Source organism: Macaca thibetana, chromosome X, assembly GCF_024542745.1.
Source record: "Macaca thibetana thibetana isolate TM-01 chromosome X, ASM2454274v1, whole genome shotgun sequence".
NCBI lineage: Eukaryota > Metazoa > Chordata > Mammalia > Primates > Cercopithecidae > Macaca > Macaca thibetana.
Window position 1 is genome coordinate 126,042,678 of NC_065598.1, and position 72,089 is coordinate 126,114,766.

General features: G+C 42.5%; 1 long non-coding RNA gene across 1 annotated transcript; it reads right to left on the reverse strand.

Moving 5' to 3' along the window:
- Positions 1-18,124: 18,124 nt before the first annotated feature.
- On the reverse strand, positions 18,125-58,981 carry LOC126945709 (uncharacterized). The gene is made up of 3 exons (XR_007722536.1): positions 58,880-58,981; positions 41,696-41,836; positions 18,125-18,177 (listed from the first exon to the last, which is right to left on the reverse strand). It is a non-coding gene; the product is annotated as an uncharacterized LOC126945709 (long non-coding RNA).
- Positions 58,982-72,089: the final 13,108 nt, after the last annotated feature.

Genomic DNA, 72,089 nt, shown 5'->3' on the forward strand with positions numbered 1-72,089 from the left:
TCAAAACCTAAGCCAGTGGCAGAATATGAACTCCATGTAAACAGACCCCCAAATTTGTCTGGAGACCAAGCCCCTAATGTTGGCCACAGCCTGAGACTCGTACCCTAGCCTCGAGATGAGTTGTATTCTGAGGACCGTACAGCCTAATGGTTAAGGCCATGGCTTCTGGAGTCAACCTGTTTATTTTCTGATTCTGGCTCTATCATTTCCTAGTGCGTGCACTCTGAGCCTGAGATTTTAACTGGAAAGAGGAATACTATTAGTAACTATCTCAGGAAGATCCTAAGGAACAAACAGGTCCATGTTTGTAAAGAGTTCAACACAGTGCCTGGCACCTGGTACCTGCTCAAAAAATGTTAGCTATTTCTGAGCCCCCGTCCTGGCCACCAACTGAATGAGGTCACACACTGAGCTCCAAATTCCAGCTATTGACTGTCTTTCAACTGGCTGTCTCATTTAGCATGGTCCTGGGATAGTGGCTGGTGGCTCCATGAACCTGCATTTCCACTAAGGGTGACACAATTTGAGGTTCTCTGATGCCTCTCTCCCATGTCCACCCTGGCCAGCTTCCGGCCATGTGCACCCTTATGCATTCAGGCCAAGGCTTCAGGTCAGTGTGCTAATTTTGGATTTCAGCTCCCCTGCTGACCTTGGCCTTGGAAGCAGGCGTAGATTACATGTTCCTGCCCTGGAGAGCAACCCCACCCTCCCCAAACAAACAGGTACATGTATGCTACACAGTGAAACAGACACACAAACTTATATTCTTTCTCACACACACACACATATACACACATACACACTCACCCAAACTCCAGGAGCAAATCCCTGCCCAGTGGGGAGGGAGTGAAAGGTAACTGAGCCCTGAAAGACAGCTGGGCAGCCAGCTCAGCCCTGGCCAGGCACTTTTCCTAGTAAGGGCATCCTTAGTGTGACAATATCCAGTTGAAGACACAGTCAATAGGGAGCTCCATGACTGTTTCCCTTAGCCCTGCTAGCAATGCCCTCAGAACTTTTTGGGTTCTGTATTTAGAGAGCTGCTGGTACTCAGTGACCCGGTCAGCCCGCAGCTGATGCCTGCCTACCTGCCTCTTCTCCCTCTTCCCATCCCAGTGGCTGTATCTGTGCCCATAAAGATAAGTGATTCGAATTTCTCCAGTCTGTGGTCTTCCTTAGTGCTGTGTGTGGCCCAGGAATGCCCTTTCCCAGTGTTGTTTGTAAATTTTGACCCTGCATGCTTCAATCCCTCCCTTGCCATTTCAGTTGTTTCCCCAAAGGGCTGGATGAATTCTAGCTTCTCCCCTGGAGGAATGTGTGGATAAGTCCTCCAGGGTCCCATCAGTTTATGAAGACGGGCTTCCCCTGGGTATGATTCCAAAACACCCGTGAATTCATTTCACAAATATTTAATGAGTTCCTATTAAGTGCCAAACATTGTTCTCAGTGTAAGATACACAGTTTTTAAAAAATGAAGAATTCTCAAAGGAGCTCAAGAATAAGTGGGCTAACATGCCAATATGTGCTTACTACATGTTAGGCACTGTTCTGAATGTTTTACCATCTATTAACTTCAAAACCATCTGTTGGTCTTCAAAACCTCATGATATAAGGAATATTATTATGCCCATTTTACAGATGAGTAAGCTAAGGATCAGAGAGATTTCATCACTGTAGTGATTTGAATAGCATCCTCCAGATTCACATCCACCCAGAACCTCAGAATGTGACCTTATTTGTAAAAAAAAAAAGAAAGAAAGAAAGAAAGAAAAATTAAAAAAAAAAAAGCCTTTGCAGACATAATTAAGAATTTTGAGATGAAATCATCTTAGATTTGGAGTGGATCCTCAGTTCAATGGCTGGTGTCCTTTTAAGAACAGGAGAGGACATAACACAAAGAGACACGGAGAAGAAGGCGGTGTGACAATGGAGGCATAGATTGGAATGATGTGTCTATTAGTCAGGGATCACCAAAGGCTGCCGACAATCATCAGAAGCTAGGAGAGAGGCGTAAGACAGTTTGTCTCTCAGAGCCTCTAGAAGGATCCAACCCTGCAGATCCCATGAACTGTGAGAGAATACATTTCTGTTGTTTTAAGCCATCCGTTTTGTGGTACTTTGTTACGCTAGCCCCAGGAAACAAATGCAGAGACTTACAGAGCTGAGATTTGAACTTAAACAATCAGTCTCCTGATTCTGTACCCTCAACCCCTCCTGTCTACTATCTCTCACTCCCAGGTAGGGAAGGTGGTTAGGGGACCTCCACTGAAGAAGCTAGAAAAGTAATGCCCATGGTGACCCCAGATGAGTAATAGCCTGGCCCCTTCTGAACCTCGATTTTCTCATCTGTATCATCAGGAATTGGGGCTAGATGGTCTTTAAGTCCTCTTTCAGTTGTGGCATTTTTATGAGTCTATGATTCATAGTTTTGGGGGAGAGGTGGCACAGTGGCAGTCATGAGAGCAGGTTGTGGACGAGGGGATAGAGAATACACATTATATGTAATTGACTGATTTTCAAAAGGCCTGTGGATAAAATCCCATTATGGAAAATTTTTCATTATCTTTCCCTGTTGTTCTCTTTATGTCTGTTTTTCTCTGACTCCCCCGCCTTGCCTCTCTTGCACATGCATATGCATCCCTACACCCACACACATGCCCAGAGACTCCTCTCCAACCCTGGAGAGCAAGTTCATATTTATGAATTTCAAACTGGTGCAGAGGGAAGGGGCCAGTGTGTGAGTGTCCAGCAGTTCCTGGCAAGGGGAAAGGCATTGTGGGGAGGGGTGGGGAGGGCTCTAGAGATTTGGGACTGGAAACAGTGTTATTAAGTATGTTCATTAATGAGCCTAAGAAGGAAATGACTAATACATTGATGGAAGGAGGCTGATGGCACCAAACCACTTGGTTAATTAAAACCACAGAGGTCTTAGAGTGACTCTGAAAAGCCCCTGAGGATGGAAGTGGTCGATAGAAGGAAAATAAATAATAAAACCAAGAAAGACCTTTCAGGAGGTAATCATTGAAGGAATGTCTTGCACAGAGAGGTATCTAAGACTGGGAAAAGAGAAAAAGGACAAAATACCACAATTCTACTCCCCTGTGAGCACTAAAAGCTCCCTAACACTTGCATGATATTTTTATAAATGTTGTGATGCCTGACCATAGATGTATGCCTAGCAGCCAATGGGAAAGGGTCTGGGCCTAGGTCCAGAGCAAATGAGAGGAGCTATGGCACCCCATGAAAGGCTCTAAATATTGGTCAGGTGGAAGGGCATCTGAGGGTCTTTTCCGTTGTCAACAGCCAAGTGGCAAAGAGCCTCCCAGGTTAGATATAGCTTTCTCCAGATTAGCTCCCAGAAGGTGTTTCAAACAAAATGACAAGAAATGACTGCAAATTGCCACAGCAATAATTTAGGTTCTGGGTGGTCATTTGTGGAGCAATGATTGCTACCTCACAGTTTGTATACAAAGACCTTTGCCATAGAGACTGTCCTTAAGGTTTTGTCTCTTGGAAGAGTGGTAAAGTACAAACACTTAGAAGTCTGGACTTAGACTAGACTCAGCATGTTGTCCAACCTTGGTTTCTTCACTCATAAAATGGGAATAATTATAGTGTCTACTCATAGGGTTGTTTTAAGGCTCAAGTTAGAAAACATAGAAAATGTACCATGCTTGGCATATAAGAAATACATAGCAACCTTTGTCATTTCTACCTAGGAGTCTTTCCTGTATCTCAAATTTGACATAACTCATTACTTTCTCACCCTATGTCCCTTATCTCAGTTAATGGCATCACCATTTACTCAGTTTCTTAAACTATAAACTTCAGAGTCATCCTGTCTCCCTTTTTTCCTTCAACCCCCACATTCAATTGACCACCAAGGCCTAGTTCCTCTTCTTGATCCCTCTTGCCCCACATTGCCTCCCCCTAGTACAGGTCCTCATCATTTCTTGCCTGAATGACTGCAACAGTCTCCTAACTGGTTTCTATGCTACCATCTCTCCCCTCTGCAGCCCATTATCCACAATGTGCCCAGATAAGCTTTTAAAAATATGAGTCTGATTAGGCCTTAGCTTAAAACTTTTTCGGGACTCCTACTTTCCTTAAAGATTAAGTCCACTTTCCTTACTTTTTCCTACAAGGAAATTCACATTCTCTTCCTATCCAGCCTCCTATCTACTCCTCATATATTTCAGCCTCTTTGAATCTCTTTTCCAAATATGTCATGCTGTCTCACTATTCCATGCCTTTGCAAACGCTGTTTCCTCTACTCTTACCTGTTGAATCCGTACTCATCCAAAGCCAGGTTCAAATGTGCTCTCCTTTGGGAAGCCCTTCCTGTCCCTCCCAAGTGGATATTTTGCTCTCCTCCTTGTAATCCCATAGCACTTATCCAGGACCTCTGTCCAGTACTTCTTTTGTTAGTTAAAGATGGTTTAAAGATGTACCTATTTATCCCACTGGTCTGAGTACTCCCTGTTCCCATGCAGTAGTGAGAATAAGCTGTCATAGTCCAAGGACTAGAATCAGGGCATCTGGCTATGGCCAGTCTGTGTCCTGGACTCTGCTTTTCTTATTTCTCTGCTGAGTCCAAGACAAACACTGTAACGGTCCCCCAGGGAACTTGAGAAACAGAGAAATCCAGGTGACAGGAACTGATGTTGAACAAGCTGGTGCTACTGGATAAAATCTCATAACAATCCCTGATCAGCTTCCTGTCATTAAGATAAATGACCCAGTGCTGGTGGCTCTGCAATTACCAGCTCTTCTAATTGAATGTTGAGACCCCTGCTTTTGGAAAACCAGTGGCTTCAGCCCTCCCTGCCCAACCCTAGGTGTATGTTCTCTTTGGTCTCTATTCAAATTCAACAGACAGGTGTTGAGTGCCTACCATGTGCCAGGCATTGTGCAAGGCATTTTAGAAACATATCTTCATTTAATCATCATAACAATCCTATCAGGAGGATATTATCATCTCCATTTGAAATATGATAAGAAACCTGATGGCTCCAGAGATGAAAGGATTTGCTTGAGATTACTTAGCTAATAAAGATGAAAGATATCATTTAGTGAGTTCCTACTGTGTGTCTGGCACTGTGTAAAATACTCTATGGCCATTATTTTATCTATACAACTCTGAAAAGTAGATATTATAATCTCCATTGTATAGTTGGGGAAAACAGGGCTCAAAAATGAAATGATTTGACCAGTATCTCATGATTAGCAAGTGGCAGAGCTGGGACTATGAATCCATGTCTCTCTATCTTTAGATTCAGTAGTCTTTCTACCACACCACATGGTCTCTTTGACCCCCATCACACTAGAGTTTTCCAAGTAGAAGGGCTGTATTATCCATGGCAAAGAGAATCTGTTCACAGTGGTGCTTAGCATGTGGCACGGACATATTAACGAATGAAAGCCAGGATGCTCCAACCCAAATTTTAGGGACAGGTACTGCCCCGAAAACAGTCCTAGGGAGGGCCAGCCCATTTTGCACCACACTGCCCTGCCTCTTCAGGTCCCTGGGATAAGCATCTTTAATTCTCAGGGTTCTGGAGGAAAGCTATTTTCCTGGGCATGAAACGAGTTTTCAATGAGGAAACATATTCTCGAGCCCATTGCTCGAGAGACAATCTTTGTTGACAAAAATTGAACAGAAATAGGAGCTGAAGCTGAAGCCACAAATTTTTCCATATGGTCCTCTTTTGGGAGACACATGCATGATATAGCCGGCACATCTACTAAGCATCCTTCCTGGGAGCCACTAGTTTCCTGTGTGGTCCTGGACTTCATTTCCACCACAAATTCAATGAGGTGATACACCAGAAGCCCTCTAAGGTTCTTCTAGTTTAAACCTATAGTTCTGGGTCCTCAAGAAGCCAACATTGATTGGCTGGTAACCTGTTGAGTGCTGGGAGTTTCTCGGGCCAGCTCCCAGGTCAGTGTCAGGAGCGCCATATACCCAAGTGGCCAGTTTTGGACATAGCATCAACTTGGGTGCTTCATCCTCTTCCTGACAGGCTCTTAAAGTAAGTGGACTGATGGAGTGGACAGGAAAATGATGACTCTGGCAGACTCAGCAAGATCCTTTAGTCTCCCCACCACCAGCCAGAGCCACAGCCAAATGAAATGGCCTTTGGAACAGAACTGGCTCATTCCATTAAGGAGATGAGAGGTCTATTAATTGGAAAGAAAGTTTCAAAGGCAGGCAGGTCAGCAACCAAGGCCCATGGCTAAGCCCTACTCTCTGGGTAGGATAAATGGGGGCATTCTCCAGGCTTTGTAGTAGAGGTTGGAGAGCAAGAAGGCAGCTTAGCTCAAATGGAGAGCACCAGCCTGGCAAATGCCATTAGAACCAGTCAGGGCTGCCCTTTCCCACTCTCCATCCCTGCCACTTCAAATTCCCTCACATCGACAGAATTCCATGTCCTGTTTTCAAACCCCAGCCCATTCCCCATTACTTTCTGAATTTGTCTTCCCTGCTTATATTATAACTCCCTGATACTGTGGAACATTTCAAGCACGATAGAAGGCTCTCTCGTGCCTCTTCCCAGTTAATATTCCTCTAAGAGGTAACCACTAATCCAGAATCATCTGGAGGGCTTGTTGCACGGATAACTGAGCCCCACCTTCAGAGATTCTCATTAAATAGGTCTGGATGTGGCTCAAGAATCTGTATTTATAAAAAGTTCTGAGGTGCTGCTGCTGTTGCTTTGAGATGCACTGTACTAGTCTGACTTCTATCAGCAATGTTCAGCTTGCTTGTTCTTCAATGTACTCTTTCCTGTCTGCCTCCTTTTATTCATCCTTACGTCTGCAAAAATAATCCATGTTGTTGAATGCACCAATAGTTTATTTTTACTGTATTTGTAGCATTTCATTGTGTGAACATACGGCATTTTGTTTATCATTCTACTGCTGAGTGGACATTTGAGTGATTTCTAATTGGGGACTATTATGTATGATGTTGTTGCTATGAACATTCTTTTTTTGTCCTTTTTAGGTGTTTTTAAAAATTTTTATTTTATTTTAAAGTTCCTGGATACATGTGCAGAATGTGCAGGTTTGTTACATAGGTAAACGTGTGTGAACCCATGGTGGTTTTCTGCACCTATCAACCCATCACCTAGGTATTAAGTTTCACATGCATTAGCTATTTATTCTGATGCTCTCCCTCCCCGCACCCCCTGACAGTCCCCAGTGTATGCCAGTGTGTCTTGTTCCCCTCCCTGTGTCCATGTGTTCTCATTGGCTATAAACACTCTTGTACATGTTTTTAGGTGGCCATATGCACTTATTTCTCAATATACCTAAGTACAGATGCTAGATCATAGGTTAGGTTAGATCAAGTATGTATTTTACTTTGTTAGATACTGTCAAACAATTTTCTGAAGTGATTGTTCCTATTTGTACTCCTACCAGGAGAGTATATGAATTACTGGTGCTCCTTATCCTCCCCAAAACTTGTACTGATATCTTTTAAAAGAATTTAGGCATTTTGGGGTGTGTGTGTGTGTGATCATGGTTTTAATTTGCATTTAGGATTTAACTAGATTTCATAGTGTAAAATTGTTTGTAGTGATGGAAATGTCCAGTATAGGGCCTTCAAACAAATGATAGCTGGTATGGACACTGCACATACCAGCTCAGATGGTATGGAGGAGCACTGGATGAAGAAGGGATGGGGAAATGCTCAAGGTAAAATCCAAACTTCTTCACTTTTTTGGTTCACTATTCTCCCTTATACAGACAAGGCAATTCTCCCCTTGGAATGGAGTTGAGGCCTCAAAGTTGGCTTTTGAGCTTGGGAATACTGAGACTGTTAATGCCAATCCTCCAGATAGAAATGAACTTGGCATATTAGGGGTATAGACGAAGGGTAATATGGTTTAAGTATAAGAATAAAAGGGAAGGATATAGATAATATCAGAGAGATCAGCAGGGACCATCTTTTAGAGGGCCTTGTCGGTTTTGGAAAAGAGCTGGGAGTTCATTCCAAGCACAATGAGAATCCAACAAAGGGTTTTTGAAGGGAGAGTGACAGAATATGATTTATATTTTGAAAATATCACTGTGTTTAATGTGTAGGGCAATGGTTCTCATCCTTGGCTGCACCTTGGACTCATCTGGAGAGCTTTAAAAAATACTGATTCCTGAGTTTCACCTCCTTAGATTCTGATTCAATTGGCCTGGAGAACAGCCTGGAAATTTCAAGTTAAGACAGAGAGAAGGGGGCATATTTGAGACATATTTTGGATGTGGGATATACTGGGTCTGTGGAGTCTCTGTGGACTATAGGGAGAAAAAGGGGTGAAAGATGTGACCCAGTATCTTACTTGGGACTTGTAACAGATAGTGGTGCCATTCACTACAATAGGGAGCACTGAGGGAAAAGGAGCAGATTGGGGGTAGGGCCATGAGTTCAGTGTTGGCTATGTCGAGTTTAAGATACATGATCTGTTCAGGGAGGTAGACAGGACTCCATAATAGACTGGATTTGGAAAGGGCAAAGGGAGAGGAAGAGCCATGGAGGATTTCCTCTGCTTATGTCCTATATTTCAGTCTTTCAATAATCCTCATCTTGGTCATTTCCACTTCTCTGATTGGGATCCTATCTCTGTTCTCTGGGTACTAATAGCCTAATCAGGTAAAATTCTTCCTGCAAATGTGTTAACTCCATTTTATATCCCCTTGTGATGCCTTTCCCCAACTAAAATACACAAGTCCTAAGCCCTTCAAAGAGTAGCTCTTCGATAGAAATTTGAAACCTCTGTGGATGATTGGTGGGGAAAAGTTGAGATAAACTGTGCTAGAATTTTGCCCCTTCAATTTCAGTGAGAATGAGATGGACTTATCAAGATAAAACAGGGTGTGCCCTGACTTCCTTTGGGAAAATTCAAACCCTGAGCTAGAAATTTTATATCTATTATCTCATTTAGTATCTCAGATCACTTGAGTTGTTATTATTACTATTTTACAATTAAAGAAACCAAGGCCAAGGAAGGTTAAGCAACTCATTCAGAGTCATACAACTAGTCAGATATAGAACCTAGAAGCATATTTCTGCCATGAGGGCTGAGAGATTTTTATTTATTAATTCATTCTCATTGTGCACTAGAGTACATGCCTCTGGGAATTCAGAGGATCCTGCATAGAGCCCTTCTGAGGAGTATCAAGGGAGTAAAGAGTTCCTTTAGATAGAAACTAGGTTGGCTGGTGGGCTGGAGTAGGGTCACCATTGGTGAGCTCCATCTCCTGGGTCCTGTCTTATAGTAATCTGTCACCACTTCTGCTCCTGAAACAGAGATCCCAAGAGCAGCAAGAGCCTTTAAAGAGCAAAGAGACTCATTCTAAAGGTAGGGAAACGGGGCAGGGAGAGACAAGGTAGTTTGCTCAAAGTCACAGAGCCAATTAGAGGCAGAATCAGGGAAAACATTTTGGTGGGAGGTTCCCAAGAGCATATATCTCCAGAAGGATGCAGCTTTCTAAAAGAAGTAAGTGGGGGAAAGAGCAGAAAGAATCCTGGGGCTATAGCAGAGAACTCTACCCAGAACCACTGCAGTCATGTCCCACTCACTGCTTGTTCCCCATGCCAGCCAACCCCACAGCCCTCGCTCAGGGCTGGAAAAAGACATAGGACAGGGCTCCTTAATGAGAACATTTGGGAACCTGGGAAAGGTTAATGATCTGCAGCCTCGACCATCCGTCAGCTGCCCAGCCAGAGACAGTAAACACCGTTACTCATCTAATTAGCCAGGAAAGGCTGGGCAGGAGCTGAAGATGGGGCCTTGGAGATTACAAACTAAGTGTCCACTTGCTTAGGGTTGCTGAGAGAGGCTACCAGAGGGCACAGGCCGCCATTCCTGGAGGCGTTTGTAAGGGGGCTCACTCTTAACTGGTCACCCTGCAGCTCTGGCTGCAGGCATGTGGTGAAAGGCATGGACACTTACTGAGGGCCTCTTCTGTGTCAGGCACTGTACTGGTGAGTTCTACGTGTGTCATTTTATTGTGTCCCCCCCAACAACACTGCAAAGTTCTTACATTTACTGAGCACCTGCTGTATGCCAGTCACTATATATATATATATACATACACACACATATATATACATACACATATATATATACACACACTATATATACACACACATATATGTATGTATATACACACATACATATATATATATAGCAAATAGTTGCTGCATCATAAAAAATAGTTTTTGTTTTCACCAGAAATGGGTCCAATCTTGTGGGCTACTAAAGGGAGTGATTGTGCATATTGAATGTGTGCCTGGGTGCTTGCATTTGTGTGTGTGGAGTGGACAGAAACCACCACATAGGCACGTGTATACTTCTTCCTCACGCTCTCACCCACACAAGCACAGCTTCTTGCAAAACTGAATGCAACCCAACCCACTATGTATATGTATAATGCCAGTTACTATATATGTACATATATATGTCTATAGAGAGAGAGAGTCATATTTTAATCCTTCCAAGAATCCTAGGAAGTAGTTAGTATTGTCCTCATGATATGGTTTGGCTCTGTGTCCCCACCCAAATCTCATCTCAAATTGTAATCTCCAAGTGTCAGGGGAGGGACCTGGGGGAAGGTGATTGAATCGTGGGGTCAGACTTCCCTCTTGCTGTTCTCATGATAGTGAATGATTTCTCATGAGATTCCGTTGTTTAAAAATGTGTGGCACTTCCGCCTTCCCTCTCTCTCTCTCCTGCTCCACCATGGGAAGATGTGCCTTGCTCCCCCTTCATATTCCACCACGACCGTAAGTTTCCTGAGGCTTCCCAGTCATGCTTCCTGTTAAGCCTGCAGAACTGTGAGTCAACTAAACCTCTTTTCTTCATAAATTACCCAGTGTCAGGCAGTTCTTTATAGCAGTGTGAAAATGGACAAATACATCCCATTTTACAGGAGAGAAAACTGAGTGTGATTGGTTAATTTGCTGATCTATTCAGCAAATATGTATTCATTCTTACTCTGTGCCAGGCACTGTGCTGGTCCTAGGGATATAATGGTAAAAAGACACACATTTTGCGCTTGTGGGGTACCTACTGTCTAATGGTGGGGACAAACGTTAAACATGAGTTCCACAACTAGAAAACAGCAAAACTAGATAGGGATCTAGTGTAGGGAAAAGCTGTAGGAAGGATGATGAGGGGCCTGAGGTGACAGGTGCTGTGGCAATCAGACCAGTATACCCTTGCTCATAACTGGCCTAGTCTGGCTCCAGGAGACTAGGCCCTGGGGCAAATGATGTATTTCTGCTTGGGGAAGTGGGAGATACCTCTCTAGACATACGTGCTCACTGGACTCTGTACCAATGAGTGGGAGAGAATTCTCTAGACACATGTGCACATCGGACACATGTGCTCAAAGGTTCTTTGCTCTCCCAGCTGTCATGAATGATTCCAGCTCCAGAGAGGAGGTATTGGGGTTAGGGATAACTTTATGATTGCTGAACAGTCAATGGAGTGGGCCGCAGCTGGGGAATGAGTATTCTTTGAGCACCTGGTGTGTGCCAAACGCTGTGCGAAGTCCTGTGAAGAGGTAGCTGGGAGCAGTCAAAGACTTTTTTTCCAGGGAGGCTTTTAATATAGGTTGCAAATGGGACTTATTTTTGTGGAAATATTAAGGAAGATAGCCAGTTAAGAGCTGAATAGGGCAGTTCTGACTCATCAGCTCAGAAGCCTGGGACTCTTTGAGGGCTTCTTGGAAGAGAGAGAGGAAGAGAAGCAGAGCAACACACAGAGAGTGTGAAGGTGGGTAAGCAGAAAAGTGTGATGGAGAGGGAGAGAGAAAATAGGAGACAGCAAAAGATAGAGGAAAGAGACAGAGACAAAGTGTGATAGAGACCAAAGCAACAGAGAGACTGACAGACAAAATGAGACAGTAGAGGGAGTGAGAGAGAAAGAGAAAGGCTGGGGCCTGCAGTTGGACAGGAGGAAGCTCAAATGATGAGGTCACTCCTCATCCACTTTGAGGCCCTACAGACCACTGAGGAATCAGGCTTCAAATGGCTGCTGCATCATAAAAAATATAGTTTTTTTTTTTTTTTAAACCAGAGATGGCTCCAATCTTCTGGGCAACTAAAGGGAGTGAATGTGCATATAAGTGTGTGCCTGGGTGCTTGCATTTGTATGTGTGGAGTTGACAGAAACCACCACATAGGCATGTGTATACTTCCCCACACTCTCACCCTTACAAGTATAGCTTTTTGCAAAGTTGAATGCAACCCAAGTTGTGAAGGGAATCCTCTTTTTCCACTAAATGATATTTTCACTCCATTTAGGAAAGGTCTCCACTGGAAGGTGAGCTCTTATCATTTGAACCATAAGAAAATGTCATCCCTGAACCAGGGATATCAAAAGACCTGGACTCACATCTATACCCAATCAGGATTTAGCCACTTATTAGCTCTGTCATCTTGAGCCATGTGGTCAACTTCTCTGGGTCTCAATTTTCTCCCCAACAACGAAGTAGTTGTATTCAGTCCTTGGACACTTTCCCACTTGAGCATGTGCAAGAAACAGGTGTAGCCTGGGTCCCCAAGGAAATCTATCCTAATGACCTTAATTTGAAAGGGTGGATGGGGGAAGGGGATCAACAGATGAGATCAGAAGGCAGTGTGGAATGAAGCAGGGGTATAAATAAAGTAATGCCTAAATAAGTCGACTGAAATGGAATGGGCCCCTGGAAACGCAGCCCTTGGTCTAACTCTCTTTGCCCAGTTGGCTGGCTCAAGGGAGGAGCCTTCCACCTCTCACACCCCTCTTGGCTCCCATCTGCCTCCAGCCTGTCTTTCACTTGCTGCTTAGTAGGGTTAATATAGTCTGCTTTGCAGTAGGGGAAATGCCTTCACACCCCATTTTTACTTCCAGGGGTAAATTTCAGTTGTGTGCAATAGAATATGCCAGTGTCAGGAAGGATTAATGGGGACTCCCAACTGAGAACCCAGCATGCATAATGGTGGGAGCAGAGATAGAGTGAAAAGCCTGATATGGGGTTCTTCAGGCCAGTTAAGGGTGCTTTGGGGAAAAGTGGTCATATCTTACTTTATTAGTTATGGGCAAAGTTAATCTCCTCCTCTGCACCCCCAAACCCTCTGTCCCAGACCAGCTTGTCTTACTTTCTGACTGGATTATTGCAACAGCCTCTTCCCAGGCCTCTTTGCCTCTAGCTTCTTGGCTCTATTCCATTCACCACTCTTCACCTTTATCTTTCTATATCCCGACATTGATCATGTATCCCATCTACTTGACTATGCGCTATGCAAGAGAAGAGATTGAGTCATCTTGTTAATTGCCTAATTTCCTTTGCCAAGCACCATGTTTTTCATAGAGGAGATGCTTAATAAATGTTCGACAGATGATTCAATGAATAAATAAATATCATAATATCATGGGCCAGTCACTATGCTCATCACTGTAGGATAGTCCTCTCATGTGCTCCCACAGTCGACAATGTTTGCCCCATCAAAGAACTTATGCTATAGTTTGTAATTGTTTGTTTATGAGACTGAGAATTCTGTGAGGACAAGGACCACATCTGTCAGGTCTACCTTCCCAGACATACATTATGCTCAGCACCCTGCACGGTGTTGAATGAATGCATAAATCAGTGTCCCACTGGAAATATATTTTACCTCCATTTCTAACTGTACATTCAGCAGTTACTGATAGGACACCTACTATGTGCAAGACCATAGTCTAGGCATTAGAAATTTTTCAGTGAACAAGACAGACAAAAGCCTCTGCTTTGATGGAGTTTATATTTTAGTGAGGAAGACAGTCAATAAATCAATGGACACATATTTATATAAGAAAATGTCAAGTAGTGATAAGAGCTATGAAGAAAAATGATGTAGGGCAAAGGGGTAGAGAATGGTGGAGAGGATTCCTATTTTAGCTTGGGACTTCAGGGAGGATCTCTCTGAGGAGAGAACATATAAAAGACCTGAATGAGGTGAGTGATGAGGCATTCCAAGCAGAGAGGACAAGAGTGCCAATGCCCTGATGCAGGAATGTGTTTGGCAAGTTTCAGGAATAGTAAGGAGGCCAGTGTGCCTAATGTACAGTGAGCAAGGAGATGGGCAGACGAGATCAGAGAGCTAGGCAGAGGCCAGATCATGTAGGGCTGTGGAAGTCACAATACAGTCAAGAGACTGCTCTAAGTAAAATTAAAAGCCAACAAAAGAATTCAATGTAGGCAATCAACAACAATTTATTTATTTGTTATTAAATAGTAGATCTGTGAACCCTGGTGAGGAAAATCCTGGAGGCAAGAGGAGACAACCCAGTTAGAAAGCTAGTGCAATAGACCAGGTGACGCATGATGATAGCTTGGTCCAGTATTAGTAAAGGGAGTGAGGAGGAAGTGGTTGGATCAGGATATGTTTTGAATACAGAGCCAACATGTCTGGATAGTTTGGATGTATGGTAGGAGAGAACCAGAAGATTCAGGGATGATCCTGAAGATTTAATCCAGTTCAAGTCCCATTCTTCATGGTTCGGTTCAAAGCCACCTCCTCTGGGAAGGCTTCCCTGACATTCCTTACCTTCCTACCATGGAAATCAATGTCTCTCCCTAGATACTCATGTCACTTTGCAGCTCTATAATGTTAATAACAGCATTCCATCTTCCGGCAGAGCTGAGATACCTGTTCACATCTACCACTCCCACTCGACTTAGACCTCCTCAGGGACCCTGTCATGATCATCTTTGTAGTCTTTACCAGACCCTGTAGAATGACTTATGCAGAACAGTTGACCAATAAATACTGGTGAGATTGAATAGATTAACTAAATTGAAGCTGTTTATTATTGCTTCCAGTGTATGGTTGCAAAACTCTCTAATCGTAGAATGTAAGCAGAAGAATTATTTCAACATCACCAGCTTTTAATTACTAAAGTCCATTTGATGGATGTCTCTGCTTGAATTATTGACATCATGAGGATTAAAATGTGGTCCCTTGATTAAAAAGAAGTTCATGTGTTGAGTGAGGGGCGTGGAGAACGCCAGAGGGTGGGATATTTAATGAATCCTTTTCTCTCAGCTCGTGTTCAGCTAGTGAAGCTGTCAGGGAAAGTGAAAACTATCTAGAGGAGGATCAGGCTGATATTTATAAAAACGGCAGAAGTGAGAGGAGGCAGAGAATTTGAAGCATAAAAGTTGGAGCACATGCACCTGGATTGAAATTTTAGCTCTCTCATTGACTACTTACGGCTCTCTGAGAAAGTGTTAAAAAAGTTGTTTCATTTGCTTTTAACTGAGATGCAACTTGTATACAAAAATACGTAAATCTTAATTGTACAACCTAATGGATTTTTAGAGATGTATACACCCATGTACCCATCTCCTATAAAAATGTAGAACATTTCCAGCACCTCAGCAGGCTCCCATATGCTCCTTCTAGTTAGTATCCCCTGCAGAGGTAGCTATTATGATAACTTCTATTACCATGTAGCCATTTTGTCTATTTTTAATCTTCATGTAAACAAAATTATACAGAATGTGCTCTAGTGTCTGGCTTCTTTCTGAGAAAATCATTTAAACTCTTTAGGCCTCAGTTTCCTCAGTCTTTATAACAGAAATACTAGTAGTAGCAGTTATATCAAAGAGGTGTGAAGATTTCATGAGATAAACATATAAAATGCTTAGGATAGTGTGTGCTGAATAAATATTAGTCCTTTCCTTCCTTCCCTTCCTTGTAAGTTCCCACAGCTGTGATAAGCACTATTGGGCTACAAGGGAAGTATAAAAGGCAGTTAATATCCTTAAGGAACTTACAAAATAGTTAGACGCAAGGATGTAAAGTGCTTGGTAAGCATAAAGGACAATATTAATATATTCTTAATATAATGAATATAATGATGTCAATTACTAATCCCACTGCTGAGTGAAGAGGAGGCAGGTGATACAGTGAAATGATCAAAAGATTTCAGGTTTTGAAATCTTTGGACTTGGGTTCTAGCACCAGTTTCCCCAATTACCAGCTGTGTAACTTTGGGGATGTCACATAATGTTGCTAAGCCTTAGTTTCTTTATATTTAAAATGGGAATAGCACTATTTTATCTACCTCATGGGATTGCTGACAACATTGAGTGCAACATGTTAAGTGCCTGGTACAGGACCTGAAATATAGTATACATTTAAACAATGGTATTTGCTGAGAGGTTTTTTTTTTCTGCTTTGGGATACCAGGATTCATAAAGATCCAGAGCTTTCACCCTACCAGGGTTAGCTAAGTGGCTTGCAAGGCCTCATCTACTGCAGTTGAATAAGGTGACTGCTGAAGTTCAAAGGGCCACTTCTTCATTTACCCCTCTACACTTCTCCAGTAGACACTTGTGACAGTACCAGGGACCACTGAGCTAAGGACTCTTCCTTTGCCTTGGGGAGCCCCCAGACTTGCTCCTTTCTTGTTCATAAGGCTAAATATCTAATGATCTAGGCCTCTAGCTGGGACCCTTTGCAGCCCTCAGGCAGGAGCCATGGTTGGTTGGTCCCAGTGCAGCAATAGGGGGACTCATTGTGATGGAGGAGTAAATAAACTTTTAAAAATAAAGACAATTTTTTAGGGCAGTTTGAAGTTCACAGAAAAATTGACAGGAAGGTTCAGAGATCTTCCATGTACCGTCTGCTCCCACACATGCACAGCCTCCCCTGTTATCAACATTTCCTCACCAGAGTGGTACATTTCCTACAATTGGTGAATCGCTACATTGACATATCATTATCCAAAGTCCACAGTTTATGCTAGGGTTCACTCATGGTGTCATACATTCTATGGCTTTGGGCACATGTATGATGACATGTAGTCAACATTATAGTGTCATACAGAGTAGTTTCACTACCCCCAAAATCTTCTGCACTCTACTTATTCATCCCACCTTCCCCTCAGTCCCTAGCAACCATTGATTCTTTTACTATTTCCATAGTTTTGCCTGAGGAATGCAATTTTCATAGCCATTTTGAAGCCAATATTTGAAAATCAAAATTCTTTAAGCACTGTTAAGCATCACAGTGTTTTGCGAAAATATTTTCAGAATGGTTATATGCAGTCTGCTTCCTACTGCTCAAAAGTTTTTTTAGAAAAAAACTTAAAAATCAACATGTCTTAAAAATATTTTTCAAACCAAAACAAATGTCTCAAAAGCTATTTGCAGATACGATGATTAGTAAGATGATTCAGCCCTGAGGAATATTTTCTCTAGTGTTATTCTGATGCTTACACTTTGAGGATTTGATTTAGTCAGATTATTTTCTCAAAACTATGTTTATTTTCTATCTATCCTGAAACTCAGCTAACAGACCAAAGAAATTCAAACCTTAAAGCTACAACACAAAACATTTATCGAATAAACGAATCATTTTTTCCTTTTTTTCTTGGCTGCCAGGAAACTCAGAGTTATGTTAGGTAGAGGAAACTGTTTCACCCTTGGTTCTCCCTTTCTCTACATGATTTTCCTATCATTCCTTTGATCTTTATTTATCTGCCCTATTTCTCTGAATTTTTATGTTAATCTGTTTCAAATCCATTTTGGATGTAGATGGAACTACATCTACGGATGAATCTATGGAAAGATGCCCAGTTGCAGTAGTACTCATATAAATGCAAATTTTAAAATTCACAAAATATTGCTTAACACACATTTGAATGGCAAAGTTATAAAGCCAGATAATATTATGAGCTGATGATGATATGATAAATCATATATTAAGTTCTGTTTGTTGGAGTGTGAAGTGGTAGAGCCACTCAGGAGAGCAATCTGAAGGTGTTTAATGAAATTAAATATGCATAAACTCTATGAATGAGTTTATAATTCTGTAACAGAACCATTAAGGGACATGTGCAAGGATGTTTATAAAATCATTGTTTGTGATAGCACTGAAAGCAATCTAGATTTCTATCACTAAAAGACTGAATAAGTAAAATCTGACATATGCACATGCTAAGGATACTATGTAAAGTCAGAACTCTAGTAAAGATACACATCTTAGCCCTAGCTACCATAATAAAATGCCATAGACTGGGTGGCTTAAATAACAGAAATTAATTTTCTCACAGTTCTGGGGGCTAGAAGTCCAAGATCAGGGTGCTAGCATGGTTGAGTTCCAATGAGGGCTCTCTTCCCAGCTTGCAGATGGTTGCTTTCTCACTGTATCCACACATGGCACAGAGGGAGAGAGAGAGAGAGAGAGAGAGAGAGAGAGAGAGAGAGAGAACTAGTTCTCTGATATTGCTTCTAGGGAGAGAGAGTTAGTTCTCTGATATCACTTCTTATAAGTGTACTAATCCCATCATGAGGGCTCTGTAATCATTACCTCATCTAACCCTCCCAAGATCCCGTTCTAACTACCAACACATTGGGAGTTATGGCTTCAACATATGAGTTCTGGGGGGACACATACTTTCATTCCATAACATTTTGCCCCTAGCCCCCCAAAATTCATGTCTTTCTCACATGCAAAATATATGCAGTCCATCTCAACAGACCCAAAAGTCTTAACTCAGTCCAACAACAACTCTAAAGTCTTAAGTGCAAAGTATCATCTAAATCGTGTATGAGTGAGACTCAAGGTACAATTTGTCCTGAGGCTAAATTTCTCTCTAGCTGTGAACCTGTGAAACCAGACAAGTTATGACTGAACTTGCTTTGTGTTTTTTTCACTGAGATTCTGGAAAGGAGATCCTTGGAGGATCGTGTATGAGTGAGACTCAAGGTACAATTTGTCCTGAGGCTAAATTTCTCTCTAGCTGTGAACCTGTGAAACCAGACAAGTTATGACTGAACTTGCTTTGTGTTTTTTTCACTGGGATTCTGGAAAGGAGATCCTTGGAGGAGCAGGGGAGAAATTGGGGATATTTTGCCTAGGGTTGAGAGATGTCTTGGCTGTCTTTAGATGTCAGAGGATTTGTCATTTGCAGAGACAGAACTGTGTCTTATAGCTCCAGAGAAAATCCCTAGGCTGTAGAAATAAGTCTTCAAAGAGATAACATTACTTAATGGGTAAAACAAATCAAAAGCACAGTAATATTAATAGCTGCTGCTTCCATTTACTGATCACTTACTAGGTGCCAGGCTCTGGGTTGAGCATTTTAAATTCATTATCTTAATTTGTTCTCTCAGAGATGCAATGAACTAAGTGTTCAAACTACCCCTTCAGAAAACTGGCATAGGAAAAAAAATACAAAATTGACTATATAGAAACTTTGTTCCTAGAATTTAATCAAATTAAAATTAATCTTTTCAGTAGTAGAACTGTTTTTTCCACTAGATTTCAGGGCATGAAATTCCATTAAGACATAGAGCATTGGCTGGGCGCGGTGGCTCAAGCCTGTAATCCCAGCACTTTGGGAGGCCGAGACGGGCGGATCACGAGGTCAGGAGATCGAGACCATCCTGGCTAACCCGGTGAAACCCCGTCTCTACTAAAAAATACAAAAAACTAGCTGGGCGAGGCGGCGGGCGCCTGTAGTCCCAGCTACTCGGGAGGCTGAGGCAGGAGAATGACGTAAAACCCGGGAGGCGGAGCTTGCAGTGAGCTGAGATCCGGCCACTGCACTCCAGCCTGGGCGACAGAGTGAGACTCCATCTCAAAAAAAAAAAAAAAAGACATAGAGCATCATACTATACCTGTATCTACCACCCATGTGATGATCATTTCCTGAACTCTGAGGACCAGCTCACAGACTTCCTTGACACTCCAAGTTCTGTCCTCATCCTGGGTGTCCTCAACAATATACACATGGAAGTCCCACCCCAAACACCCTGGCCTCATATCTCTCTGACCTTTAACTTCTGAGCGCCTCAACCACTCCCATTCACTTGGCATCACTGGGCGTGGCTTCAACTCCAATATCCCACTGAGGCCCAAATCTCCTAATGAAGGCTGGGTCCATGCCATTTGCTCTTTGGCTTCACTGAGGGGTCCAGCGCTCAAGACCTTCCTTTTCTCTTCACTTTTTTCCTTGTCCAGCCTAGATCTTGGAGCATATTGATTTAGTATTGACTGCCTCTTCGTCCCCTTGCCCTCCAATGACCACATCTGCACTGTTTAGCCTCAGTTTTTAGTCTCTCCAAACCAGTGACTTCTCTGATGTCATAATGGCCACTGTGGGAGAAAGGAGCAGCACCCCAAGTATTGTTGCCTCTAACAGAATTTCCAACCTCAGTTGGTCCTGCTGGCCACCCTGCAATCCTTTCACATGCCTCAGGTCACCTCTTTCTCCAATTTTCCTCCTATCTGTACTCCAGGTTTTTTCATCACTCCTCTCAAACAACAGCCCCTTTCACTCTACTGTCACCACACCCCATACAATGGCTCAGACTCCTACTTCATAAAGGAGATCGAGGCTAACTTCAGCTCCTTGCCCCCATACCTACAAAGGTCTCTTTGGCTTCATTAGCTCTCACTTCGCATTTCTCTTTTACTTTCAGAAGAACTGGCCCTCATCCTCTAGTTTCTCCACTTTTGCTCTGTACACCCTCCTCTAATTTTCCTTCTCCTATCTCCCCTAGAACCTTGCTTACACTATTATCCATTCTCTTTCCTGACTCTTTATTCCCTCTCTCCCTACCAGTTTCCTAACCTCAGGTTATTCATATGCTCAACTGTCCCTCTTCTTTAGAAATCTTTTCTTGGCACCACTGCCCCCTTCATCTACTATTAAAGCTCCTCTCATCTTTTAAGCCTAAAAAACAGTAGTCTATACCCAATCTCAGCTTTATCACTTCCTATTCTTTTTTCAATTCAGTGTAATCAATCATACCACTCCACTGTGCTACATTTACCATGATTGCTCTTTAGTCTTGCTCTTACTTTTTATTACAGTTGTATTGAAGCATATAATAAATTGCACATATTTAAAATATATATTTTGATGAGTTTTGACACATGTATACACCCATGAAACTATCACCTCAATCAAGATAATGAACATATCTATCACCAACAAAAGTTTCAAGATACCCTTTGGTAAACCAAACAGCCCACACACAGTCCCTAAGCAGCCATTGATCTGCTTTTATCAACACAGGTTAATTTGCATATTTTAGAATTTTATATAAATGGATTCAGACAGGATGTACTCTCTTTTGTCTGGCTTATTTCACTCAAAATAATTATTTTGAGACTCATCCATGTTGTGCATGCATCAACAGTTTGCTCTTTTAAATTGCCGAGTAGCATCCCACTGTACAAATATGCCACAATTAATTTATCCATTCTCCTGTTGATGAACATTTGGGTTGTTTACAGTTTGGGGCTGTTTTTAATAAAGCTGCAATGAGCATTTGTGGGTTAGTATATATGCTTTCATTTCTCTTGGGTAAATAGCTAGGAGAAGAATGAGTGGGTTGTAAGGTAGGTATATGTTTAACTTTTTAAGAAACTGCCAGATTGTTTTCCAAAGTGAACATACCATTTCATATTCCCATGAGGAATGAATGAAAATTCCAGTTGTTCTACATCCTCACCAACATTGGTATGGTCAGTCTTTTCATTTCAGACGTCCTAATGGATGTGTAATGATATCTCACTGTGGTTTTCATTCACATTTCTTTAATGACTAATGGTGTTGAACATCTTTTCATGTGTATATTTGCCATTTGTATTTCTTCTTTTGTGAAGTGTCCATTCTAATCTATTGCCTATTTTTAGTGTATTGCCTATCTTCTTATTACTGAGTTATAAAAGTTCTTTACATATTCTAGACACAATTCCTTTATTGGATATGTGATTTGTAAATGCTGTCTCCCACTTGTGACTTACCTTTTTATTTTACTAATAGTGCTTTTTAGGAAACAATAGTTTCTATTTTTGATGAAGTCCAATTATCAATTTTGCTTAAGTTCTCATGCTTACTGTATTCTATTTAGAAAATATTTGCCAGATGTAAAGTCACTTAGAATTTCTATTAAGTGTTGTGCTGGAAGTTTTATAGTTTTAGCTCTTACTTTTAAGTCTTTGATCCATTTTGAGTTAAATTTTGTACATAGCATGAGATAAGGGCTGAGGCCCTATTTTTTTGTATGTGATAATTCCATTGTTTCAGCATTGTTTGTTGAAAAAGATTTCCCCATTAAATTGCCTTGCCATCTTTGTGAAAAATTAAATGACCTTATATGTGTAGGTCTATTTTGGACTCTCTATTCTGTTCTATTGATATATAAGTTTGTTTTTACACCAATACTATACTGTCTTGATTATTATACCTTTACTATAAATCTTAAAACCAGACAGTTATTTGTTTTTTGTGAAAGTTGTTTTTGACACATCTAGGTCCTTTGAATTCCTATGTAAATTTTAGAATCAACTTGTCAATATCTATAAAGAAGCCTCCTGGGATTTTGAATGGGATTATGATGAATCTCTAGATCAATTTGGAGAGAACTGAAATCCTACCATTATTGAGCTTTCTGATCCATAAACATATCATTCCACTCATTTGGGTCTTTGAAAATTTCTTTCAGCAATATTATGTACATGTTTTCCATGTTGTTTGTCAAATTTATTCCTAAGTATTTTATATTATTTGATGGTATTGAAAATAATATTTAAAATTTTTCAAATTTCTTTTGTTTGTTGCTAGGGTAAAAAAAAATTGATTTTTGTATATTGACCTTGTATCCTGCAACCTTGCTAAACTCACTTATTACTTTTAGTAGCTTTTTTGTAGATCCCTTTCGATTTTCTACAGGAGATGATCCTGTAGTCTGGGAATAAAATATCTTTGTTCCAAATACATATGTCTTTTATGTATTTTCACACCTTATTGTATTCAGTATGGTCTCCAGTAAAATGTTGAACAGAAGTGGTGAAAGTAGACACCCTTACCTTACTCCTGATCTTTGGGCAAAAGCATTCAGTCTTTCAGCATTCAGTGTGATATTAGCAGTAGGCTTTCCATTTAGCAGTTTGAAGATGCTCTCTTCTATGGCAGGTTTGCATAGAAGTTTCTATCTTTAACACCAGGAGTGGACATTGAATATTGTAGAATGTGTTTTTGCTACATTACTAAGAGAATTATATGGATCTTCTTTGTTAATATGGTGAATTATTACATATTGACATTTTCAAATATTAATCCAACTTTGCAATCCTTGAATAAATTTCACTTAACTATGATGTAGTATCTTCTAAATGTATTACTGGGTTTGATTTCATAAAACTAGTTAAACATTTTAATGCATATGCTTGTAAGAGATATTGATATATAGTTTTCTTTACTTGTATTGATTATGACTGGTTTTGGTCTCAGGGTAATGCTGGCTCATAGACTGAGTTGTAAAGTATCCCCTCATCTTTCTATTTCTGGAAATGTTTGTGTAGGGTTGGTATTATTTCTTTCTTCAATATTGGGTAAAAATGACCGGAAAAGCTATCTGATCCTATAATTTTTTATGCAGAAAGGTTTTCAACTACAAATTCTTTCTTCTTGAGTGAGCTTTGGTAGCTTACATCTTTTAAGAAACTTGCTGATTTCATCTAAGTTGTTGAAACTATTAGCCTAAAATTGTCTATAATATCCTTTCATTATCTGTAAAATCTGCAGTGGTATCACCCCTCTCATTCCTGATATTAGTAAATTGTGTCTTCTTTGTGTTTTTTTTTTTTTTCCTGAACAGTCTGGCTAGAGGTTTAACAATTTTATTGATCTACTCAAAAAATTAGCTTTTGGTTTTGTTGATTTTCTCTATTGTTTTTCTGTTTTGCATAATATTTTATTGATTTCTACCCTTATGTTTATGTCCCTCTTTCTCCTTACTTTGAGCTTAATTTGCTTTTACTTTATAGTTTCTTAAAGTAGAAGTTTAGATTATTGATATGAGCCCTTTCTTCTTTTCTAATATAGCCTTTCATAGTATAAATTGTCCTCTGAGCACTACTACTTCAGCTGCAATCTGCAAAATTGGTATTTTGCATTATCATTTTTATTCACTTCAAAGTATTTTCCATTTCTTATGAGTTCCTATTTGACCCATGGGTAACTTAAGTGTATTGTTCAGGATTTTTTTTTAATAGTTGGGAACTTTTCAGATGTCTTTCTGTTACTGGTTTCTAATTCAATTCCATATTGATCAGAATATATTTGTATAATTTTACTATTTTTTAAAAGTATTCAGGTTTGTTTTATGAGCCAGAATATGGTCTATCATGATAAATGTTCTATCTGTACTTGGAAAAATATTTATTCCAATACTTTGGATGAAGTGCTCTATAAATGTCACTTAGGTCAATTTCATTGAAAGTGCTTTTTAAGTCTTTTCTAATCTCACTAACCTTCTACTTTTCTATAATTTGTTGCTACTATAGTTTGGATACACCTCCAAGCCTTAGGTTGAAATTTAATCCCCAACGTTGGAAGTGGAGCCTAATGAGAGGTGTTTGGGTCATGGGGGCTGATACCTCATGAATAGATTAGTGTCCTCCCTGAGATGAGGGAAAGTGAGTTCTTGCTCTCTTAGTTCCCGCAAAAGCTGGTTGTTAAAAAGAGCCTGGAACTTCCCCACACCTTGTTTTCTCTCTTGCCGTGCAATCTTTGTACTTGCTGGCTCCCTTTTGCCTTCTGCCATGAGTGGAAGCTCCCTGAAGCCCTCATCAGAAGCAAATGCTAGCTCCATGCTTCTTGTATAACCTGAACAACTATGAGCCAAGTAAAATTATTTTCTTTAAAAATTACCCAACCTTAGATATTCCTTTATAGCAACACAAAATAGACTAAGACAGAAGGGTAGTGAAATTTCCAACTATAATCGTGGATTTGTCTAAGCTCTATCAGTGTTTGCATCATGTATTTTTGAACCTCATTATATAAGATTATTATGTATTTTTAATGAATTAACCATGTTAACATTATGAAAAGACCCTCACTGGTCTGAAATCTACTTTGCATGTATTGATATAGCCAGTTTAGCTTTCCTGTGTCCATTGTTAGCATGGTTAACAGGTTTCTTTCAGTGCTTTTAAAGATATTGTTTTCTGATGTCTTAAAACTTGCATCGTTTCCAACAAGAAATCTGCTGTCTTTCTTATAATTGTTCCTCTTTAGGTAATGTGTCTTCCACCACCTGCCTAACCTACCCCACTCCCTGTCCCCTTGTAAATAAAGCTTCTTTTAAGATTTATCTTAAAGATAACATTTTATCTTTATCACTGATTTTAAGCAATTGGGTTATGATGTCCCTTGGTGTAGTTTTTCACAATTTTTATGCTTGGGATTTGTTGAGATTCTTAGATATGTGGGTTCATAATTTTTATCCAATTTGAAAAATATTCAGCCATTATTTCTTAAAATATTTTTTCTGTCCTCCCTCCTCCTTTGATGACTCTGATTATGTCTATGAGGCTGATTTCAATGGTCTCACAGCTCACTAACACTATGTTGATATTTTTTATTTTTCCTCTCTTTGTTTAATTTTCAAGTTTCTAATGCTATGTCTTCAAATCCAGTAATCTTTTCTCTGCAAGTTCCTTTTTCACCATTTACCCCTTAAACACTGATGTTTTATTAGGGATCATTTTTATGCCACCTTTTCTTCTCGCTCTGCACACTCACACACTTCTAGGGCTTCAGTTACCATTTTTATTTTGATCACTGCCAAAACTGCATCTTTAGACCAGACCATTCAGTATTCTAGTATTTCTGACTGCCTATTTGACATCTTCCCCTGCTTAACCCTGCACTTTGGCTTATACAGAAACTATTATCTCCTCCTGTAGGTTTTATCACAGTAAATAGCAACACAAAACAACTGGTTACCCAAACATGAAACATGGGTCTCATTCAAGACCCTTTTTGAAGGCTTATATATTGTTTTAGGCATTTATGTATACCTATGTTTCTAGCACAATGATAGCATATTAAAATGCTTAGTAAATGTTTATTGATGTATAAAGTTATTTTTCCATGGGTTTAAAATTTGTAAGAGTCATGATAGGATTTGAATCTAGATTTTTATGAATTTAAATCCCTGTTTCATCCACTACATGATATTATCTTCAAGGTAAATAGTCCAATTCCTTAAATCTTTATTTCTTGAAACTTCTCTATTCTTGTACAGTCTTTCCATGTGTATTTTAAAGTATGAGACTTTTAAGTCTGGAAATCTATAGAAAGTATGGAAGTTTGTATTTTCTAAAGATCGCTATAACAATGTCATATTCCATGTGCTGTTTTGCAATGCCACTACCTCATCAAGAAGTAGAGTCTATTTTTCTACCTTTTTGAGTCTGAATGGGACCTGTGACTGCTTTTGCCAATACAATATGATAGAAGTGATGCTGTTACAGTACTTGGAATAGCTCTTAACTGCTCTGGAAATTTTCACTGATTTCTTGAAAGCCAGCCAACATGTGATTACCCTAAGACCACCAATGCTATGAAAAGCTCAAGTCATATGGAGTGGGCCTGGAGGATGAGATGTCATATTGAGGTGGGGCACAAGGTTCCAGACCTTGAGGTGACCGACATGTAGGTGCAGAAGCTATCTTGAAAGTGGAGTGTCCAGTCCCAGCTCTCCAGCCAGCTCCACATGAATGAGAAACAAACCACTAGGCAAGGCCGTCTCAAATTTCTAATCCATGAAATAATGAATAACATAAATTTGTTGCTTAAGGCCACTAAATTTCGGATGGTTTGGTACACAAGAACAGACAAGCAAAATGGAAGAGAAGGAAATATGACTAACATGCCTATAATCATGGAAGGTTTAGACCAAAATCTTTTTTTCCTAAGCCCCAAAATACCAAGAAAAGGAAGTCAACCTAGAGGGTAAGAAGATTGAATAAGGATATATAAGAGGCTTCCTTAATACCCTCATCAGGAAATAAATACATAGAGCTTGAGACACCTACACCTTTAAAATGGTGAAGAAAAAATATATATGACTTCCAAACAGGCAAAAAGTAAAATAAAATAAAATAAAATAGGATTGCTTTTCAATAGTACAGATGGCAAAGAGCAAGAAGAAGATGCAGCTATTTTGGAGGGCAGAAAGAGTATTCCCCAAAGTCATGACTAGCTTGAATAATGGGTTAAATATAAAAGAATTTAGCAGTCATTAGTGAAAAGTGATGCAATTGAGTTCAACCTGCATATGTATACAAATAATTAAAATGACCAGTGAGAAAATAATTTAGGTGCCAGTAACTGCTTAAAGATAATAACTTCTTAAACCACATTATTAGAAGTGGAAAATTCCAAATGAAGAAGGCTGATCAGCTTTTTTTACTCAGAAAAAAACCTGGAAGATTGTCCTCAGTTATGTGAGCAATTGGGAGAATTCGAGGACACAAAGCCATACCACGTGGAGAAACTGTTGACTTTTTAGGTCTGTGTCAACCAGGAAAGTCTTTGAAACTATATATTTAGATGCATTCTTGAAATTCTGAACATCTCACACAATTCCTTAATACCTAGTCCCAGCCTAGATCCACTGTAATGGTGTTCTTCAAATCTAACTGCATAATACTCTAAAGGGGTCTGGAAAGGCAGAGCCCAGAGGGAGAATTGCTTCTGGGCTTTCTCATTGCAAGATTTGATTAAGGCAGGCTTTCCCGTAAGACTTCTGAGGTAGACTGGGGTGGGTCTTGTTTGGATGTCCCTGTTATCTCACAAACAGGAAGGATTTCCAATTTCCCACTTAGAAAGAACCAGCAGGCCTGGGGTCAAGGTCAGTTGGACGTGACTTCACCAGAGTTTTGCCCCTGTGTGCTTGCTTTGTGATGTATGACTCATCATAATTAAATTTTGAGCTAGATTAACTATAATTCCTGCACTTATTAGGCGATCAGTGTTTAAAGCCCTTGTAAAAGAGGATGAGCTGTTCATTCTGATAATGCAATTAACTACCCAACAGAGCTAATATTTTATTTTAGGGAAGAGTAATTTTTGATTAATGATGCATTTTATTTCCCAAATCCCTGCAGCAGTGGGTCACATCTTCGGTGAGAAAGCCAAAGAAAAAGGGTAAAATTAGAAAACTTGGAGTGTTTGGAGGCAGATTAGTGTGGATTCTACAGAGCTGGCTGCTCCCTTGGAGCCCACTCCCAATTCCTGAACTTCTGCTCTCTTGGGCACACATGTACCCCAGGATTGTCCACAGCAGAATACACCTCAAGAGTATTTTTGGGGAGCGTAAATCTCCCTTGTCCCAATTTCTTCTTACAGAAACAGGATATAACATCAGCATTTCTGAAGTTCTTTGGCTATGGGATGCTATTTAATTCCATTATTCCCAGAGCAAGATCTATGTGAAGAGAGGACTGGTTGGGAGGGATCCAGAAATGCTTCCTGGAAGAAGTGATATTTGAAAAAAGTGCTGATTAATGGCTTGTGTGAGAATTGGGGTGCACTATTTGGGGTCAAGGACATCAGTTAGAAGGTTATTTTAGGAATCCAGTTGAGGTATCAGCAGGGAGATAAAGAGAAGCAGACATATTCAGCCAATATTAAAGAAGTAGAAATTTCAAGACTTGCCGATTGATTGGATATTTAGAGGACAGTGAGTGGAGAGTGTCAAGAAAAAGGTCTAGGTGCCTAATTTGCATGATGAAGCATATGATAGTAGATTAGGTGGAAAAGCATGTTTGTGTGGGAAGTTTATTTCTTCTGGAATGGTGGAAGAGATTTCGAGTTGGAGTTAACTGTGGTACATCAAAGTAGAGATGTACAATGGGGCAACTGGATTTCTGGGACATGGACTCAGAAAAGAGAAGATACAGATTTAGAGGTTATTGGTGAAGTGGTTGCAACCAGGAGTGTAGACCATATTGCTCAGGAATGGCATCTTCAAATTAGACTATGAGAAGAGGACCAGGAACTAAACTAAAAAAGACTAAGTCCAAAGGAGTAAGCCAAGGAGGAGCCAGGAAGGAGACTGAGCAGAAACAGGTATCAGTGGCTTTAACTTTGGGGAACTGAGGACCATTGAAGCAAAGGGCAGGAAAAATACCTTGAACAAAATGAATCTGCATCCTCAACAAGTGGAATTCATGGGAGATAGGCCGAGGATGACACCACATGTTTAAAGTTTAGCACAGGTAAGGGCATAGAAGGTGAACTGGGAAAGGTGCCAAGGCCAAAATTTCAGTGAACAAACTTGAGCATTTTCAAGTACGGAGATTTCTCAAAGAACTAAAAATAGAACTACCATTTGATTCAGCAATCCTACTACTGGGTTTATCCTGAAATGAAAATAAATCATTATTTTTTTAAATGCCTGCACTCACATGTTTATCACAGCACTAGTTACAATAGCAAAGTCACAGAATCAACCTATATGTCCATCAACGGATGACTGGATAAAGAAAATGTGGTGTATGTATACACCATCGAATACTACTCAGCCATAAAAAGAATGAAGTCGTGTTTTTTTCCACGAAGATGGATTGAACCGGGGGCTATTATCTTAAGTGAAATAGCTCAGTACCAGAAAGATAAATACCACATGTTCTCACTTAGAAGTGGAACCCAAACAATGGATACACATGAACATACAGAGGGAAATAACAGACATTGGAGACTCCAAAAGGTGGGAGAGTGGGAGACGGCTAAGGATTGAAAAATTACATATTGACTACAATGTTCACTCTTTGGGGGGATGGGTACACTAAAAGCCCAGACTTCACCACTAGGCGATATATGCATGTAAGAAATCTGGACTTGTACCCCCTAAATATATAAAAATAATTTTTAAAAATTGAGCACATTTTCTCTGAAAGCAACTTGCCACTATTTGCTAACCTGCCAAAAAGACTTAGTGTGGCCTTCCCTCTTTTGGAACCAATGTAGGCATCACTATTTTTTCCCTTGGCCTCTGGATCCAAGAGAGCAGCGTCCATCCTTTGTGCCTTCCTCAAATCCTTCCTGCACAGCCACTGCTGCTGGCCTCTGAGATGGAAACTGATGCTGGGCCCACAGTATTCCAAACTTACCATGATCTGGCCCAAACATATATTCCCATCTTATCTTTTTCTTTTTTGTATCCAATCCCAGCTCCATCAGAATAGAATTATTCACTGATTCCCATCTAATCCGTCTGGTTTCTTACCACTGTGCCTACATCATGCTGTTCTCTTCCTGGCAGTGCCTACACCCACCCAGTTCCTATTTCTTCAAATTCTACTCGTCCTTCCTTGGTCGGTTTCATATACCATGAAGTTATCCCACATCCCCCAAACAGCAAACAGATCTGAATCTTTTCTCTAGGCTACCAGAGCATTTTACTCTTTCATGGCACGAATGCTACTTTGCTATGTATTTGGAATTAGCCAAATCTGTTTTAAATTCCTCCCTCTAGACCATGAGGCTCTGGACCATATCCTGCCTTTCTTTACATCTTATCCATCAGCACTAAGTACAGTGCCTGGTACATATGAAATATTTAATAAATGATTATATAATGAATAAGTGAATGCACAAATGAAGGAAGAAATGATTCGTGGAAGAGCCCAGTGCTAATCTCAGAGAGAGAACTTTCTCTTATCTGGCTTCCAGATTCCAAATGGAGTCTTATTACAAGTCTTGGATGTTGTCTTATTCCAGTAAGAAAAAGGTTTTGCAACCATGTCATGTTGAATCTCTCAATGGTCATGTGCATAGTTACTCATTTTCTGTATTTTCCTTTCTCCATATCCAACTGTAAGCGAATGCTATGGTATAGGAGAAAGAGCCTGGCTTGGGTATGGGATGAAGTTGGATTTGAATTCTGACACTGTCTTTTACTCACTCTCTGTGATTCTATAACAGGTCACTTGCCCTCTCTGTGTTCTGTAAACAGGAGTGTCCATCTCTGACCTGCCTCCCTTCCAGTACTGCTGTGAGGCCCCAGAAAGATACAGAATATACAGCTTCTTTGCAAAGCATAGACTCTGGGCATAGGTGAGGAATTATCATTAATGAGGTAGTTAATCTGGCTTGAAATAAGGAAATGTAGATCCTGTCCTGGTTGGACCAGGCTGCATTTTTAGTCACTATGCTGGCTCTTGCAGAGCTCTGGGATATGGCTTTGGGTTACGTAGATGACACTTGTTAATGACAGAACAGTCTATAAGGGGAAAAATTTCAGATATGCTGGGGAATCCAAGGTAGCTAGATTGGCTAGTGACAAGCAGAGAACAGACTCTGCCTGGAATTGGTAATGAGGTCACCGAAATGGAAGAGAAAATTGAGCCAAAGTGTAAATGTTCAAGCAGTTTAGGGAAGGGGTGTGTGTGTGTGTGTGTGTGTGAGTGTATGCATGCACCCATATGTATGATGGGGAGCAGGGGTCTTTAAGAACAATGAGTCTTGTCATTTGCATAATAGCTCTTCACAATTTGCAAAGCATTATCATAGCCACCATCTCTAAGGTCAGAGAACAGTATCTCCTTTTCCAAGATAACCTCAACTAGACCACCATCTCAGTCTTGACCTTTCCTTCCCTTCCTTTTTCTTCTCTTCCCTTTTCCTTCCCTTTCTTTTCTTTCTCTTCCCTTTCCTTCCATTTCTTTTCTTTCCCTTTCTTTTCCTTTCTCTCAGTCAATATCTCCATCCAACCTTAGTTCCCTGAGGACGGTTGTAGAAACTGAGTCTCAGAGAGTGAGAGGAGCAGAGATGGAACTTGAATTTTAGGCTTATGCCCTATTTTTATTTGGTATTTACCTTTTTATTATATATAAAAACAACAAAGCCCATTGTAAAATGTTTGAGGGGAGAGGAAAACCCAGACACGTATGAAGAAGAAAACGTCATTCATCCTTAACGATCAATATTGGATCCATATTTCCTTCCAGCTTTTTTCTATGCAATTTTACATGCTTGAGATTCTGCTAAATGTAAATTTATAAATTCCAGTATACTTTCCACTGCATCATGATCTGTGTAGTTTCCTTTTCTACACTAGACATTGCCTCTTCCAAACCACTGTTGCCTTTAAAGCCCTACTTGTCAAATAAGGTGTGTAGTAATGCCCCTTTGGCCTCTTGCAGCTGAAGTGAGAATCCTTTGAGATTCTAAGGGTAAGGGTATTTTGGAAATCTCAGTATGTGATTTGTGGAGGGGGTCTCAAGTGCAGGGTTTGGGGTTGAATAGCAATAGGCTACTCTGGCTCCTTCTCAAGTAAGCCCCCCTGTCCACTCACTGGAGATGAATGTTTCCAGGAGCCTCCCTCCTAAGCACTCCTTTGAGCATTCTGGATATGTCTTCACCCTCTCATCCTTTCCCCCTTTGTCCTTTCTCTCCTGTCTCCACTTTGACCTCAGGTGACCCTTAAGCAATAACCTGCAATGGTGAGTGGGATTTGATATTAAATATCACTTGAGAGCACAAGCAGGACATCTTGTACTTTTCCAAACTCACAGTTTAAAAAACACATAATAACATTTATTCTCTCATATTTGTTTTTGTCCCTATTGGGTTAATTCTTGTTCTGCAGATATTTGTGTTACAAACTGACTATTCTTAGGCCAGGTGTGGTGGCTCAGCACTTTGGGAGGCCGAGGCGGGTGGATCACCTGAGGTCTGGAGTTCAAGACCAGCCTGACTAACATGGAGAAACCCCATCTCTACTAAAAATACAAAATTAGCCGGGCATGGTGGTGCATGCCTGTAATCCCAGCTACTCAGGAGGCTGAGGCAGGAGAATTGCTTGAACCCAGGAGGCAGAGGTTGCGGTGAGCTGAGATCGCACCATTGCACTCCAGTCTGGGCAACAAGAGTAAAACTCTGTCTCAGAAAAAAAAAAAAAAAAAGAAAGAAAGAAAAAGAAAGAAAGGAAGGAAGGAAGGAAGGAAGGAAGGAAGGAAAGAAGGAAAGAAGGAAGGAAACGAAACTGACTATTCTTAATGTATCTGTAGATGATAGAAACTGAAAAGAAGAGGTCCCAATAGTAAGAGTTAGCATATGCATGGAATATTAACTTATTGATTAATTGATTTTAATCTATTATTATCTTATACTTTCAGTAGTGGCAGAGTTCTTCGTTGAGGGAGGTGGAGAGGTGTGATGGTCACTGGTGGCTTAGTCTCCTGGGAACTTAGCTCACTGGGATGCCAGATTAATGCATCCTTGATGTGGGTTTCTTGCATTGGAGTGAATAAGGTTCTGATGATTAGGTGACCTGAGGAGGGAAGGGAAAAGAGTGTTTCTGTCTCCCAGCTAGTCATGTCTTTGATCGATAAAACTGTGGTTATGTAGCCACTCATATTCATTTTACACATCAAATATTAATCCCACAGCACACAGCAGTATTTCTCAATGTGTGGTCTATAAATTATCCATATCAGAAGCACTTTAGTCGAGGCCTGGGGATCTGCATTTGAAAAGCATCCCAGATGATGCAGATGCACACCAAAATCTGATCCCCAATGCTCCAGTCTCTCAAGTACTCTGTGAGAGAAAAGGATGCCATGGTTAAGGAAGTTTTGGACACGTTGCCTACTATATCCACCTCCTAAGAGGTTCATAATGCATATTAGCATATTAAAAGCTCTGAAAAATCTTTCAGTAACAGAACAATCTTATGTCCACTAACATAAGATTAATTAAATTATGATACAGATGCAATAAACTCCTATGCTGTATTTTTTTTTTAATGAGGCTGCCCTCAAAGAACTAAGAGGCAGCTTGGTGTAGATGTTAAGAGCATAGGTTCTGGAACCAGACAGACCTGAACTCAAATCCAACCTCTGCCATTAAATAACTGTAATCTTAGGAAAGTCCTCTGAACTGTTTTCTTTTCTCTACAGTGGGAATAATAATAATATTCTTCATCTCATGGAAGTTATTGTGAGTTTTAACTGAATGAAAATATGAAGTATTTATAGAATTGTATTTGGTACATGGAAAATGAACAGTAATTATTAGCTCTTATGATCACTGACATGGGAAAATGCTCATGATATGTTGTTAAATCAAAAGCAAGGCCAAGAACAATATATATAGCATGCTTTCATTTGTGTTAATAAACTGTACATCATAAATAATTTCATAGATAAGTGTGGAAGGATAATCAGTACTCTGTTAATAGTAATTACCTTTGGCCTTAGGTACTGGGAGGGAGGAACGCTGTCAATTTTCACTTTACTCACTTTGGTAAGTTTTTTTGTTTTTGTTTTTGTTTTGTATTTTTCTCCCCAGCTTTATTAAGATGTAATTGACAAATAGAAATTGTATATATTTACAATGTACAATGTGACATTTTGATATATGTACACATTGTGAAATGATTGAATCAAGCTATTTAACATATCCATTACCTCACATACTTAGTGTGTGTGTAGTGAGAATATTTAAGATATACTCTCTTAGCAATTTTCAAGTATACATTATTATTAACTGTAGTCACTATGCTGTACAATAGATCTCCAGAATTTCTTCTTCCTAACTGAAACTTTATATCCTTTGACCAACATCTCTCCATTTCCCCTCCACCTTTTGTTTTTATTTATTTTTTTAAAAATAATACATCTGGGAGATAAAAGGAATTTTGCCCAGAACTGAACCCAGTATGGCCCGGATAATGGAAAATAATCAAGTGTTAGCACGGTTCTCTCTTGTTTCCAGAGAAGCAAATTCAGCTACGTTTAGCTTTTATTGTTTAAATTTTTTTTATTTTTGCCAGCCTCACCATTCTTCTGACTCATCCAACTGTGTGCCTACTGATCTCCTCTGCCTTCTCTATGCTGACGGCTGCTCTGTATATAAGCCTGTCTTTGTACATGTGAATTTTGAATTCCTAATGCTGGACATTGCATTTCACAGAGGTCAGCCCATGCTCCAGCCTACTGAGACTGTTTTGGATCCTGAGTCTCCCATCCAATCTGTTAGCTAGATCCTCTAGCTTCCCAGCATCCTCACTCCCAGAGAGCATGCCATCTGTCTGAGCTGTTGGATAAGAGTGGTGACTTGACTGACACTGATGTAAAGATCTGTGACTTATCACTAGAGACCCTGATCCACATATCAGCAGCCACCTGCTACCTCTGGAGTCTCACCTGCAGTCTGTATTTCTTCACTTTATCTATAAAGGGCTCATGAGAGTCTAAGTCAAAAGCCTTGTTAAAATCCAGATGCATCCTGTCTACAACATTCTCCGATCTACAAGCCATGTAACCTTATCAGAAGAGTAAATTAAGTTAGTTCTGCCATGACTTGTTTTCCTAAAGGCCCTACTTAGTGTTATTACTAAAAAAGATTTGATTTGAGCCCAATAGTGGTTTCAATTTAGACATATTTACCGTATTTCCCTACCTGCTCAGTGTCCCTCCCTGTCCCCCCAAGGCCTGCCTGGTGGCTGGAGTTAATTGGATGCATAAATTCATGCAAAAGGACTAGTGGAAAACAAGGGCTTATGTGTACTGTTTGCAACGTAGTAACAAGAAAGAATTGCTCAAAAAGTAGAAATGTTGACATATATGTGTGAATTTTGGATTCCTAGTCCTTGACATTGCATCATGATAGATTGAGGGCCTATTTTGGCTAGAGAAGGATTTTGATGCTCTTTACAATACAACAGGAAGGTTGTTTATCATTCTACCTGTGACCTGGGCTTAGTAATGGAGGTCTATATTAGTTTCTTAGGGCTGCTGTAACAAATTACCACAAATTTTGTGGCTTAACACAATAGAAATTTATTATCTCAAAGTCCGGAGGCCAGAAGTCCGATATGTTTCCTGAGCCAAGATCAAGGTGCTGGCAGGGCTGAGCTCCCTTTGGAGGTTCTAGGGGAGATGCATCTTTTGCCCCTTCCCACTTCTGGTGGTTGCTGGCATTCTTTGGCTGGTGGCCACGCCACTCCAATCCTTGCCTCCATGGTCACGTTGCCTTCTCTTCTTCTTCTGTCTGCAATCTCTCTCTCTGACACTTGTGATAAGGGCACTTGTGATTGCATTTAGGGCCCAGCTGGCTAGTCCAAGGTAATCTCTCTATATCAAGATTCTTAATTTAATCACATCTGCAAAGTCTCATAGAAGATAGCATTCGCACATTCTGGGGAATAGAACATGGATTTTATGGGAGGGGGAGCATTATTCAGCCTATCACAAAGACTAATAACAAATTACTAATGCCTTCCCCTGCCATGCTCTCCTCAGCCCCTTGGTTTATCTAAGTATGAAGGAGACAACTGGAATAAAGAAAAGCAAAATATTGCAGATGTCACTAGACTTTCTTTCCTCTTCTGGCCCCTGGTGGTATATCCAGTTGCAGATCTGTTCATGTACCTGTCCAGGTTCTGACCATACACACTCTGCTGGGAAATAGTGCAGTATAATCCACTCCTGAAATTCATCTTTGCCAGTTTTCACTCATTTGGGTGGCTTTCGACCTCCACAGCATAATTGCTGACACAAGTTGAAACTTTAACGGGGGGAAAGATTGATTGGCTCACCAATAACATTTGTCTCTTGGGCTGGCAGTGAGCACAGAGGAACCATTTATGCAATCTAATTATTACGTCAATTGGGGGATGGAGTAATGTTTCCCAGATGCCATTTGGCACCTGGAAAGCTGCAAATCAGCACTATCATATAAGAAACATTAATATAGACCATTGATTGGATTCATTGATCCCATCCCTTCCCCCATCCGCCTTTAGCTTCTTATTTTGGTTTGGAGTGAAACGCAAAAGCTTTGCTTTGCTTCTCTTAGCTGCCAGGTTCAGACAGGGGATCGGATTGATTAGATGTATTTTACAATTAAATGTACTTAAGGAATGATGTGCATTTCTGAATCATTGTCCCTTTTCCTGACCTTGAATCATTCAAAATATCTACGGCCAGTAGGACTGAGATCCAGGCTCCAAAGGAAGCCAAAACAGACAGGAGAGAAGAGCAAGGGGCAAAGTGCTGTTGCAATTTCTGCATCCTGAGCCTGCATAATATGTGCTCAGAACTTTACACTAGGCTTTTCCGGTTCATTGTTGCAACAGTTTCTTGGTGTTAGATCATTGTAAGCCCCCAATAAGGCTTAGTTTTTTATTTTTAATGATTCTTTTTGTTAGTAACTAAGTAATCTGTTGGGATTAACCTCAACAGAGTGCAGGGCCCTAGAGCCCAAGGAAAGAGGATGTTAGGATATTGGGGAGGTTTATTATACCTCTTTAATCTTCATTTCCCTTCCACAAATGTAGGCAGATCCCTGCAAAATCTTTAAGTGACAAAGTCTTTCATTACACAATTGGAAACAAAGCTTAAAATATAGCTAATCCAGGGAAAAGGAACATAGCTACTTAAATTTATACTAATGAGTAAATGACTGCTACTATAGACTCCTAGAGGGTCTATTAGATTTGGAAAGGGCTTCACAGCCCCAAGCCTAAGCTTGTTATTTTAAGGAGGGGAGGATTGAGAATTGACTTGCCCAAGGTCTTACATAAATTTTGAAGTACATTTTTTTTTTTTTTTTCTGAAAGAGAGTTTTAATACGGGAGCACCTTAAGGGGCATTGTAAACAGACATTTGTGATCAGTTTTACCAAGGGCCAGTTCTGGGGGATTCCAAAGCCAACTATAACCTCAGGTCAATTTTTAAAGGTAGTTGATCACTAGTGCTTAAAACACACTCTTCCCCCTGGCTCTGCCCTGGCGGGATTCACCAAAAGTTCATGTGTCTTATTCCTTTTTGTTATCTTAGCATCTAGTAGAGTGTCTGCCTCATAAAAGGCATTCAGTGAGTGTTTGATGTAAGACTGAATGTTTTCAGAAACAGGGAAGGCTTTTCACTGTATCCTCCATACTCTCTCATTCTGCCTCCTGTGTACACATTGCTTAAATAGCTGTTCAGGTTAGAGATTTTGCCCTTGGGTGGGACTAATAATTGTGTCAATGGTCAGAGACCAAAGTGAAGAAGGCTACCCAGCTCACCCAGGATTGAACCCACACCCCTAGCCTTCCTTAAAGCATATGAGGAGATAGTCAGACTATAATCTGAGATGTTAGAAGCAAATATTATGGAATCCATGTATCTCTGAAGGCCAGAGTCACCAAGTCTATATCTCTGACCATTGCGGGCATCCTAAGTCAGGGAATCCAGCCTGCAAGTGGGAGCTGGCACACCTTCTCCAATAAGCTTTTCTTACTTTCTTGGGAGGAACCCCTCCCTGGTTGTGGTTGGGGCTACAGAGAAAGAGTAAAGGGGGAACCATAGGATTGTGGATAAGTTTCTCAGATACTCATGGCTTGTGGGAAGGAAGGAAGAGTTTGATCTGTCAAGACCTGCCCTTAGCTTTAATCTCACAGTGCCCATGCCCACCAATTCTACTTGTTTATTCTCTCCCTTTGCTGGTTCACCTGCACTCACCTGCAAGGACTGGGCCCAGGCATGGCCCCTGGCTCCAAGCATGCCTACCTCTGAGCTGCCTTGATTAAGTCCCACTGCTCATGCCTTCTGTGTTCATGGCAAAAGTTTTCAGTCAGGGATGATAATGAGGAGACAAGGCAGCCCTTGGGGCAGGGTTACCCATCAGCCCTAGACAAAAACAAGATCCAGCAACAAAGCCCATTCCTGTTGGCTGATGGCTCGGCATTGGCTGAGAGTCCAGAGAGCCTTCAGTTGGTCTGAACCAATGAAAAGCAGCCAAAGATACACTCTCTCTGGCCATTAAAGAGATATTTCCACCTACGATTGGCCCCAGGGTACTTCACCTCAGGGTTCTCCTATTGGCCTGGAATAGCATGCTGGCAGCTAGGGCAACCTGTGGTGAGCAGGCACCTACGTAGGCATGCAGTAAAGCACAGCCTGCTGCTGGGCACTCAGGGGACAGGCAGATAGAGGAGGAGGTATCAAGATCCTCTCTCTGCTTAACTGGTGACATCTTGGGGTCCACCCACTTCTCCTTTTTGTGCCTCTCCCCTCGGGCTGGGCCTGCTCGCTCTCCTGGTCCCATTCCCCAAAGGACTTCGATTCCCAGGTATGGTGGTGACTGGCAACACAGGGTAAGATGTAGCCTTTTCTTAGGGTTATTTGCATTGTTGTAGGGGATCCTGAAATCTGAAAAGTGGTGGTGGTCCAAATACATTGTAGGTTCATAGAATTTTGGTGCCAAAAGGGAACTTTGAAATAGTTTCCATTTTACAGATGAGGAAGAAAACTGAGATGGACTCCAAGAAGTAATAGAATTTGGTCAAAATCATATAGCTAGTTAGTGGCAAGTCTCCTGACCATAGGCAAGGGCATTTCTGATGCATCACAAATGAATCTTAAACTGTGGTATTTCATGAACATTTCTACTGTTCTTCAAACCACTGTTTTTCTGTCCTTAGGAAACTCCTAGTTCCACTGGGGAGATCTTCAGATCACAAATTAATGACTTAATTAACATTTACAACAAGCTTTTAGCTGTGTCTTCAGTGTATGAAGAAGGGGTCTTGTGACATGGGCTTTCTTTCTGTTTACCCTCTTTTTGTGATTACCAACCCACAGTAGTGGATTGACTGTGACTAGGGCTCTGGAGTCATGTAATCAGCTGTCTAGCTAGGAAGTTGTACAACTGGTGACTCTGGCCACTAGCACCGTGATGTTTGAGCCATCACTGTTCAAGATGCAGCAAAGAAACAAGTCAGTTACTAAGTGGAAAAAGGTCTGAGTCTAAGCTACTGCCATATCAATACCAGTGCTTCATTTTTCATGCATTTAGCCTCCAAATCCCCTTTAGGTTAGAGACCTGGGTTTATTTGTTCATATATTAGGTGGGACCTTGAACAGTCCTGAAATCCTGGCCCTGGGTAGCTCTGTATCATCAACAACAATGATAAGCATAAAGGGTTTGGGATTACTCAATCCAGCTTTCCCCCATTGTGTCTGTTTTCTTCATGCTTCTACCTTTCTCATTCTCCTTTTTCTTATCCTTTAAAGGCCAATTTAAGTCCTGCCTTCTCCAGGAGCCTCCACTTATAATGCTACCCACGTCAATCTTTCCCTCTTTTGGATTCTTTCTGTCTTTCCAGCCTATCCCTCAAAGTGACATTTCATTATATTCCATTTGTATTTATCACTATTGGTTCCATGTATATCAGCCTCATCTTCTCAACAAGAGTATAAGTTCCATAAAGGCAGGCTACACATTTTATCCTTGCTAAGTGTGCCCACAATATCTGGTGGATATTCAAATTAGACTAGAATGATAGCTTTTGTGGTGACATGGGAAATGCTCACAATATACTTAAGTGTCTAACTCAAAATACAAAAGTCTATGATCACAATTTTATAAAGACATGGAAAATAAAAGCAAGCAAGCAGAAAGGTAATACACTCAAATGTGTAAGAGGTGGGTGGGATGATAAGTGAATCTAAACATTTATATATTTACCTAACTTTTCAAAGTTTCAACAAGGAGCATGTATTACTCTTATGAGAAAAAAGACAAAGATTATTTAAAAGAGAATCATAGATTCATGAACTCTGGAAAGCAGAGCAGAAAAAGATGGAAGAGCTCATGTAAGTCCTGTCTTAACTGTTTTAAGATGGAAAAGCCTGGGGCAGAGCTATGGGAGATGCCTACCTGGTGACTCAGTTTCCATATTCTAGGAGTAAACAACCCAGTTTTCTGGAGCTCTAAGGCTGAGCCTCCTAACCTCTCCTCAAATCCACCTTCCCCTGAGCTTCTCCTCTAGGCATCGGTCCTGGAAGTGGCTGCATGGTTTTCTCCTGATGAGGTCTCCCATGATTCTTTGGTGTCTCCTGGGAGGGGGAACCTGAGGGTTTGGCTTTGACTCATGCTCTAGTCCCTTGCTAGCCTCTCCTGGAACTCACTGCTTTGCCTCTGAAGCATCCCAGGACAATAAGCTGTAGTATCCACACTCCCAGGTGGCTGGAAGTAAAAAACACCTAACTGTACCCTTTCCTAGAAATATATACTTACTGCACTCTGAGTACTTGCTGGGAAGGGTGATCTTGAACTAATTCCACTCAATACCTTTGCAAAGCCTTGCTGAGAACAATACTATTTAAGGAGGGCCACATGAAATTGGTGCTTGAAGCCCATCCATTCCTTTCCAACTGGACCCAACAGCCCCAGGTACTTGCCATATCCATAACTTTCCCTTCTAGTTAGGCCTACCCCACTCATAGCCAGGAAAAGGGGCTGGATGGATGTTTTATGCAGAAGAGTGGCCCAGGGATGGCCACTTGACCCCAGGCAGGCCATCTATGTTCTGGTAGCAGACCTATGTGGTAGATTTTTCTACTAGTGTTCCTCTTGCCAGCGGTGGAATCTGATGTGCCCACAATTGGTTAAAGTGATGAAGACTCTTGTTAAATGCACGTTTGTCACTTGGGATGATAAACACATGTAATTCATTGTGTCCTTCTATGCTTCCATCCTTCCATCCATCCACCAAACAAGCATTGGGCTCCTATTTTTTATTTTCACTTCCCAAACCACAAAGCTCTGAAAACCAAAAACTTTCTCATAAGTTTGACGTTAAAACTCATTTTAACTTATATTATGATAGTCTTTCTTTATCCCACTTAGTGTGAACATCCATATATTTCATGACAAAAATATTAATGTATTTGATTATGGGGAGCTATGCCGCAGCCTGCGAGAGGTGTTATGTGATATTGGCAAATACACAAGATTACCTTGATAAAATTCCCCAAATTCTGAATTTTGAAACATTTGGCGCCAAGGATTTGAGATAAGGCACTTTAACCCTATAAGATCTAGGGAGGGGGAGGTGGTAGATACCCTACCTGAGTTGGCCAGGAACAGAAGAAACCACTCAGTGAAGGGAGTAGGCATTCAAGTCTTTAGAGAGAGAGGGCTTGCTCAGGTTCAAGCCAAGGAAATCCAGTTGGGTCACTCAGCCATTAGTCCAAAAGGAAGGAACAGGGCTGCAAACAGAAGACAGAATAAAGACTCAAGAGAAAGATGGAACTGAAATGGAACAAGAATAGTTTGAGAATGGGGAAATGAGAGGAAACTAGAAAGCAGCTGGAACAAGGTGTCTTTAACTGCAGTCAGTTGGCTGGTGGCTGTTAGGTACCAATTGGAGTCAGGTTAGCTTTAAAGTTGGAAGATTTTGGCAGGCAGATACTGAGAGAAATGAGACACAGCCTCTGTCCTCTCTTTGCCGAGAGTCTAGAATCTGCAGGGTCCTGAGACAATGGACAGAAATTGGAGTCACATTAGTCTGAAACAAAGATTTGGCTTTGACTTTTTTCAATCTCTGTATTTTTAAAACTTTATTTTTAAATTGTGAAATATACCACACATAAAGAAAAGTGCATAAATCATAAATGCACAACTTGTTCAACGAGACACCCGTGTTAATTGTTACCCAGTTAAAAATAGAATATTATCAGCATCCCTGATGCCCTACTTGTGTCCCTTCCCTAATCATAATTCCTTTCTCCCCGACTAAAAGGTAACAACTTTTTTGACTTTTCCAAAAATCACTTCCTTGCTTTTATTTATACTTGTACATCTTAGCATGCATTCCTAAACATTATAGTTTTGCCAGTTACTGACTTTTATGTAATAATTCAGTATGTATGCTTTTGTTTCTGGCTTCTTTCATTCAATATTATGTTTGTGAGATTCATCCATGTTGTTGCATAAAACTGATATTGTTCCTTCTCATTGCTGTATAATATTCCCTTTTGTGAATATGCCACAATTGAGTTTATCATTCTACTGCAGATGGGCATTTCCAGTTTGGGGCTGTTTGACTAACACTACTATGGTTATTTTTGTTTGACTTTTGGTGCACATGTGCCTGCATTTCTGTTAGTAGTGGAATCACTGAGTCATAAGCACACATTCCATTTGCTGAATGCTGCCAGTTTTTCAAAGTTTGTACCAATTTGCACTCTTTCATTGCGCCAAATCATTATTAACAGTAAGTATTGTCAGACTTTTACATTTTAATCACTCTGGTGGGTGTGCAGTGGTATCTCGTTGTGGTTTGATTTGCAATTCTCTGATGACTGAGGTTGAGCATCTTTTCATATGTTCATTGGCCTTTTGGATATACTCTTTTGTACAATTCCCATTTAAGTCTTTTGTCCATTTTATCCTACTAGATTGTCCTTTTCATATTCATTTCTAGGAGTTCTTTATGCATTCTAGATGCAAACTCTCTGTTATATGTGGTACAAATAAATTCTCCAGCACTGTGGCTTCCCATTTAATGCTTTTTGAATCTCATTTTATTCCTGTAATTTCCATCAAGCTTCCCAGGCTGAAATGTCCCCCATTTTGCTAAGGTCCTAACAAGCTCACCTGGGCCCTGAGAGATAGCTCACTAAGGCTGCAGGGCTGTTCTCTCCACCTTCCCTTCCTTCTTCCCTCCCACTTATCTGCCCTGTCTCGCTCTCCCTTTCCTCAAACTTTGCCCATTCTTGGGGGGCTGCTTATTATTCACAGATGGATAGAAACAACCTTCTTTTAGCCATGGTGCCAAAACTGTCAGATTTGCCACATGCTATTAATACGTCAGAAAACCTTCACTCTGGAAAGCACTTGGAGATTATGTAGTTCTAATGACGAGGAATCGAAAGCTCAGAGAAATTAAGTGGCTTGCCCAAGATCATACTGCAAGTTAGTGGTCAACTTAGGACTAGAACTCAGGTCTCTTGCATGCATGCCCCAGCTTTTTCCACTCCATTATGCTAAGAAAGACCAGAGCACACAGCTGCACATTGACTGGGGCATTTTTTTTTCTTCTGAAAATAAGTGCTGTCTGTGTCTGTGTAACAACGTAATCGGTAGAGACTATGGCTCATGTCTGTCTGGACCCAGGTTGAGAGATCACATCACCTCTGCTACTTTCCCATCTCCTGGCTGTCAAAGCCTGAAGGACAACAAATGGCTTGAGTAATGAGATGAGTTAAGATAGTGTCTCCCACGCTGAATTATGTGCCAGTTCAGGACTACAGGATTCTGCCACAATCCATTTACACAAGAAATTAAATTGAAGATCGCAATGTAATATTCATATATTAAATCCTGGCGGACAATCAAAGTAATTAAGGCCAAATGTTCTGAATCATCCTGTGGCATCATGAACATTCTATTGCTGGGTTTTTAGAAGGACTTATTTCTACAACCAATTATCTTGGAAATCATTAAACCTCCTTTGGAATGTGAATAATTTGAAAGCTACCATGATACCCAGTGCTACTCAAACAACTTTGCCCCCATAAAAGAATAACTCTGTTAGATAGGAGTGCTGGGTAGGCAAGGAAAATCTGATTTTCAAGAAGCTAAGGTTAGGGGATAGGAGCCAGTCTCTGACCACCCACCTCCCTGCATTGCGTTTTTCAAAAGGAGTGGCTATATTTCATCCTAAATTGAAGCAGTTAAACTGATGCAGGCTACTGGGCTAATCCCAGCTACAGACTGATCTGCTTGCTGTGTAGTTCTGTGGTTCTCACAGATACATTCTACTGATTAAAACAAAGCAAAACAGAGTTTGGAGAAAGAGGATGGCTCCGTCTAGCCCCACAATGATGAATAGGGTCAATCTTCAGACCTTCTCCACCACACCCCACCATAGGCCACCTTGTCTCTTAAAGCTTCTCCTGTATCTTGTTCATGTCTCTATCCTTAGTTCTAGCACAGAGCTTGGCACAGAGCACGCACTCTCTGTAGAATGAATGAATGAATGAATACCCTCATCTCTTAGTCCCTGTTCTTCTCAGCTTCCCTTTGTCCACACCTCTGTTATGCCACTCATCATAAAGCCCTTGAGTTATTTGTTGGCTCCCCTTCTGGAGTAGAAGCCCTTCAAGGGCAGGGGCTATGCTCTAATCTTTCCAGTGTTCCCACAAGTGGCCCAGTGCACGTGTCAGAGAAGGTGCTTTGTGTATGGTTGGTGCATGTGTGAAAGTCTAAATATATAACAGACAAATGACCAAGAGAACTCACAAACTTATATAAATGTATCTCTGTTTGGGAATGACAGGCTTAGTGTCATGGCAGCATCAAAGAGAGGAACCGATCTTCCTTTCTCTTCCAATAAATGTTTCATTTCTCTCCAAAACACAATGCTCTCAAACCATCACCAACAAATAAAACCCTATCATGGATAATGTGTAACTAAAAGATAAACAAAAAGTATTAAATTAATTTGTGCTTTTTCAGAGTTGTACTTAGGAAACAATCAAGTTATTTTACCTGAGCTAATTATAAGACTTCTTTGCATCTTGAATATTGCATACAAAAAAAGGTCTCTGATTCATCAGTTTTGCCAGTGGGAATAATTAAAAGTGTGCATATATAGTAATATTCCTACCAAATTATTTCTTCTCATAAATATTTATCCATAGCCTAAGTTTGTTGATGCTGAGCGGCATCAGTGTTCCTTGACTTTGGTTCACATACTGCCCCCTTGACTGTACCACAATTCTGATTCACAAATGAGATTTTTGGGAGATATTGGACTGTATCTTGTTCATGTCTCTATCCTTAGTTCTAGCACAGAGCTTGGCACAGAGCACGCACTCTCTGTAGAATGAATGAATGAATGAATGGAATACTAAGTGAGGCAGTAGCCTTCAGGGATGATTTGCATCAAAGTGAAGTTGTACAAAGCAAGCCCCATTCACTGCTATTCTCTTTGTGACCCGTTGGCTACAGCATCCCTGAGCTTTTAGGGCAACCCGATCCACCCACCCAACCAGCATGCCCCTTTCAAAGGCAGTTGTGCTACCCCCGCATGTGCCCAGCACTAGCCAGAGGGGTTGGTGCAGTCTGTGTGTCAGCCCAAGCCAGGTGGACACACCAACAACCACCTGTGGCTTTCCTGGGTGGGCATCTTGAGCCCACATGTTTCACATCATCATGCACCTACCTGTCAGTGCTGGAAACTGCACTAAGAAATATTGATACTGCACAAAATCATTAAACTGGGGCCATGGCTAAATACTTATTGGGGCAGACAGTGACGCCATGTTTGCTCAGAAAATTCAATCAAGTTCTGTGCAATTACTGCGGGTTTAGATTTGAACAAATTAGCTCTTAGTCATAGAATTTCAGAATGTCAGAGCTGGAAGGACCCTTAGAATTCATCCGGCCCTGTGTAACCCTGAGGTTTTCAAACTTCGCTTTTGCAAGAAACACTTTTTAACCAAGGAAATCTTATGATGCTCCTCTTATTCGAGTAGGGATCCTGATGCGTAGCCTCCCCTTCTCATCTGCTTCAAACTGCAGAGGTGAAAAGGAAAGTCCAGTGAAGTTAAGGAGGATCATGGCATACTGGGGGAAAAAGTTCTAGTCTTGGAGTAAGCATCAAGACAGACTCCAACTCTGTCTTAGCCAAGGGACTGATATTCAGCCATTTACACTCATGCCTGAAAGGGGTCTTTTGGATATGATCATTTAAACTGGTGAGAGAAGTCTGTTCCCAGGAGGGGAGATACTGTAACTAACAGACCCTAGCAGGAGTGAGTTTATTTAAATGAAACACATTGCTACCAACCTTCATGAAGCCTAAAGAAAAATCCCAAGGGTGGGAGACCCAGAATGGTAAATGCCCATTATTAGAGTATTTCACAAAGGCAAAGAGAAGAGAGGAGGAAAGGAGCTAGGCCAAACCTCCTCCTCCCACCCTGGTGAATGTCTGCTTGTGTACCTGTCTATTCACATGTCCATCTTTTGAGGTGCCTTTGTGTCATCTTTCACAGTGGTATATCTAGTTCCTTGGCAGTTTCTGCCTGGAGCCCATCCTGTGTTCAGGTTGGCTCTCTCTTTCTGCTGTGAGTCTGTCGCTGCCTACATCTCAAATCTTTCAGCTCCTCTGTGTCCAGATGTGCTATTTTTCATGTGCTTATTTGACTCAGAATGTGTGTCTGTGTCTGACTGATTTTACACCACAAGAATGGCTAACAGTGAAAGTGGGAGGGAGGGAGAAAAAAAACCATTTCTGGTCCTCCTAAAGACTTCAATCTCCTCTTCTATGTTTCTTAACATTTTTCACCTATTGTTTTCCCAGTATTCTTATCTCCCTCATCCTTTTTTCTTTCACTGTGTTCCTTTATCTCTGGTTGTTCTATTTTTATATTTCTCTATATACTTTTCTTTTGTATTTTATTTATTTCTTCCCCTTTCTCTTCCCCTACTTGTTTTCTCTCTAGATTTATCTTTCCCCATATATTTTCCTTTTTTCTTATTTTTTTCTTTCTCTATATAACTTTTCCCATTTTTGGGGATTATTTCTGAGTCTGCTTTTATTTATTTTTCTTCTTTTCTTTTCTTTTCTTTTCTTTTCCCTCCCTCCCTTCCTCCCTCCCTCCCTTCTTTCTTTCTTCCTTTCTTTTCTTTTCTTTTCTTTTCTTTCTTTTCCTTTTTTTTTCAGGGTTTCACTTTGTCACCCAGGCTGGAGCACAGTGGCATGATCATAGCTCGCTGCAACCTTGACCTCCTGGGCTCCAGCGATCCTCTTACCTCACCCTCCTGAGTAGCTGGAGCTATAGGTGCATGCCAAAACACCCTGTTAATTTAAAAAAAAAAATTCTATTGATGGGGTCTTGCTATGTTGCCCAGGCTGGTCTTGAACTCGTGGGCTCACCTCTGCCTTCCAAAGTGCTGGGATTACAGGCGTGAGCCACCGCACCCAGCTACTTCTTACTCTTTCTTCTTTTCCTCTTAGCTCCTATTTCTGGGTTTCTCTTTTAACTGTGTTCCTTTTCCTCCATGTGTCTCTTTTCTGTGATCCTTTATTTTATTCATTTTCTTTCCCTGTCTTTCTCCATGTCTTGTTTTTCTGTTTCTCTTTCTCTTGCCCATTCTTCTCATCTCTCTGTCAGTACCTCCTTGTGTATGAATCTGTCAGCCTCTTTTATGCTTTGTTTTCCCCAAAGATGCTTCAAGCATCAGGAGAGGGAAGGAGTTACCCTTTTCTGCCCTGGGCTAGGCTGTGGGTGGGTGGGGTTCATTATCTGTCTTTTCACTCAAGGATGGGTGGGGTCGTTTGCTGCTCCCTGGAACCTAACCAACACATCCTTGTTCCCCGCCCCCAGGACCCCATCTGCAGAGTCACACTGTGACTCCAGCTGCTGTGCTGCTTGCATTCCCTGCACGTCCCATGCAGAGTGATGAGCCCCCAGGTGCAATGGGAGAATTCATCAGCCACCTGACAGGGCTAACAATTTACTCCTGAGAAATAATCCATATCCAGATAATGGATCACCCCTGACTCCCTGAGACCATTTGTCTTTGCACTTAAATGGCACCAGAATCCAGGGGCAGAGCTAGGCACTGTATCCCAGGTTCATTGGTAGATGAATAGGCTGGAATAATAATGTTAAGGATTATGATAAGGAACACTTTGCATTCGCATGGTGCTTTTAAACTCTATAGATTTGGAGGAGATTAACCTTCCTTGGCTCATCTCTTTTGCATCTCACACACTGTGGACCCTGCTTGCAGATTCAGAAACAGGGGAATTTTAGTGACTCACCCAGTCTCATCTAGCCTGTTACTGGCAGAAATTGGAGGAAAACTATTTCCTGACTTCCTGAGACTCTTTCCTCTGAATGTTACATGGCCTTCCAATCTCTGGGTCCCACTGTTTTTATCCAAGAAATGGAAGCCGATACTAAAAGACAGTATACTGGAGGGGTTCATAGATCTGGCATTGAATCCTGGCTCTACATTAGCTAGCTCTGTGGCCTTGGGCAGGCTGCTTACTCACTAGAAACTACATCCTCCTCTTTAAAGTAGGGAGCCAAATAAACCTTCCTCGTAGAACTATTATGAGGATGAAGAGAAATTATGCATGCAAAGTGCTTATTATAGTGCCTTCCTTATAGTAAAAGCTCCATGAATGTTAGCTATGATTATTACTACTGCCTGTCTCTTTGCAGGATGCTAAGTGAACTCATACAAATGCATGAGAAAATTGGTCTAGAGGAGGGGAAGAGATAATTGGTGGCTTCCACATAAGTGTCCCTGAGGCCATTGATGGGGGAAGGGATGAGGAAGAGTGAATTCTGATTGCGGGAGGAATTACAGATTCTGCTTGGGGTGGGAGGTCCTGCCAGCTCCAGGAACAGCCAAAGAGAAGGAAGGAGATTGGGGATCTGTGTTCAGGCTCCAAACATATTTCATTGCTCAGCAGGGTCAATTGTTGGCCTTTAGTCCCAGCCAGCTAAGGTTCCCGTTCTCAGGGTCTCAGCTGTTTCTGTTTCCCTGGGGTGGTTCTCTTTCCCAAAAACTGGACAGAGGAATATTTCTTTGGGGGAATATTGAAGCCCAAAAGGTTTTGTGGAAGGCCAGCACAAACGAAAAATAATGAATTCTTATGCAGGAGCCTTTTGCGTAAATGGGAGTTCACAGTACAAATGTAAGAAATATTATTAATATTCCCAATATAACAGTAATGATCACTCTTTAAAGCTTGTTCTATGGAGTGCCACGGCTAGAGGTTGACACATCATCTCGGATGGTGCGAAACATCCCCAGGGTCCATCTGCATTCAGAACCACAGCCCACATTCTTCTCCCCCTTTACGGAGACCTCGCTCTCCCAGAGTCACACACATAATTTAGCCTTCGGTGAAATGATTCTGACGCTATAGCGGCTCCCTGGAGAATGGATGCTGTGCGGAGGCGGGCAGTGTGGGCTCCTGACTTCAAGCTGCAGCAAGGCGAGGAATTGATACATCTCCTAAGCTCCAAGGGCTCAACTCCTTTGGAGATGAGAAGGGCTTTGTCAAAGTCTGATGGTTATTAATAATTCTCTCAACCGAAGAGAGCCCCGTGCTTATCAATTGACAAGTATTTAGTGAGAACCCTCTGTGGGGGATCTAAAGAGGTTTGGCAGAGCTGACAATGTGGTTGAGGAGACAGACCACAGACATAGAAAGATTATTGACAATAAAAGCAGTCCCTTCAACAAAGAGATGCTAGCAGCTGAAGCAAAGTGGAAAAAAATGTAGAATCAGGAGACCTGACATTACAATCTCTCTGAAACTTGGTTTCCCTATCATCTTAGAAAGGCAGCCTGCTATCATTAAAAGAATGTTCACTTTGGAGTCAGACCAACCTGACTTAAAATTTCAATTACCTCAGAAACTAACTAGGGATCATTGAACCAGTTACTTAACTCCTATGGGGCACAATTACCTTATGTATAAATTGAGATATAATAATAGCCCCCACCTCATAGTGTTGTGGTGAGAATTAAATGAAAGCACACATGTAAAATGCTAAACATAATGCCTGGCACACAGTAAACATTTAATAATCTGTTCTTCTTATTATAATATGCAAGGGGAAAGCAGAGAATGCTTGGAAATAGAAGGGTTTTATTTTCCTCTTCAGCTCTTTATATGCGTGACATTAAATTTCATATGAATGCAAACCAAAAAATACTTATATGTAAACAATAATTATAATATCACTGTATGATACCTTTTATATGCCTCCCCAGTATTGCTCACTAAATTTGGTATGATCAAATTTACAGAACAGTGAAATAGCAGAGGAGACAAATTATATGCTCCTTGTGATCTTGAATTCCTTTCTGAGCTTCAGTTTTCCCATCTGTATAATGTGGCTAAGAACACCTACTTCACAGTGCGGTTGTGAAAATTAAATTAAAATGTGTATAAAGCACTAGGCAGAAAACAAACATTAGCTCCCTCCTCTTCTCTCATCTATAAAAATGAGAATAAGAAAAAATCATCCTCACAGGGTTATGATGAGGATGAAGACAGGCAAATACACAGGAAATGCTTGTAAACTGTAAGATCTCCCATAATAGTCTTTACAGAACATTTGAAGTGTACCAGGCATTGTGCAATTAACAAATGTTAATCAATTAGGTAAACATTACTTAAGTGTCTACTATATGGAGGACACTATTTTAGGTATTGTGAGTGATCCAGAAAGATAAGGGCCATCAGAGTAGTTGAGCCCCTCCACATAAGAATAGAGCATTGAGGACAGGACCTGAGCAATGCTCCCATTTAGGGTACCAAAGGAGAATGCAGAGCTAGAAGGAGAAATCAGAGGTAAGAACACCAGTATAGCACAGTGTCCTCAGAGCCAAGGGAAGAGTGAGTTTCAATAAATAGAGACTTACAATGTAGCATTGTGCAAAGAATGAAAATAAAAATAGGACAGAGATGTGTCCCCTTGGAGTAGGCCTCCAAAAAAACATTGGTAACAGTATTGAGAGGGGCTGTGTGTGTGTGCAAATATGGAGGGGGTAGGAGCTGTCTTGCGTGGATGGCAGGAGTGTTTCTCCAGCATGGCTGCTCTCTGGTCCTAGGCAGATGCATCTCTGATGGCACCTTCCTGCCTTACCGCTTAGTTTTCAGTCTCATAACTCTCCTGGGATCTGAAGGGTAGAACAGCAGGACAGTTATAAGCCCTGGTGCTTGATAGCAGGAGAGGGTGTTGGGCCACAGAAGTCAGAAGAGGGGGTCCTTGGGCGGGGCCCAGACCCAAAGTAGCTCAGAAGATAAAGTCAGTCCTTGGTATCTTTTGTCCTAGGGCCAATTTTGGTGTTCTTATGGTGCCTGGGATGGAGGAATGCAGGGAGGGAAGGGCAAACAACCCCTTAGTTAGGGAAATCTAGGGCTCTGGAGCTAGCCTTGCATCTTTGTTTAAGGCGTGGGTTGTCCCAAGATTGAGTTATAATGGAGAAAGACCTATTTGCATTGACAAATGGCACTTAATGAAGGGAATGATTAAAAGTGAGGAAGCTACAGGCTCAGAAATGTCAGTGGTTGTTGTACAAGAGAATTCCTTTATTGCACGTTCCTCTCCCCCTTCTCCCTCCTCCTTTTTGTTCCCTCCCGCTATTGCTCATCATCCTTCTTCTCCTCTGCCCTCTTCCTGCTTGCTCCATCCACCTCCACCCACAGCAACTGATGAGATTTCTCATGATCTATAGTCAAATGCCATTAATCCCGACAGGCTCACGAGGGTCCACCTAAGCTGTCCCATGAACCAATCCTGTGAGTAGACAGACCAGGGGACGCAGCGGGCAGGCAGCCCCCCACCCCGCCCCCTCACGAGAAATGGCAGTTAAACCAATAAACCAGAGTGGTTGTCCCTAAAATAATCAATAAATCACTTGGGGTCCAAGAGAGGTGGAAAGCTCCCCAGCAAACAGTGCTCAGGATATTTTCCATGACCTTCTCTGCCTTGAATGTCCATGGCACACTAGCCAGGACTGACTCTGCTCTCAAGGTGCCGCTCCCAGATTCCACCTGGCCCTCTCAGTTTCAGAGGGAGGTAATTCATTCCAATGGGATGTGACAGGTGCCGTCTTCAGGCGCCTGGCTCAGATCCCAGCAGCAGGGACTGTCGCTGACTGCAAATCCCCCAAGTGCCACGCTGGTCTGAAGAAAGCAAGCCCTGGGGTGGGCAGATGACCTTTCAAGAACCCAGGAAGCCAAAGTGGGATAACAGTGTGATGTAATGGACCGAGCCCTGGACTAGGATGCTGGACACCTGGCTTTTAGTCCCTTTTCAGCCACTAACTTGCTAGGCGATGTTGGGTAAGTCATTTTCCCTTTCTGGATCTCAGTGCCTCCTTCCCACCGGCCCCCGTGATGAGAGGAGGTTGGACTAGATTATCTCTAATGGCACTTTCAACCCTGATAAGCAAGTTTTGAAATTAAAGAAAACATTATTTTTTGAAAATTGCCAGCTCTAATTAGAATTTGTTTAAGGACTCCTCTCGGTCTCTAATTTAAGCTGCTTGGCCATCAAATCCTTCACTCTAAACTCCAATGCAGTACAGGCAGCCACTTACCAGCACCCAAGCTCCATCTAAGACATCACAACCACTCACAGGTGTAGCCTTCCCCTCCTGCAGAGCTAGTTCTGTGTTTGGGGCCAGGTCATCCTGATAGAGTCCTGAGGTAGAGCACCGTGGGAGGGATGTACCACTAACTCTCAGATTTTAGAGTAAACCGGTGAGGTGGCTGCCTGGGAGGAGATTCCCCTTAACTTTGTATTTTCAGACTTTTAAACATATGGTAAATTTGAAAGAACAGCACAATAAATACTTGTGTGTATATATATATGCACAATAAATTCTCTATATAATATATAGATATATATATTTATCTATCTATATAACATGAATATAAATATATATATACACACACACACACACACACTCACACACTTGAAAATATGTTGCAGATATCATGACATTTCACTACTAAGAATAAAATGTACTTAGCTGGGGAGATTCTCAGGCTTTCTAAGGGCTTTGGAATTCTCTGCAAGGTGAAAGTCTCCAAGTTTTGGAGTCCAAGGGAGGGGTCAAGAGACATATAAGATCTAAGGCCAGATTTTAGGCTGGATATGGGTAGTGTGAGAGGGAGCCCTGCACAAAAGAAGGAAGCACAAAAGTGGTTCAAGAACAGGTTCCAAACAAACAAAAAAGGCAGTGACTTTAGGCAAGTCACTCCCCTTCCTCAAACTTTAGTTTCTTCCTCTATAAAATGAGGGTTGTGCTAATCTCTGTCCTGCCAACCTCCCAAAGCTGTATGCAATTCAGATTGAAAATACATATGAGAGTACGTCGGGAGCTGATACACTTAAATATATAAAGGCAAGTGCTTTGCAGGGATGACCTTCAGAGGTAGTAAAGCCCAGGAGTCTATGGCAACACATAGAAGTGGACGGTCCCCCTGCTGAGCCCCTAAACTCTTGTTATCGAAAGCCATAGAATTTTCATCTAGAACGGAAATGTCAGTGGCTTGCATGTCTTGTAGTTTTTCAAAGGCATAAGCACACACTTGAGTTTTTTCTAGTTCTTTTTTCAGATAACTCCATTTTCTTATTGATTATGGCACAAAACTAAAAGAAAACCTCCCCATGCTTTTTGTTCTTTCTGACTTTTTTTTTTCTGTGCCCCCCTTAGTTCCCACCATTCTCCCTACCCCACCCGGTCGAGACTTCTGGAGTTGGAAAATTCTCTCATCCTGCCTACCCCTAGCTCAAAGAGCAAAATGCTTTACAAAATTAAGTGAGCATTTGGGATTTTTAACTTGATTTTATCTTTTCATTCAACCAGAGGGGTATGTGTGTGGGAGATGCACTTGTCAACTAAAAGCAATTTCTCTGCCTCCTTGGGGACTGAAGCGTAATCGTTGCTCTGTCTTTCTGGTGTCAGGATGAAACTTGCATTTTCCTGAGTGGTGTCAGCACACTGACAGACAGCTCCTGGGATCTAGCAAGGAGTACCGAAAAAGAATGGGCAGGGGGCGAGAGATGTGGAGGCTGGTCTCAGCTCATCTCTTCTCCCCGGGTGACTTTGGGATAGTCACTTACTTTGCCTCACTTTTCTAAATCTAAGAAAATGGGAATAATTCTCTCCCATATCTACCTCACAAAGATGGTGCCAGGACTTTGTCAGGTTTCAGTGATATGAAAATGTTTAGAATTAATAGAGCTATGGGAAAAAAGTGCTGCGGAAGGAGTGTACCCCTAGAAATGCTGTTAAGTAGCTAGAAAGGAACTTCAAGATTTCTCTGTATAACCCCATTTGAGAAATGAGGAAATTGAGGCCCTTCTGAGGTTCAAAGCGGTCCCCCGAAGCACCCGTGATTTAACTGACACGTTTACCATTTGCCCAGTTAAGTCTTTCACAAATAGAAAACCAGGGAGGCGGGGTCTTGAGGTCCTGGGGCTTGGAGTCCCTTTTAGAGAACAAATATGATCCCTGTGCACTCTGTGTGGACCTTCTGATAGGGCTTCTCAAAAGGACATGCTGGGGGGCAGGGTGCTGATCTGCCAATTTCCTTCATGGGCCCAGAGATAAGTACTTTGTTATCTCATTCCTGAAAATGCAGAGACCTTCCTAACAATCTGTAGAGCAGGGGTGTCCAAGTTTTTGGCTTCCCTGGGCCACTTTGGGAGAAATGTTGGGCCATACATAAAATATACTAACACTAATGATAGCTGATAAGGTAAAACAAATGGCAAAAGAATCTTATAATGTTTTAAGAAAGTTTACACATTTGTGTTGGGCCGCATCCAAAGCTGTCCTGGGTTGCATGTGGCCTGTGGGTCATGGCTTGGACAAGCCTGCTGTAGAGGGAGGTGGGCGGCAGGACTGAGATTCCCACTTCATAGAGGAGGAGCCTGAGGCTCATGTTGGGAAGCAGACACACATTCACCCAGCCAGTCAGCCAGTAAGTCCAGCCTCACTCTTGGTATTTTAACTGCCCTTTCCACTGTGCTCTCTTGCCTGATGCAAGGAACCCAACAAGTAGAAAGTTCAAATGAAATAACCTGACTGGGAAGTGCTATGTAGACATATACACAAGGATTCTTAGAAAATCCAAATGAATGACTTGTATGGAGTATGCTCATTTTGAACACACCTAGGCCCTGTGAGGAGTCATGTTTCAAGGTTTGGTCAATTTTCCATGCTACATATTTCCCCATGCACCCAAAAGAAGTAGAGTGGGGTTAAAGTGACCAGTTTCCCTATTTGGTTGCCCCAGTGTTTCTTGTGGCTAGGGTGCTGCAGTGTTCCCTGTAGCTACGGTGCAATGGGAGGGTTTGCAGGGAAAGACTTCTTTCTTCTACATTAGAGTTTCTCTAGCTTTAATGGGCATAAAACCCCCATGAAGGGCCTGTTAAAAGTACTATTTTCTAGTCTCCATGCCCAGAAATTCTTGTTTAGTAGGACTGGAGTGGGAGCAGGGAATCTGCATTGTTATATGACATTCCAAGTGATTCTGATGCATCTGGTCCAATGGATTGTACTTTGGGAAACACTGATCCACGACAAGGTTTAAGGGCCTTTAATTCCTACAGTCCCATTTAAGTAGCAATTATATGCCCGGGTGTCAAGCACTTTTGGGCTTCAGGAAAAAAGTTAAGAAGGTCTGAAGCCTATCTTCTAAAAGTCAGCAAACCCCCAGATTCACTTCATCATTGTGGCTAAAGACCTCTGGGAAGACAATGACCCAAGCTAGGAGCAGGATGCTTGGCTTTTAATTGGAATTACAATAGAAGACGCTTAAGCAGCAGCAAACTGTCAAACTGTAGGTCTTGGACTGTCAGAGTGAGGACAAAGATGTCCTATGTGTCCCTTGTGAACACATACCGTGGGATGAGGGATTACAGGTCCAAGCTAGCAGGTTCCTGGCTGCTCAATGGGGGCACTAAGAACTCCTACGTCCTCAGAAAGGAGGAGTCATAACTTGTTATGTGCTCCTGCACAGGAAGGGAATTCTGCATTTTACTCACAGGCCAACTTTCTCAGCCTTTTCTGGGTCACCAAAGCCAGCCCAAGTGCCCTGTGCCACTGGCACAACCCCAACCTAAGGGCCTTCGCCATTCCCCTGTCTAGCCTAGTCCTTTATTCAGCAGAGACAAAGTTGTAGATTTTTTTCTAAGTAGGATTTTCTAACTCCAGAAAATAATATATGTTTATTAAAGAAAAACTGGAGAATACTAAGATATGAAAATAATAAAACAGTTAAAAATTGCCCATAATTGCATTACCTAAATACAATCACGACTCAGATTCTGGTGTGTTTCCTTTTAGCCTTTTATTCTGTATATAGGTTTATTATTTATTTGTGCTGTTTATATTACAGTGTGCACACATTTTGCATCCTGCCTTTTTTTCATTTAAAAGTATCATACGTGTATTTTCAGATTATCATATAAGCTTCTAAATTATACACTTAAAAATAATTGCATAATAATTCATTGAGTGAATCAACATTATTTGCATAGCTCAATATCTGGCACCTAGAGGACATTTGATAAATATTTGTTGTATGAATTAATGGATTGATGGATGAATGCATTTCCTTATTATGTCTATTATGTCCTTCTACCCCAGGATATTTAGTTAAGGATAAAGATTTTCAAAGGGAATGTAACACTAAGTAATTAAGTGGCAGAGTAGGCAGGTCAAAGAAAAGGGACAGGGCAAAATTGCTAACTTAGTTACTAAATCAATTTTTTAAGCATTTCTGACCTCTGTATTTTCTCTTCTCTTTTTTCCCAAAAGAGTAGATGCTTTGGTCCACCTGGAGCTTTTTCCATAGCTATTAATATACCCATTTTACAGGTGAGGAAACTAAGCTTCAGCGAGATTAAATAACCCTCCCAAGATTACATGGCTAGAACATAGCAGAATTGAGCTTCCAATCTAGGTTCGTGAGTTTCTGTAGCTTTGTTCCTTTACCACATTACACCTCTTGAGGAAAAGGCAACAAAGAAGGACAGCTGTCATGGGTTTGTACCTCATGCAGAGCTGCCCTGGAAGCAGAGCAATTTCAGTTTCCAAGGACTCTTGGATTGGACCAGGCAGGCAGATTTTGTGCCATGAGGGAGCCCAAAAAAAGCTCATTCAGTTGGGAAAAAAAAGGAACCCATTGAGGCCCTTTCAAAAGCTGGTGCTGGATAAGCTCATGGGAAGAGGTAAGGCTGAGATTTCAATATCCAGGGCCTGAAACTGGACATTTCTAGATGTCAGGCTTGTTTGGCTTGGATGACTAAGTATTTGTAAAGCAGAAATTGGTAAAAGAGCAGGTCTGGTGAGTGTTTGTTGTCTGTGATTGCTTTTAGAAAACAGAGAAAATTGGAAATGATTTAGAAATTGGTACAAAGGCAGAGAGGTACCATGTTTCCCAGAAAGGAAGGAAAATGAGTGGAAGACCTTTAAACTCTGAAGATAGCTCTGCTTTGCTAAGAATTGTATGGCAAAGTATGGGCAATTTTTCCATTTTATGCACCCCTTTTGCCGCGTTAATGCTAATATCAGTGGTTAGCAAAGCAAATATAATAACTGCTCTCCCCAACGGATCCCATGATTGAGGCTTCCACTCCTCTGGCCTGCAATCGAGATGTTGGAAGAAGATTTTCCATATTTCTTTCTACCTCCTCACTAGCATTTTGATCAACAGAGCCCCGTTCTCCCAGTGGAGAAAAACAAGGCACAGAGTCATGTCTGTACAGCTACCAATGGCGAATTGGGAGGGAAATTAATTTGGGCCCCTGGGCTTGAAGTAAAAAGGAAATTTCGGTTAGACGCCCTTCCTGCCCAATGTGGTCCATCTCTGGTGGCTGCTTCCACCCCAGGATTTGGGGGGCAGGGCTGTTTTTACCACCACCAGAGGCCCCAAACACTGAACCCATTGTGGCATGTGCTCCCATATGTATTTAAAATGTAAAAATACAAAGCCATAAAAGAAGTGTAAGAAAATCCAACACAGTACCACCCCCCGTTGAAATATCAAATATCAAATTCTTTCTAAAAATAAATGTTGGTCCCCCTCCCATATCAGTGCCCTGAGCAAAAGCATTGTCAGTGGAATCTGTAAGTCGGCAGCAAGTGGGGGGTACCCATATTTGTACATACTTGACACTGGGTTCTTTTATCTCAGTTGATGATCAACCCCCTCAATACAAATGTTCCCAGGCAGGAGAGCATCTCCCTCTTCCCTGCAGAATTCCCAGGACAAGGGAAGTAAGATTACTCTCAGATATGGGGCTTCTTGGGGGAGGCGGCAAAATCATTTTTCCTACTCACATTCTTGGTCCTCTAGAACAGAGCAGTGATTTAAATCAGACTTGGAGCTACTCGGGGCTGAGGTGATGCCTGCCCTAAGAGAGGGGTTAAGGGTGGGGGTGGGAGGGTCCCTAAGGGCTGAGACATCAACTCCCCTTTAGATTCAGGGATCCTGGGGGACACACTGCTTCCCGCTTAGACTAGGCCTCTTGAGGGCTGAGATGACGCTCCGCTAAATCGTGGAGTTTTCTAGAGCTTGGGATACAGTCTCGTCCTCAGATCTGAGGCTCCCTGGGACAGGTGCGCTACCTCGCCTTCAAATTCCAGCCTTTGGGGACAGGCCTGCTTTTATGTGCCCAATCAAGGGCTCCTGGGGAGGGGGTGGGGGACAGGGACCTTCCCTCCCTCTCAGATTTGGGGCTCACCAGGGCTGAGATAGCGTCTCCCCTCAGGCTCTGGGCTCCCTGGGGTAGGTGCAAGGTCCCGCCCTCAGAGTCAGAGCTTCCCCGGACAGGAGCTGTGTGTCTCGGCCTCCCTTCGCGTGGGGCAAGGGGCTGCGGGACCAGCGGCCTCTCTTCTGGCAGGAGGGCGGGGGGGTTCCCCTGAGGCCCTGCCCCCTTCGTGACATGCTCGAGGTGTCCGGTGACCGAGACACTCTTAGCTGGGTGCAGGGTGCGGCTCAGGGCGTGGTCACCGGGGGCTACTTAGGGCGGCCAGTGCGGGGGACGACGCAAAGGTTAACTGCGAGCTGCCGGGCACTCAGCGCGGGTCATGGCGTGGATACTGGACTGCCTTTTCGCCTCGGCCTTTGAGCCCCGCCCCCGCCGTGGTGAGTTGGGCCCACCGAGTCGGGGGGCTGGGGTGCTCGGCCGGGGGCGGCCGGCGGCTGCAGCCCCGGCTGGGCGCCCTGGGGCTTGGCTGGTCGCCCCCTTGCCTCCCTTCCTGCTGGCTTTTAGCTAATTGTTCCTGGCTCAAGGGACTGCCCCGTCGAGGCCCCGCATAAATCACCAGCTTTGCCGGGAACCGCGAGCAATCGCGCTAATGGCTCGGCGGTACGCGGGACGAGCGCGTGGGCGGAGTCGTTGGCTCAGCCGCCCGCAGGGACAGCCAGAGCCTTGGGGCCAGACGCGCAGGAGCAGCGTCCCACAACTCAAGGACCCTAAAGGCCCAAGGATGAATGTCCCTGACAGGGCAAGCCAGGCCCCAGGGACCCTGAAGGAGGCGGGGGTTCATTTTGCCTTGAAGCTTGTCCCCTTGTCTCAATCTCAAACACAGAATATCAGCAATGGACCCCTTAAAGTCTTCGAATTTAACCCCTTCATTTAAGAGATGATGACACTGATGATAGGAAAAGCCTGCCTAAGGTTACCCAACAGGTTGGCAGCATACATGGGTCAGGTTAGGATCTGCCAGCTGCCCACTGCCCCAGACTGCCCAGTAGTGGATCCCTAGGGTCTTTAGTCGGGGTCTTTCCTTGGGTACTTGAGATCAATGCTTGGTTTCCCTATTTCTGTGGAATTAAGGACACAGTGTGCAAAGATCACAGCACCGGCATATGTGGGTCACATTTCACCCCTTTTCTAGAACTGCTTCTACAAAGTACATTTTGAAAACTGATTACATTTTCGTCCTTAAAGTTTCAGGAGACTGATATTTTTTTTTTTTTGACATACCCCAGGACCCCCACCCATACTGTCCTTCACTCCCCCTTGATAAGCCCCACCTCCTTCAGGCTGCCACCTGCCCCCACAGCCACCTGTTTTTCCATAGTCTCCACCTCCAAAATCTATATTGGTGAGAGTGCGTCATTGGGCACCAGCCATAGACCAAACCTGGGGTTGTCTCCTCTTTCCTCTGCCCCCTGACAGGCGGGGGAGGGAAGTCAGGGAGAGGAGGGGCCTCAGCAACTTAATTCAGCAGAGACCTGTTTTTAGTTCTTGCCAGCCCCAACACCCTACTGAGAACCATCCTAGGAGTCTGACCTCCTGCTAAAAGACTACGGCATGCTTAGCCAGTTCAAGTACAGCCTCGGGCCAGCAACAAGATCTCTGAGAAGGAAAAAGATCTGCATACACACACAGTTTAATTTTTTCTTTTGCATATTTTTAAGGTTTATATGATCCTGGTGAATCAAAAATATAAGGGAGTTTTATAAGATGTCTTTTGAGGACTTACTGCTCTAACAGTCTACCCTGAAAAAGGGGGTGAGGGAAACATTTCACCCTTGCTTGGACTAGAAGGTCGTCATGTGACTCCAATGAGATCAAGGACATGAAGGCTTCTTTATGAATAACCACATAGGAGGGAGTCCATATTACACCAGGAAGCCCACTCCCATCTGAAAACAGCAATGTCTATTAGAATTAGGAGGCTTTTCCTTAAACTGAACCTAAAAAACCAAATCTATGTCCTGGGAGCTTCCACCTTCTGGCCCTGGCATTGACTTCCATGGTCCTCCTTCCTAGGAAACAGTACTAGCTCTCTCCATTGTCCCACCCCCAACTCACCCTGTTCTTACCTAGGCCAAACTTCCCCAGTTTCGTCATCTGTTTAACATGTGACATAGCTTCAAGGCCCTCACCCATGTCTACCTGCTTTTCTTTGAACATGCTCCAACTTATAAATGTCCAATGACTGGGCCAAAAGAGGTTTTCCAGCTGTGCCCCTATAAATATAGTCCTGGATGGCTGACTTTCCCTCTTTTGGAAGCCTACACCACACCCAAGGTACACACATACGTAGTCATAAACACACACATAACATACACATTACCACACCTATGCATGCCCACGTGCAAAGCCATGAACACACACACGCTTCACATGCACTACATACTTTCTACACACAGCTTAATATACTCACATTACCCGTGTATGCACCGCTCACAAATCCCATGCACAGCCACACAGTTCACACAAAGACTTTATTTACATTGAATTACTTTCAACAAAAGCTACTCTTTTTCCTTAAGTAAACCCAAGTTCTTTTCAGAGTCTCCATTCTGTATTTGGCGTTTGAACTCAAGTGTAAGACCTTATATTTGCTGCTGCACTTCTAGTCTGGTGGGACCTATTCCCCAATATACCCCTGCAGCACACCACTGCCTACATCAGCTCTACTACTTATACAAGAGCAGCTGATATATGTGAAGCACTTCCCAAATGCTGGGCCCTTAGGCTCAGTTCCTTACATGTATAATCTCACTTAAGTCACAGGGCATCACTTTGAAATAAATAATCTTTGGGTAATTTTTTGACTGGGCAAGAGCTCACTTCATTGCACTCCCCCTGAGAAATGCTGTACAATATGAAGGGTAACTTTGTGGGTAACTATTGATATTCTGCAGGGCTGTAATTGCCTTGGTGCCTCCCTTCGAATGTCTTTCAGAAGTCTTCAGGCATCAGAGATGGGGTTGGGGGAGGAAGCTGTCACCTGACTGGGCAGAATTGGGGCAGTATCTAAATGTTCCTTCATCCCCATTAACCTTGCCCAAGAGATAGTTGGTATGTCACACTATTTTTTTTTTTTTTTTTGAGGGGCAGGTTTATTTTGTCTTCATTAGAATATCATCACTCTTTTGTTGACGTTTGCTATTTTTTTTGTTTGAACTCTTTTTTTTAAAAATAAATTTACTTTAAATTCTGGGATACATGTGCAGAATGTGCAGTTTTGTTACATAGGTATACATGTGCCATGGTGGTTTGCATCAGAACAATTTTTTGAGGGTGACAATGGGCAATGGGCAACCATAGGAAGGCACTTGGAAGAGGCATCATTGAGGTCTGGGAGGAAAGAGGGCCCAGAAAGGCCTTCTTTCCCAGGGAAAGAGACAGCACAATTGACCCACTTGAAATTCTCTCCCCAGTTCACTCTTGGCATTGGATTTGGCCTCAAACAATTGGACTTCTGTAAAGCAGCCAAAGCTCTAAAGCTGAAGGGACCCTGGGGCCCACTTTACATACAAATTTGATCTTTTCTTGGAGATGGGACCGAATCGATTTGCTGAGGCCAGGCCTACTTGTGCTGCAGCAGGATCAGTTTCCAGAGATGGGGCGTGACTGCCAATGAGACACCCCATTCTCCAGGTCAGGTCCTCAGATAAGCACCCCCATTCACCAATGGCAGGACTTCCCCAATTTTCTTTATTACTTGTTTGTACCTCAAAAGACATTTCTCCCAGAGAAAAAAAAATGTGATGCTCTAGAGCTTAGCCCACACTTTACCCATCGTGAGGATGAAATACAGAATCTGTGTGATGAAAACCGGCAGAAAATAATACTGTTGCAAATGTATCTCAGACTCCAGCAGTAGAGCTGACATTTATCAAGCTTAAATATCAAATGACGGAAAGCATCGAGCACTGATAGAGCAAGACACCAGGTCCCTGAGGGTGATTATGGCAACGGTGAAAGTAAAATCATTCCTTTTTTTTCACACCTACCTACTACGACAACCTAAATGTCCAACAATAGTGGAATGGTTAAATAAAATCTATGACATATCCACTTATTAGATTGCATAGAATCATAAAAATTATTTTTGTGAAGAATATGTAACAACATAGAAAATGGTACGATTATAACTGTCAAATATGCATTTTTGAAAGACTAGAAAGAAATCGGCAATAAGATAAAGTTAGAGAATCTATTAAGGTGGTGGGATAATAGCTACTTCTCTCTGTTTTCTAAAGTCTATGAAGTTTGTTCTTCAATTACTAATTTAAAAAGGCATAAAAAGGCAAATTTAGGACCTGTGATATGCAAATAATCTATACAGTGATCTAGAATCCCACTATACATAGTTTAAATATATTTTTTCTTCTAATTGTAGTTTAAATATAATGACTGGATCAGGCCAGCCAAACATGATCTTCCCAATGATCATGAAATTTCCACTAACTCTGGGTGGGAAAAGGAACAACTGGTTTGAATCCCAGGCCAGCTCTTTTAAGGTTGCTGTGAGAGAGTTACTTAACTTCTCTTAAAATGACATAATAATGTCTATATTTTGTGGTTGTAAATAATAATAATAGTTCTTATTACTGCTGTTGTAGATGTCATTATATTAAATGCTTTCTATGGTCAGTTATCAAAAGAAGTTTTATTTTTTCCAAATGTTTACTATTTGTAAATACCAGTCACTCTACATAAACTATCTCTAACCGTAACAACTGTCTGAGTTTAGTATTATTGTCTCTATTTTAAGGACAAAAGCTCAGAGAAGTTTAGTAACTTGCCCACTGTCACACAGTGGCTGAGCAAGGATTACAATCCTTTTTGATCTGACTTCAAAGCTTGAGTGAAATTAAAAGAGAGAAACATTTGCAAAGCTCCTATGCTGACATGTGGCAGACATTTACTAGGTGGTCAACATGATGTTGGTGATACTTTGCCCAGGGCCCAGATGCCGGTCTTTGACTTATTTGATTATCTATAAATTTCTTTCTGTGAAAAGGAATTTCAACTGAAAGATGCAATACAAACACACCACCTGTGTCCTCATAGATGGGGCTCTGAGTCACTAGGAAACGATTTCTGTTTCCTGCTGGCAGTATCATTTGTTCTCACATGTATCAGCAGAAGTAGGTAGATGGCATGTTTGATGAGCCTTGGCAGCTACTGTCACGTCTCAGATACACTTCTTGAGCAACCATGCGGCTTCCTCGGGATGGGTACCCAATACTCAGCAGCCGGTAGGTCCCTGCTTATTAAGGAAACTTACTAAGTGGCATGGGCATATCTGGAACCCCTGCTCTAACTATTCTCTGTCTGATGTGGTTGACACCTAATTATTACCCCTCCCATTTCCCTTTTCAAAGCCGAGGCTCCAGGACTTCCACAGAAGCAGACAGGGGTAGGAGCTGGAGAAGTTTTTCGAAATTCTTAAATCCTCAGAGGGACTCACTTGCAAGGAGGTATCTGGGGTCAGTGAGGATAGCATGCAGGATAAATAGAAGGGATGAAGAAGAGGGAGGAGTTGAAGGCACCTTCCAGAGTCTGGGAACATCTAGGTGGGGACCTCTCAGAGCTATTCCTGCCATGAATCTCAATACCTCTCTACTCTGTAGTCTTTTTATCCCTCCCTGGGATTATATCCACCACCACCACCCCTCCCCCGTCCCCAATTTCTTGATCTTCCTCCACCACTTCCTGCTTAAATGCAACTTTAGCTTGCAATGACTTGCTTTTGTCTCTAGAGGGAGGCAAAAGCACCAGGGAGGAAGGGGTTCAGACTGGGGTCTTCTTCCACTTCACTAGTTTTGGCAAAGGGTAGAATTTATTTTCCTTTAATTGGGAACACATGAATAAAAACTAATCAGAGATGTATTTTAGGTGCTGCATAGCATATCTCAGAGAATCATCATATCTTTCTCTATCATCCCATCTACCCCTCAACGTAGGTGGCTGCTACAAACCGGATGGCCTTAGGCACTATTATTTCTAGAGTGAAAGTGACGAGAAAACAAAACAGGAGTCATAGGGCAATCTTAGCCAGGAAATAATCATGCTCTTACTTTCTGGGGCACAATGGCACATATTTAGGAGACTGGGTTGGGGCTGGATCAGCAACTGGGGTGGAGGGAAGTCTGAACAGTGAGCAGAAAGTTTGAAACTTTCCTGTGTGGAGTATTATATCCAAAACCTTGGTCTCATTAACACTGCGAGGAGAAACTGCAGAGTGAGAATTGGACTTAAGGTCCAATTCTTCTGGGGCTGCATTAGGCTGATCAAACATCATCCTAAAAGAAGAGGGACTATTTCAAGAGTGTCAGACAAGCCAGTAATGAGGAAAATTGGCAGTTTAGTCAGTTGGCTCCACTCCCTAAACACCATGGTTGAGACACTTTGGGCTACATGAGAAGGAAAAAAAGTGCAGAAGGGAATTAACTAACCTTTTCTTAAACATTTACTGTATCTGTTAAGCACTTGGCTGATGGTTTCTATGGTTTACCTCCTTTAGTCATCTGAGCAATTCTAGGCAGGTGTTAACATCTCCATTTTACAGTTGAGGAAACTGAGGCTCAGAGAGGTGAAGTAACCTTGCCAAGATCACACAGCAAGTAAGTGCTCAAGCTGGGATACCAACACAAAGCTGTCTCATTCTGAAGCCTGTGGTCTTTCTCTGCCCTCCCCACATGGAAAAAACAAAAGCCCTGATTTTCAAGGGCTTTACTGTCATGGGGAAACCATGATCTCTCTCCCCACAAAAATCCACATTTTGGTGCCCTGCTCCTCCAGATTCTTATATTTAGGGTGAAATCAAGCAAATCTCTGTTTATATTGGACCGTAATGGGAGTTATTAAAGCATTTTCCACCTTTGCAATTCCCCATATAATCTTCATGTTATGGGAACATATTTCCTGAACTCCAAAGCGAGAGAGAGAGACTTATGATGGTGATTTTAAGCTCCAAGGAAAGAGTGTGTGTGTGTGTGTGTGTGTGTGTGTCTATCCCATGGTGGTGGCATGTTGATAAGTGTTCTGATAGCCCCTCTTATTGCCCCATTTATATGGGTGGGGGGCATCAGAGAAGGATAGCTTTCCATTATGCTAGTAGTCCCTGGCCCACGACTGCATCTTTGGAGCCATAGCCGGGAGCTTTTGGCTTCTTCAGAGTTGAAGTTTGTCCTCCATTTCACAGGCAGGAACACTGAGCTGGAGTGAACCAGATGGTCTTTATGAACCAAAGTGGAACTGACACAACAGGATTTAGATGGGTAGTCTAGTGATGTGTTTATGCATGTGTGCGTATGTGTGTGTGCTGGTGTTGAGAAGCAGGGGCAGACCCTCTGAGGAAGAGAGGCCTCACATGAACAGCTGTGAGGAGGTGGAAGTCAAGCCGGAGAGTGAGGAGGTGTCAGATTGGCCCCACAGCAGCAGGAAAGCTGAGCATCTGAGACCAGATGCTAGGAGATACCAAAGTTTGCCTGAACACCTTGTATGGATTTCAGTTTAATGAAACCAAGGGGCTTCAGGTGGTCTATGCCCTGCCTGAGTAAGACTGATGTATTTAGGCTCCCCTTTTCCCCAAAAAAGGAGACTTTCTGGCTACAGAATACTTTGGGCAATGCTTTTTGTGCCCACCCAGGATGAGGTGCTGACCCAGGCCCAGCTGGGGGTAAGCTTTATGGATGTTCCAACTGTTTTTCATCCACGCACCAGGCTCATTTGTGCCAGATGAAAGGGCACAATAATAACAGTGGCAATTTAAATCGTGCTTCTCACTTTCCCCCCTGAAAAGTGGCGAAGTGACTCACCACTGTTGAATTGTCCCTCTCTATCCACCCCCTGACCTGTTTGCAGCAGTCTAGGCTGGTTCCCTGGGGGCTAAGCTGGGAGCCTGGGAGCTAGTGCTTCCAGAGGCCCTTTAGCTGTGACTGGGATGACATCATGCCCCCCCATAAATGTGTTCCCCAAAATGCGATGTATTGCTTTAATTTGGGTTTCTCAGATGAGGCTGCTTGGAAGACATTAGAGCAGCATGAGCCCCATTAGGAAAGTGCAGTGCCCCCCGACTCATGAATAATATAAAATGGGGTCCATTCAGTAATCTTTTCTGAGGGAGAAGCTCTGCTTGTTTTTCTACATGCAGTTTGGTATGGAGATGCTTGCTCTATTTGAAATTTGCCATATACCAACTTCTGGTAGTGATGTTGTAAAAATGGGTCTGGGGGAGCTGTGAAATGATTCTCTTACTCCACCCTGATTCTTCACCTCCATTTCCCCCCATACCCAATTCCCCTGACCCTATGGCTGGAAAATGTTCATTTTCAACTCTTTCTTTCAGCACCAGCCTATGGAGAGCTCCCAGAACTGGAGCTAGTGAGGTGCACTTGTGCCTAGAGTAATTACAGATTTTGAAGTATCAACAAAGCAGGTAATTAGGTGGAGAAAGTATCCCGCTGTCTGGGAGACAAAGAAAGTAATTATGCTGACTACTCCTGGTGCTGTCAGTAAACTCAAAAGAAAGATTTGTAGAGAAATGATAATGTTTGATAGAAACTTCAATGTCTAGCAGGAATCAGGGGACTCTCAGTAAAGCCATCTGGTATGTAATAAAGGTTTAGGAAATATGGTAGACCTGAGTTCAAATACCAGCTCTGCCTCCTAGGGTCTGTGTGATCTTGGGGAAATTACTTAACTACTCTGAGCCTGATGTGTGAAGTGTAAAAATAGCAATAATTATAGCTCTATCTACCTTACAGGATCATTGTAAGGACCCAAGGAGATAATGCATGTCAGAACACTTAGCACAATGCCCAGTACACAGTAGGTACTTAACAAATGGCAACATTATTAGTATTATTACAACTATCCTTGCTACATACCAGGTATTCTCTACAGCAGTTTAGAGTTTAAAAAGGGAAATAAATGATTGCAGTTATGTATGATCATGTCATGAGAAGTATGAAGGGTGTAATTGTGGTGGCTCAAAGAAGCGAGCCCTCAGTTGAGAGGGAAAAGCACAGAAGAGCAGAGAAAGTTTTGTGATTCTGGAGTTAGGTTTTAAAAAAATAAGTAGGAGTTTGTCACAAGGCCCAAGGGGAAAGGGCTTCCAGGCAACTGGATCTGCCCACACAAAGCCAAAAAGGTGTGAAACAGCCAGGCCCTGAGCAAATAGTTGGGCTCAGCTAGGCACCAACTGGGATCTCCTGGGCGGGGGAGGGGTGTCAGGTCAGAGACCAAGAATCTATCCAGCTTACTCCCACCAGCCCCTGTATCGCGCCCTAGGCGCCCTACCTGGCCAATCACGTGCGGCGCCCTCCTCTTCTTTCCTCTAAGCAGTCAGGTAAATTCACACCCTGCCCCAGCTGGCCACAGAGGTGGGCGGGCAGGCGAACCCCCACGGTGAAGATCAGACCAGCGGGCACCTCTGCGGGGGTCGCGGCCCCTACTTCCTTTCTCCTCTCAGTCCCAGCCCAACGTCCCACTCGTCCCCGCCTCCAACCACACACACGGTCACTTGGGTTCTTTTAGACAACCCTGTACTCTCACACACCGCACCCATACACTTATGCGGCAATCCGCCCTCAAGACACACACAACCCGTTCATCCAAGCACTTAAGCTGACCACATGCGTCCACACCACACACATGAGAACATCACACCAAAAGACACACACCGCACCCTCACATGCATAAACCTTTGAACACACACCTCAAGTAGATTGACTTACAGAGAAATCTTGCACACGAGCACATTCACACACTACACACTCCAACAAACACCACCTGTAAACCCATACTGACACACTGCATCTAAGCATAAACACACACCACACACATGCACACAAGCTTCAACGGGCACACACACATCCACACACTGCACACACATATGCACTCACCACAGCACGACCACAAACCCCGGCAGGAGCAGCACACACCCACCTTCAAACCGCACCCACATAATCCCACTATAATCGGGCAAAAACATACAACCTATAAGCGTGCACACACAAACACATGCTGCATGTCAAAGCGCAAACCAAATACACACCACACCAAGCACTCCAGCTAAAACGTGCTCTGCTCACACACCCCCCCACACCCGGCCACACACCGAACGCACACACAGATCTACCGCACCCGCGCGCGCGCACACACGCTTACATGCATACATACATACACACACAGCTCGCCCCCGCCTTCCCTTTGGGCGGAAGAGAAGGGGGCGAGGAGGAGAGGAGGGGAAAAAAGGAGGGGGGATGAGCGAGCGAGGCGGGGCGGGCACAGAAGCTCTTTTCCTTTTGACCTGGGGTGTTGCCCCCATGTTCCCCATTCCCAAGCAAAGGGAGTGAGTGAGTTCGGTCCAAGGAAAATGCAGGCAGAACCCAGGAAAACGAGAAAGTCTGGGGAATCAGCGAGCGGGCGCGAGGGCTCAGCGGGGACCCTGACTCAGCGCACCGTCGACCCCGCCGGAGGCTCCTCCTCCCGGCACCCTCCCCCTGGCCTTTTCACTGCCTTGACCTCTGCCCCCCTCCGTACCCCCACCCTCAGCCAGGACACGTGCTTCTCTCCCCCGCCCACACCCGCACCCCCACCCCACGCCCCACTGGAGAGAACTGGCCACTGTTAAGGGTGAAGAGCTTTATTGGTTTCAAGAAGTAAGGAGTTAAGACTGGCAGACAAGCTTTTTGCGAAACCTGTTCTAATCTAGCTTGAAGACTTTTCTTAATGGAGAGCTCACTCTTTCTCAAAGCATCACATTTTCTACGTAAAGGGCAATGGCTATTAGAAATCCCTGACCCCGCGCTGGACACATAGTAGGGCGCTCTAAATGTTCCCCCCTCCCGCCTATGTCACCACATTTGGCAAGGCTGTCTGCAGCCTAGCACTGGCTCGTGACAGCTGTTGGGCAGGCAGTCAGTCGGTGAGCTCTTTTCTTAGCCCATTAGCCCTCCTGAGAACAGCAGCTTCGGACTGGGCGCCACCGGCGGCAGGGGGCGATAGAATCGCTAAAGGTGCTTTGCACGTCTGGTTCTGGCGGCACAGCCCCCTTGAGAATCTCTGAGGTGCCCTCCCTCCATAAGCGGACTATGTGAGTGGTGGCGGCGGGGGTCACTCCGGAATGCTCCGCGGCCAGATGACGTTCTGGCTCCTGTCTTCCCCTTGCTTCTTTTCTGTGGAGATGGACAGCAAGGGAAAGGGAGATGGACCTCTCCCTCCCACTACTCCGTGGCGCATTATGTAAAGTGTCATGCAGAAATACCCAGGCTTCAGAGTTCTTTATAGGTTCGAATCCCAGCTCTGCCACTTCTTAGCTGACTAACGTGGCAAGTCGCTGGCTTAGGTCGCGGAGTAGTTGTGAGGCTTAGAGTAAGTGACATATGTGAAATACTTCTTCCAGTTAATATACAGAGGATGTCAATTCCCTCCCTCTTTCTCCCACCCTCTTCAAAAATATAAAGATATGGGAGTTTAAAAGAAAGGGGATTAGAGTCTGGGAGGGGGGACATGGCCACCAGCTGATGCCCCCAAGCCAGGCCAGAAACACAGAGGATGGGAAGGAGTTCAGTTAACTTGCAATATGCTGTGTTTAAGGGAAATGCCTGCACCAATGATTTGGTGATGCCATTCACTGGCCACAAGAGAATCCAGGTCACACCTCCAGTCCTTGGAGTTGTGGTGAGGTTCTTCTGCCCATCACCTCCCCTCCTTACAAGGACTTCCTAACTCACCTCCACTTGTATTCTTTTCCTTCTTACCAAGATGCCACATTAATATTTTTAAACTTCTTGTGAGCACTCCTTGGGTGCCAGGAATGTCTCCTGTTAACTTATGTCCCGCCAGCATCTAGCACTGTGCCAGACACACAGTGCAAGCTCTATACAGGCAGCAAGCGATGTCCTGGTTGAAATCCCTAGGAAACATTGAGACTCGAGGGTACATGAGGAGTTATCACAAGGAACCTAAAGAGAGGACCCTAGGCACTGCAGGGATGGAGGGCAGTGGCTTTGGATAAAGAGTTATTCCATTCCTCCTCAAAGCCCTCCACCTCTAAGCCTGCCTGGAAGAGCATTGCTTCACTGCGGCTGAGGCTTCTGCAGGCAATTAAGAAGAAAGCCTCTTTCCTGGAGGGCAGAGGCCCTGGCCAGCTAGAGGGTGAGTCACCACCTCAGTTAGGTGGTAGAGATGGCGCTAAAGTGGCAATGAATCAGTCCAAGATGGCATGAGGAGATTACCTGAGTGATGATGAGAAGGGGGAATGAGGCAGGAGCCTGAGCCCTTGAGGCTAGGACGGAGTGATAGAACATCTATATTCATATGCATAAAGTCAGCTCCTAACCTACCTCCCCAGTTCCACAACCAAGTCCCCAAGGATAGCATTGGCACCCTCCTGGAGAGGGGAATGTTTGGGAGACTTGGGTTCCAATCCTGACTCTGCTACTTACTATGTGACCTTGGGCAAGTTATTTTCCCCTCTCCGGGCTTCAGTGGCAAGGTAAGTGCTAGGTACTTTACCTATGTCATTTCACACATTCTTCTCCACGGTAGTATTGGAGCACTAATTTCTCTATTTCGCAGTTGAGAAAATTGAGGCTGAGTGATATTTAGTTATCTACCTTCTCTCTATATCATGCGGTCTTTGTGTATGCATGTTACCAGACAATCCCTGTAATCCAAGCCTCTTCTAGTATGCCAGTTCTCTGCTTAAATTGGATCCCTATGTACTCGGGTTCAAATCATGTCTCCCAGCTGCCCCCAATACCAACCCATGTTGCCAGCTACCTGGGTGGGTTTTCTTTTCCTCTCCGGCGACACCCTCTCCCACCTCAATTCAAGATTTTCCCTGGCATATAGGTCTAAAATCTCACATTGAAAAGCAAACATCACCAGAAAGATGTACTCCAATGTTTTGTGTTTTATCACAGTGGAGGGTGCTGGTTGCAGGATGCTGCAGTGAGGAAGGGGAGCAGAGCTTCCAGGGCCAGAGGGAGGGGCTGCAGAGAGAGAAGAGAGAGAGAGATGGAGGGAGAGAGAGAGACAGAGGGAGAGAGAGAGAGACAGAGAGAGAAAGAGGGGATGCCAGGGACAAATTGGACCAGCCTCAAATTGCTGCTCCCTCCCTTTCTCCACCTCTACTGATCTGGTGTTCTAGAATGTATAAAGGGGCAGCACCCAGTCCACTTACAGC